The sequence below is a fragment of the Ictalurus punctatus genome, chromosome 10 (assembly GCF_001660625.3).
Source record: "Ictalurus punctatus breed USDA103 chromosome 10, Coco_2.0, whole genome shotgun sequence".
Taxonomy (NCBI): Eukaryota; Metazoa; Chordata; class Actinopteri; order Siluriformes; family Ictaluridae; genus Ictalurus; species Ictalurus punctatus.
In genome coordinates, this window is record NC_030425.2 from 24,759,068 (window position 1) to 24,820,015 (window position 60,948).

Sequence of the window (60,948 nt, forward strand, 5' to 3'; positions counted from 1 at the left end):
GCTGAGCACTGAGCAGCAATTAGACCAGCACCCTGTTTGAAACCTTGAACAAGGACCATCTTTTGTCCTTTTGTTTCCTAATCTTCAGCTCTCACCAGGTCTGACGACTGCCGCTTGCCCTTAGGTATGCAGAGAGAGATATTTATTATGCCCTCATCTTCACATTTAAGTACAGCCATCCATGCCCTCTTTGAATGTGCTCCTAATGGAGAGTGTATTTGAACCTCTGCCTCAGGGTTACCTGCCGTTAATACTGGTCTCTTCGCACCTCACCCTTTTGTTATAGCCTTCAACCATTTTTATTGCTTTCCTGAAAAAAAGAGTCCCAATAAAAGTAATTCTTAAAAAAAAAAAAAAAAAAAAAAAGTCTACAAGTGGCAATACCTATCATGTAACCGATTACTGCAGATTTTCACCCACTTATTCACAGTTATTACAATTCACTTACAGTACCTCATTTTAGTACTTTATAATCACAGTGCATTAAGATTTTATAATACCGTGAAACAAATCTGTGATTAAAAAGAAGCTCGCCAACTAATGAATACACAACAGGCTGGCTCTTTTACCTGGATTAATATGATTAGTACTAATTATGGAATAAATAAATAAAATATGATGACACTGATCTTTCTGAAACTATCTAAATTCAAACAATTCTCACAACTTTTTCCCCCCAAAGAACAGCTGTCAGCTGTTAACTGTGCACACTTATTTTTATAAGCTGTATAAATAAAATTATAAATTATATTTAGCTATTTTTATTATTTAACCTCTTTCAATGTTGAAAAAACAATAAATTAGGACTCAGGGAGAGTTGTCTTTGATGAAAGGAGCATGTGCAAGGCCTTTAAACTTCCTATCCATTTTACCGTAATGGCCATAAGAGGTGTGAAAGCAAAATATCACATGGCCTTACACTCAACAAAGCCCTGAATGTTTCTGTGTTGTTGTAGTCACAGCTCTGAGCAAAACTTTTGCACTTTGAAAATATGGGTGCTGAATAAAAGAAAATGTTATTTAAAAAAAAAAATGAATATTTAGGTGCTATAGCCTGAGTAATGTTTTAAAGAATAACTTAAAATATGTTTTTAATTCATTATTTTGTCTGTCTGTCTGTCTATGAATATTTGTCTGTTTTTATTATTATTATTATTATTATTATTATTATTATTATTATTAATAATAATAATAATAATAATAATAATAATAATATCTGAGTATGCCTAATAGACAGAATTCTGTATTCAGAAAGCTAAATATATTGAATAAATTGTTCTCAAAGTTTACACAGGAAGCTCTGGATAACAAAAGAATAAATCATGATACCTTATAAGATTCAGAATAAGATACTACAATTCAATAGACCAGCAACAATGATAGAATAAGGTTAAAAAGCACCAGAATGAATTGGTGTCACTTTCTTATTGAAGCAAGAGTGTAGCGATTGTTACCCTTTGTTATACTGATAAAAAAATATTTATTAAATAACACATTTCCATCGATTATTTTATGTGCTGATGTTGGTATTATTTTATTATTTAAAAAAAAATAATTAGCTGTACTTTTGGTTAGTTCAGATGTCCTTAGTCAAGGTTTTGTTTATAATGACAAAGAGATGTCAATGTATAAAGCAACAGGTAACTTTTTGGGGGGGTGTTTCCTATATTAGGTGTTATACGGTACTTGAAAGTCTAGCGACAGGAATGTGAGGAATTTGAAAGACTCCGATTCATCCTGAAGCGACAGCAGTGAGGTCTTTAAAGTGAGAGCGCCCCTATTTGAGCAAAACTGTTAACACCAGACAAGTTTTAACTCGCTTCGTTTCTAAGCAGAATGTCATGCTAATAGTTTAAAAGAAGATTATTTAATAACGAACTTTTTGGGGGGGGAGTAGAAACTAAATGTAATCTGTTTGGAAACATATCAGGCTAGACTATAGGCCATCTGCTTTGCTGTGAGCTTTATGAGCTTTCATATCTGAGGTGGTTCTAACTGCAGAACTTTGTGCTAAATATTTGTTTTTCACATGATTAAATGATGTTTGGTGATAATGTGAGAAGTTTTTATTATTTTTTGTCATTGCTGTAGAGCAAACAGAGGCACAGTTCTGCCTGGCAACTGAACTTTCCCCTCATTGGTTTACGCTCATTTCTGTTTCCTCCTCTTTTCTTGGTGTGGGACAAAGGATTCCTGACTTTTAAAACTTTTTCTTTCTGTTGAGATGATGAACCAAAGTAGGTTTAGACATACTGTTTTGGATATGGTTGGAGTTTTTATTATTATTATTATTATTATTATTATTATTATTATTATTATTATAAAGGTTACTTTTGACAGAAAGCTCAAACCGTGGTTGAAACAATTGTGCAGAAAAAAACTTTTTCACAGGTGAAAGTAAATGAAACTTGGCTCACATGAGTTAGTGAGCAGTGTGTCGCTTAATGAGACAGGGGACGATTAGACCGATTTAGTCTGTTATACCGCCCCCTACCAGTTCTTTCACCAATGCACATGTTCACGCCACTAAACAAGCTTTTTACCCCTCATCATTTAAGAAAAAGTCCCCTCGCTCCTCCTCTGTTGCCTACCCCCGTTTTTCACCCCCATAGCCGTTCGCCACCCGGGGTAAAAGGACCTCCCATTTCCAGACTGGCAGCAATAGGAAGGGCCGCAAAAAAAAGTCATTTAAGAATTATCTTTTCTACGCTCAAGCAGACAGCCTCTCTCTCTCTCTCTCTCTCTCGCTCGCTCGCTCTCCCTCTCTCTCTCTCACACACACACACACACAGGCCGCTGCTGTCGCTTTGATCTTCCCTTAACAACAGTGCACGTCACTGGCTGCATCGCACAGAAAGGGAGTTTTGTCAGGCAGAACGCGGCGTGAGACTTGTTCAGTGGCTTGCAGGCAGCAGAGACGGCGAGAGCGGCATCAGCACAAACCTCCGTCCTTGCCGAAAAAGACGACTTTTTCCCCCCCTCTCCTCTTTACTCAACTTTTTCTTCCCCGTGCCAAAGTCAGCGCAGAAGCCATGGAGCACCAGCTGTTCTGCTGCGAGGTGGATACCATAAGAAGAGCTTACCACGACGCCAACTTGTTGAATGATCGAGTTTTACAGACAATGCTCAAAGCGGAGGAAAACTATCTCCCCTCGCCCAATTATTTCAAATGCGTGCAGAAAGAAATTGTACCCAAAATGAGGAAAATCGTCGCCACATGGATGCTAGAGGTTTGTATAAGCCGACATTTGTTAACATTACACAACTTTGTCTCAAGATGATTGTCCCTTATGCTCTTTGGACCCGATCTCCTACTACAGGCCTGTTAGTAACAGGGATATTTTCTTTATCTTTCTATCTCTAATCATCTTCCTTTTTGACTATTTAAACGCTGTAATCAGTGCTGAATGACATGTTTGCTTTTTATTATTATTTTTTTTAAATCTGCTTTACGAAAGTAATATTCCCCACACTTCAGGGGATTGATGTCGCTTCCTCTTAAACATCACCACTGGGTTGTGTAGAATTCTTTAAACTTTCTATGGTTCGTTTCGTTTTAAACCACAGTAAGGTGAAATGTATTTTATACGAATTTATTTCAATTTAATATCAATGTACACGTATGCAATCCCACTCGTGCCAGTAGCCTATTATGCGCCATCTTTGCTGTGGTGTGGAGAAGTTGTTTTAATATCTTAAAAATGCAGAAAACCCCTAAACATTGACATTTCTCACATATTGTTGTTCAGTCTGAGACCTTTAAGCCATATGTATAAGTTAGTGTCGGTTCCTGGAAGTAGACTTTATATTTATACGTGAAAACTTTTGTTTCATTTCGCCATGCTTCATGCACAACGTACCTGAAGGTCGGGGTATAAATAAGATATTTACTTCGTTTCCGACGACAAAATCGTGATATAAATATTCGGATTATGATCCTCATCTCTTAACGTGGATTTACATGTGCTTTATGTGCGATTTTGTCCACTAGAATAATTTATATTAATTTTTGAAATGTGTGCGGAGTGTAAATGCGGCATGCTCCGCATCATCGCGACACCCTGCGAAATTAAATTAATTTCACTTGCTTTTCGTTATCAAATTCAACATATTTCAGTTGTGACCGATAGAATATACGTGGCGGAACATTTTCGTGCAACTTAGAAGCGTCGAAACAATTTTATTATATTTTTAAATATTTTTTGAAAAGATGACGAACTAGAAATTGCTTTCGGGAGCCTGGCGCCGGACGCCACCTTTGTGTATTAAGAAGCAACGACCACTAGCATCTACTGCTAACTTCAACTTGTATCCTATCAGCGTAAAGCCTTATGAACAGATCAATCGATTGATTAAATACTTGGCACTATATTGCATTTGATAATCAATCATTTGAATGCGTTTTCTTCAAAGCACATACTTCTTCACATCCAATCCAATGGAAACGTCGTGACATAACTGGATTTATCAATTTAGGCCGAGTGCATCAAAAAAAAAAAAAAAAGCTTTTGATATTGAGTTATTTCAGGGGGTTTTCCCACCGAAAACAGCACATTTTCTTATTTCTTTAGCTGTTAGACTGTCTGTTCTCACTTATGCTTCAATATGGATTCTCGTATACGTTTCTTACCAGGTGTGCGAAGAACAGAAATGTGAAGAGGAGGTTTTCCCTTTGGCCATGAACTACTTGGACAGGTTTCTGTCTGTTGATTACACTAAAAAGACGCGACTGCAGCTGCTGGGAGCCGCCTGCATGTTCTTGGCCTCCAAAATGAAGGAAACCGTGCCATTAACAGCAGAGAAGCTTTGTATATACACGGACAACTCCATCCGCCCCTGCGAACTATTGGTAATTACCTATTAATGTCTTGTTAATTAGGTCATTCTGTCGTCCGTTAGTTTGGGTCATTTGGTAAATTTGTGCAGATTGTGTCTGTATGGACTTAGTTTGCAAGAAGGACAAGTTATGCAATGCATGCAGACATGAGTCATTATTGATTTTGGTCCACAACATTTTTGTTTGAAACTATCTCCAAATCAGTCATCAAATGGTTGTCGTTTGTAATTGGCCCTAGATTTGAGTAGCTTGAGTCAGGAACAGATCAAGCCATTTGAGGAAGGACACCATCTAGAGGCCGAATAATAGAATGCCTTGTGAACAAATAAAAGTACTTCTCTAGAAACTTGTATGTCAATCTGTGTACTTTCATGTCTTCCTCACAGCAAATGGAGCTACTTGTTCTGAATAAGCTGAAGTGGGATCTAGCCTCTGTGACACCCCACGACTTCATTGAACATTTTCTCACCAAACTGCCTATTCATCAGAACGCCAAGCAGATTCTGCGCAAACACGCACAGACGTTTGTGGCTCTCTGCGCAACAGGTATGCACCTTTTATACCTTCAGTTAGACCTGTGTAGATTTGTTTTGAAGTGACATGCAAGATTATTCTTTGCTGCGAAACACTTGCAAGAAACTAAATGGCGTGCTTAGAGACATTAGTTCTGCTTTCCTTTTTCGATTTGCAATCAGATAGCGTTTTTTATTGGGGTGGAAAGAACTGCCCTAATTCCTCATGCAGAGGTATTATAAACTGACCTGAGCGTCTGCAAGTGAGAGGAAGTCTGTTTCCTTTTCTGGTGATTGCTGTGTCTGCAGCCATGCCTCTGCAGAGGCCCAAGAGCTTCCCAGCAGCTAATGCTCTGGATGTCTCTGAACATTTTCAAAAAAAAAAAGAAAAGAAAAGAGGAAGCTATCTGGTGCTTCTCTGTGAAATGTAAGAGAGATACAACTTGCTGTGGAGCGGAGTTATGTCGTATGAGCGAGTGGAGCATGCATGTGCTTTTTGCCTAAGGGTGTAACTCCTCACCCAAAAGATCCTTTTTTGGGGGTTGTGACATGTGGAACCCCATCAGTCTCTATTGTTATGTAACCTATTGCATTCAGCTCATGGTCAGTTTATCGTCTGAAGTCTGAAGTAGCCTTTAGTGTCTCAGGAAGGAATCTCTCTGCTTTAGCCCCTTCATTCTTTCTTTGTCCTTCTTTTGACATGGTGGGTATCACTGCAGCTTGCACCCCTTTTATGTTTATGACCTCAATTTCTTTTGGGAAGTGGCCTGGGATAGCAGCCAGGAAGATTGTGCTTGGGTGGGTAGTGAGGAAGGGGGCTATCCATGGTCATGAATAGATTTCGGTGACGGCTCCCGTGCCTTTATGTTCAATTTGTCTTAACAGTTGCCCTCTCGTCGCTGGGCTAGCAATGGTAGACTGCTACCTATGAGAGGGGCCGTTGTGTTGCACTGCTGCGCTCTCCATGTGTGGGCAGAACCCATAGTGAGTGAGTGAGAGAGGGAGAGAGAGAGGGGAAAAGTCCCTACTTTGATTTATAATGTCTTCCCTCTCATGCAGGCAGTGTGGGAAGACAAGTTACCACTGAGCAAGCACTCACATTTCAGCCACTTTATGTAGAAGGAAGTCATTTTCTTGGGAACATAACTGAACTTGGATATAAAGGTCTATATGCTCTGCATGTGTTGCACTAAACATATATTTGTGTGCATGTGGTAATGGCTTTGTTTTACTGGAAAGTTTCTGTTTAGTGGTAACAGAGTAAGAGTAGGGGTGGGGGTACTAGCCTAGGACCTACAGCAAAGTTTCCCACCCCCCAAAACCCCCTAACACATGGAGTCACAGTCTGGTGTCACCCCAAAATGTCACGGACTGTCCCCTGCCCTGCCACAACCGCCTTCATTGTGATTTAGTCATGCTATGCTCTATTATGAGCCCTCCCAGAAACATCCCCCGACTGCGGGTTTCCTCTTTTAGACGGCTAGTTTCAGTGGGTTTTGCATTGTTCCCATTTGATTCTCATCATGTGTTTGAATCAAATGCTCAGCCTGGTTGATTCCTAACAAAATGGCGTCATTTCTGTGATCTGCAGATGTCAACTTTATCGCAAGCCCTCCCTCGATGATCGCTGCAGGAAGCGTTGCCGCAGCAGTGCAGGGACTCTACTTGAAGGGTGCGGACAGTTCTTTATCCTCCCAGAACCTCACCAACTACCTGTCCCAAGTTATCAGGAGTGACCCAGTAAGTCCCACACTTCCTCATTGCTTTTTCCAAACAAATTTGTCTCAGTACCAATTAGCAAATTGATACTAAATGCTTCTGGTTCTTTCCATAGGACTGTCTTCGATCGTGCCAGGAGCAGATCGAATCTCTGCTGGAGTCCAGTCTGAGGCAGGCGCAACAGCAAAGCATCTCCACAGAAAGCAAACGTGTGGAGGAGGACGTTGATCTCTCATGCACTCCTACAGATGTCAGGGACATTAACATCTGAGGGTGCCGGCCTTCGACTAGAGTCTTGCTTTTTCATTGGGGTAATGGGACCCCATGCTTCATGGGACTAGAGGGCACACAGCTCCCGCACCACCGGAGCCCACACAGACACCTCAACCAATCCTAATCAGCCCCTCAGAGTGCCCTCGCTGTTGACCCCTCAGTGGCCTTAATGATTGGGCTGTTGCTGGCCAGGACCACCAGAAGAGGACATGGGAAGGATAAAAACCATGATCGTCCCTTCTACATTGCTTATGTCTCTCTTTTTCAGACCCTCTTCACACAACTTGAGTCAAAAAAAGACAAAAAATGTATAGTTAATATAGGATTTTTAAAATTGCAACAGCTGCATATATTATTTATGTAGTTGATACTTGTCTAATGTACAGACAAGGAAATAGGTTGGTAATTTTATTTCAAGTGTATCTATAACCATTATTTGAAAGAGAAGAGGCATTAATTTTGTTTCTTTTTATCTCTTTCTTTTAGCTAGTATAATGTCACACATGCTAACAGTCACCCCAGCCATTTTTTTGCAGTCTAGGCATGTGTATGTATCCCCGCTTGCTTATGCGTTTAGTCACTTTATTCTATTGTCTAGACTTTTAAAATCCCTAACATGTTTCTTTTTCTTTCAAAATGGCTTGTGTAACCCTAGTATATTTTGTTAAGCATGTGTTATTCTATGTTATGATTTAGAGGCCTGTGGATTGCCAAAGCTAAGGCTTTAACTTAACACCAGACAGAACCATTTCCATTTTCCCCCCATTTATTTTGTTTGTTTGATTGTCCTCACTGCCAATGCCATCACTGGTTGTGACACAATAAGCTTCTCTCCTACCCGCCTCCTATGTTACATTCGCAGTGCAATTCACAGTCTACTTTCTTTTTAGATTTATGTATTATAATCTAAAACCATTCCATTTAAAAAAAAAAAAAAAAAAAGCACTTTCAGTCCGTCTTGTAAGGCTGACTTATGGAAAAAATTAATTCCAGATTTGTAAAACAAAACCGAAAAAAATATGGAATGGAATAGGAATTGACGACAGGTTTATTTACTGTCCGCAGCATGGAGCAGGTCTCTTTATGGTGTTATAGGTTATAGAGAGAGAAACGGAGAGTTGGAAAAGAAATGGATTCTCAGAAAAGCATTACAGCAACCGTCACCATCCTACTGGCTGAGATGGATGCTGGAGAACACTGAGGTGCAATCTCGATGAGAGCGACCCACGCAAGCCTGCCACCGTTCAGCTCCAAGCGCATTAATGCGTTTAAAACACTAAAGTAAAACAAATAGCTATAACAAAGGTTGAGAACTATTTATTTTGTTCTATCCCCCCTCTTATAAGGCCAGTATGGAATGCAACAACGAGATGCCTGAGTTTTGAAGTGTGCTCAATGCACGACTGTTTGCTACCTTGTGTGAAATTATGTTTTTTTGGATCAGCCATAGTTATTGTTGGAGCTGACAAACTCTGAATGAGGAAAAAACAAAATTACAAGAGATAACAAAGTGCTGTGGCCTCTAGAAGATTTTGCACAAACCCCAAGATGTAATGTCCTCTCTCAACTCTCGGTGGAGGAGAAAACAGGACAAAGACGGACGTTAGAGGTGGCAGAGTGAGACGTTAAAAGGGGTGACGACTGGACATCAGAAAGTAACTGCAGAACTAAACTAAGGTGTTTGTATACAGAGAAAAGAAGAGAACACGGGAGCACACACTCCTCATATGTAGCTGCTATGGTGGGATTTCCGGCAAGTATGAAACTTTGAACGAAAAAAAAAAGGAAAAAAAAAAAAAAAGGAAAAGACATGCTTTGTTCTCGTCTTGTTTTGCTGCTATTTTTTGGTTTTGTCTATGTATAATGTCAATACTGCCATAGGTTTTTAATTTTCTCATAGAAAATTATGATATTGACATCTGTTTCTTTTGGTAGTTTTTTATGTGATCAGTTTTTATTAATGTGATTTCTGCGCTATTCCAAAAAAAAAAAAAAAGAAACAAATAGACAAATGTTCCTGTTTTACCCATAATACCTCAACCAGTCATGATTTAGTAATGATTTTTTCCCTCAGTTCTGTCTTTTGTTTTACTTTGTTATTCAGTGTCTGCTAGTCCAGTAATTGGACAACCATTATACATTACATTCTCCTTCTGGGTCCTGATTTGAGCAACAAAAAAACACAGAGAGAGAGAGAGAGAAAGAAAAAGAGAGCGCATTAAATGAAATTGGTGCCATAAACAGCTTGATTATAACTCATTTGAGTTTTTAACTGTTTCATTAAAAGAGACTTTTATGCCCCACCTTTAGGCCCCTTGTGGCCTAATCTAAATGTATTTATGAAGCTTTTGTTCAAAATCAAAGCAGATATGAACTTGTGAATTTTACAACGCCATAGTATTGTAGTAATTTAACATGGCTCCCATGTCAGAAGCTGGATAAATTTGCTTTGAACACAGGAAGCTTGGCATGTTAACATCACATGTGTCAATATCACAATAAATGGCATGTAGATGCAACCAGCAGTAGTTCTTTCCTTTTTCATATTGCATTCATGATTTTTTTTTTAAACAAAATTGTAAAATTCTTTTATTTTTAACACCAAGAGTTGATCCTTGATCCCCCTTTCTCGATCCCTTTCCCTTTTAGCCATAGACATGGTGCTGCTATGTGTTCTGCATTGTGACTGGAGATAGTACTTTTATATAAAAAGATGCAGCTTGGAGTTTTAGGGTGAGCTACTGGCTAACCCAGGACCCAGGGGGACAAAACCACACATTATCCTCTGTATAGTATCAGGAATGTTTGTTACCTCAAGACAAAAAAAAAGTCTAATGAGCTGCGTGTTTTGCAAGCCAAGACATATAGGTTTTTTAATGAATAAATAAATAATTGTAAAAGAAAAGACAAGCTGGTGAGGGGTTCACCCATTTTTTTCTTTTGAATGTGCAAGGAAAGATATTGACTCAGACAACATCAGAAATGTCATTGCATCTACCTTTCCCCAAACCCTAAAAAGCTTGACTTTGTGTCTTGTAAATGAGAGCAGTTGCTCTTTTTAGTCTTGAATGGTGTTCCTCAAGGAACACTTTACTAGATGTGGTGATGACCCAGAAATAAAATGTCACTTCATGTGTTTTTTTTTTTCCTTTGCTGGTCCGAAATGCACAAACTTTACTTGCAGACCCGTTCTAGACATTATGTTAGCTAGAATTAAAGTTGAGCTTCAAAACCCATTGTCTTACCTTGTCTGTTTTCTCTCTTTAACAGCAGCCAAGAAGTACTCTTAATGCTTGTTGGGATAGAATTACAATGAGTATAGTTTATCTAGTCATAAGTAGGAAATAAAACACTTGGGGATGTGAATAATAATCAGCGGCAGGTGGTGTGATGCAAAGTGGATTATTTTCCAATAACAGCATGCCCTGAACGCTTTATTCCCCTTACACCACGGCAATTTGCCAAGGAATTATACATGGTGCTTTTAACAATAAATAGTTATGTTTAATTTTGCGGAAGTTCCTACTATCACTTTACATTACAGCAGTGATAAACAAGTGTTGATCATTTCATCACCAGCATAGTTTATTTCTCTCCTTTCATGTTAATATGACCAAAAAAAAAATGCAGCTTGTGATGTTAACCAAGAAACTGGAAAGCACAAAGACTTTCCTGTGGTGAAAACTTACAAAGTTACAACTTTACCTCTGACTGTTATAAAGCACCAACAACGGAGACTCCTTTCATAAGTGTAAAACAAACTGACAATTATAGTCGAGAATTCAACAGAGATGTGGTCTAAATATTTGTATAACTTTTTGAGTAATCATGTAGTTACATAAAGAACCTTTAAGGGATCTTCAGTTGCCCTTTAAAAGTTTTATGTAACTTATGACTGATTTTCTCCCTTTCAGAAAAGGGTTACTAGTAGAAGTCTAATCTTTTCAAAGAACATTTAAAGGGTGCATCTATGGGTGCATATGGGAGTTGTGTTGTAAAATGAAAAGTACACTTTTTTAAAAATTGAAATGCAACCATTCTTTCATAGTCTATGATTTATGATATATACCTAGGAAATATGAGCAATCATAATAATAATAATATAATAATATCTTGTACAATACTGCATACTGTGCATCATCATTCTAGCCAAGCTATTCAATTCTATTCATATTGTCTACAAATATTACTATTCCTATAGAGGTCCAAATACATATAAAATGTTATGATCTACTCTTACTCAACCTCGTGAAATCCAGTGTGAAAATGCTTTTGATGACCCCATAAACGAAGTAAGTTAATAAATCCTACACATGTACATAGAGAGGAGCTCAGATATTTGTCTTGTCAAGGTGCAGTCAGTCATTCAGACTTTGTTTAGATCATGTCCTCAATTTTTTGAAGGGAAAAAAAAAAACTCATAGGAGAACAACTCTGAATTTCACACACTCTCCTCACTGACTAAGGTCTGTGATAATGCTGTGTCTTTGGCACTTGGCATCCTCGTGTTTGCGGTTTTTGGAGGAGGCAGCAACATTTCTTCCCACACTCTAGCAAAGGCGTAGCGAAAGGCTAGCCCGAACGTGTGACTTCCACAGCACGAGCACGAGCGACTGTGCAGCTTCCAGCCTGGCGCCTGTAAATTTAACTTCAACCCGAGCTGTCACAACAAAGCATCCATCTTCAGTGATGTGGTTTACCTGCACTGAGAGAGGCCAGAGTCACCAAAAAAAAAAATAGAAATCTCACATGATCTCTTAGCAGCTCTGCTCTGATCCATCTGAGACCTATTCCAGAGAGCAAACAATAGACGGAGGATGATTAGTGGTTTCCATGGACTTGGATTGAAACGTCAAATTTGTTGGAGAAATTTGCGGAGCAGGATTTCCTATGGCGTTTTTAAGAATGTTTCTGTGCCAATGCCAAATCTGCTGCATAGTGAGTTATACCATAATAAATAAAGAGTTTAATCTCAGACTGTGCACTTCCTAATTATACAATACAATAGCTTGAATGATATCATAGTGTATTGTGTAATGGTTTTTTACTTTAAAGGTCATATAGGATTTGTAAAATATATTACAGGTTGTAAAGAGTAAGTGGTTTGACCTGTACCAGGCCTGGATGCTGTCACAGGAAAAATCCAATATTTATTTTGCAATGAAATTTTTAATGAAATTATTTCATCTACATGTTGGTCTATTTTTATTTTCGGTTAACGGTTTGCTACACTACCCAAAATGCTGTTCACAAAGATAGGAATGTCTCCTCAACCCCAAGTTCAGCATGTGCCACTCACACTTAACAGTAAATAAAATATCACTTTAAATGAGTTTATGAGTATACACTTCTAATCAATGAACACAGACACATCAGTGAGTTAAATCTATAACACTGACCATACAGTATGCTGTTTTGAGAAAGGCTCATGATCACTAATGTTAGCAGGCCAGCTTGTTATTAATTAAAAAAAACACGTTTTTCCCATTTTGTAGCTCAAATGTGCCGAGCTCGAAAAATGACATAGGGTATGTCTCAACCAGCTCAGTAGTTCAGTAGGTCGTGAATCAGTATATTGTGTACGCGAGTTAATCACATGCATTTCTGTCATAACATGTCAAACAGGATCGTAGGCTAGCTTAAATTTGTAGCCGGAAGTTGGCTGACAGTTCGCCCCCCCCCCCCCCCCTTTTTTTCAAGTTGAGAGGCTTCTGGAAACATAGCGTCATTTCTGGTAAGGGAACATAGTGAACATCAATACTCCCTGGTTTTGGTGGTGCATTGTGAGATTGTTTTTTTTAGAGAGCGAACGTTCCAGTGCACTGGAAGGATTTTTAAAGGATTTTAAAATGGCCGACTCCCTGATCAGTGCCCTGACTACTGAACTATGGAGCTGGTTGAGACATACCCATAATTATGAGCTCAGACTTCACACTTCTCAGTTAAGTCGAATGCAGTATTAACCACTGCTTAAACTCTACATAAAGAGAGTGATGCAGCGGCGCTTTAGTCTTTTAATCTCTTCGGCTGTAAAAGACGCACCTCCTCATCTGTACACCCTGCTCAAACAGATCAGCTTCCAAAGCTTCAACTTCCATGCTAATACCGCCATCACAAGTTTCATGCTAATTCCATAACAAGCCAAGCGGCATCTCTGCTATAACTCACCACAGCTGTCATTTAACTGCATTGCATTCTGGAACTATGAGCTCAGTGTTTGCACAAACATCACCACCACTTCTGTGTCGGATTTCTCATTAATATATGACATTGATTATATTGCTGGAAAAAGGTGAGTGAGAAAAGAAGCTGTTGCTCTTTTGCATTTAGGAGCAAACAGTGAAGGAAACCTGAGAGAGATCGCAAATATTTCAGTATAAGCATATTTAATGTATTTCAAGGGTGGAGTTTTCCTTTAACTATATGTTAATAAGCAGCTATTAAAAGCGGGAAACAAAGCAAGAGGAGGCCGGCTTCACACATCTGCCGAATTAAGTGGCAGGACCTTTCTTGTCTGTGCTGTGAATAGGAATTGCATATTTTTATCATCCACATCATGAACTATGCAGGCAAGCGAGTGGTTTAATGCTGAGATTGGAGCTGGTGCATGTGTCTATGTGTGTGTGTGTGTGTGTGTGAGGGTGGGGGGTATGAGGCACCGAGGAGAAAAAAAAAGGGAGATACTATGCCACCATTCAGCCAGGGGCCTTTTTTTCTTGAGTGCCCGCCGGTTGCATTTGTCACGTCCTCCTTTCATGTCACCACTCGCCACCTGCTCCTGAAATTCCTGAACATTTTCTGAAACCTTCCAGCGTCCTCCTTCATTTGCTCGGCCTTGCTCCCTCTCGCTGGCCCCAGCCACTCGGCTCGGCCAGCTGAAAGAAACCAAAGAAACATCGCTCCTCAAGCTTTCTTTTAGCCTTCGTTCACCAGCCCCCCTCCCCATCTTCATGTTCTACTGTTCTGCATTCGGAATGAGTCAGACACACAGAAACTTCTAATACAGATCCATACATAAATCATTAATGTGGGTATCCTAATGAAAAAATCAAGTTTTCAGTGTCTAAACAAAACATCTAATGCAAAACAGCCTAATTTGTATCCAACTGTAGACACACTATGCCTCAATTATAATACCTCTGGATTCTTAAGGCACATCTGTAAACAGGAGGCCATCACATAAATCTCTATATTTCACACACACAAAGGCAGGTCACATTGGAGCAAGCGTTGCCATGTTGTGATTGGAGGCCTTTAGGGAAGAGTGCGGTTTTATCTGTCATTGCTCTGAAGGTGCCGCCATCGGGCCCCGTGTTCACCTGCTGCTGCACAGAGCGCAGACCAGCTGCCACTTCCAGCACCACCCTCTCATTCTCTGCCAACCCGGCTGAATTCAGAGCTGCACCTCCGCCTCAAAGCGCCAGCAGAGTAGAACAAAAAAAAAAAAAAAAAACGGCAGTGCGTTGCCCGGCCCCTGCCCTCTTGCGCCGGCCCCAGCGTGGCATTGTTGCAGCCGAACGCTATCTGTCAGCAGACTTTTGCTGACCACCCGTGAAACGGCATTGAGAGACCCAGCGGAGGAATTTCATGGGGCCCGGGGTTGGTTAACCAAAACTAACAAAAGGTAACTGGGATTTAGGCCAAGAGCAGGTGTAAGCATTCGCATGATAAAAATCACACTCGTTCTCTGGGGGGAAAGGAGGTAACTAATGATCCAGCGTGGCGGCACTTCTACTGAAATCCAAGACACCTTTGAAGCTTTTATGGAAGCGTTCTTCAACAAAGGACGAGGAGAGAAGGCAAATTCTTAAAGAAATTGAAAATATTATACCAGAGTATACGAGGTTCAGTCCTTTATTGCAAAACCTCACAAAGCACAAGACTATAGAAAACGAATTTGGGTGACGCACAAAGGATTGACCAGGGGCGCAAACCTGGATTAATGCCAAATGGCAACGGGTATACAGATTATACTTTGAATAAAAATTTTAAGGATGATATTATTATGTAATCAGTGAAATGCATTTACACCACAGCGCTGCTGAATTCTCAACTCAAAAGGTGATGATTAATTTTCTATAACAGCAGCTCTGACAGTAGTGTAGTAGTGCCGGCTGCAATTCGAATCACAAGTTTATCTTAATGCGCTTGTTCTAATACATTATCATTTCTACAGCCTTGTATAGTGGACGTGCCACGTAAGAAGATTTTAGAAACTTGTGATTGTTGAAATGGTGATGCATTCTGTGAGTTCCCAGTGTCAGCACTTTGCAACAGTCAGAGATAAAGCTGTAATGAAGTTTTTCAACATGGGAAGCTATTCAGTAGTTTACGATTTTGAAAAAAAAAAAAAAATTGTCTTGTTGATTAGAGAGTTTCATAATCCAAGCGATAACAGGAGTTAACTTGTTTTGTGGGCATTTCACAAATTCAAACATAACTATAAAAGGAATAAAATTATTACACGGTGTTCTATATAAATCAAAAATATTTTGAGTGTTGGCAAATTGATGTTTAACAGGAATAAAACATTTCATGATGTGCTAACATCGTACCCCCCTTTTAATTATTCTTTTCCTATAACAACACACCCTGTCATGATTTATTCCTTACTTAGGTAGTTATTAAATTATTATATCATATAAGCTTCTTGCTTAATGTAATAAATAATACATGCAAAACTGCCATTCTTACCTAAAATGCTTTCCTGGATATCCCACACCTCTGAACATTATTAAAAAATGTTACATTTATTTTGTTAATAAGAAGCAAGACACTTCAAATGTTCACAATCAAATGATGTTTTAAAATGCAATTCTATTCAAAAGAATTTCCCATTTCTGCGGGAAATATTGTTGAAATGCTGTATAATAGGTGTTGATTAAGTTAAGCAAGGTGAAAATGTTAATAATCTAGTTCTGATTTGCTCCACCAGCAGATGGAGATGTGCACCCATTATCATAAGAACATCTGAGGATGGCTCTGTTTTCTCCAACTTCACCACCAGATGGTGTTCACGCACGTCAGGGAAATTCAAGTAGAATGCCAAAGTCAACCTGTAACTGATCACAGATCAGCACATACTCACCTTCTCAAAGGGACTAACCCAAGATCCTAAGAGTAATCTGACTCATTTCCTGGTATATTTACTGTATGAGGTCATGAGGAAGCGTTGACCTTTAAAACCACGGCATTAATTGACCATTCCCACTGTTCACTTCACAAGCCTTGACTCTGCATATACAGCACAACTGCACCGTGTCTCGCTTCTCTTTTCGGCTTGCTGTGAGTCGCAGATGTCTCGTGATCCACACCGCAGGAGGACGCCTCAGAGCAGGGTTCGCCTCTGTAGTCTTTCAGAATGACATTCCTTCTGATCCAGACATATACTCACGGAAGTCTGCAGCCACACTGAGTAACGAACACACCTGTGGCACAGAAAAATGTTTTAATTGTGCAAATGCACATATTCGGTATTGTTCTAGCTCAGCTAATATTATACATAGCTAATACAATATTCCATCCAGGGGTGGACAAATCATAAATTCAACAGCTAGCTTCCAGGCAAGACAAAACTGCAATGTGCCCGGTCCAGGTTTATGCACACCAAGAGTTCCAATTAACTAGGCTAAAAGCGCAATTTAACTCACAATATGACAAGCCAATCATATGCAGACTATGGAAAATGGAAAACGTGAATCCCTGTGCGGTGACTTTATGTAACCACAGTGTTTCTACTATCCTGATGATTTCTCTAGTAATGAAGGATCTTGTTGACAGAAAAAGGCAGAAAGTCTTTGGCTAACATTTCAGAACACTTTGAGCTGTTGTGCTCTCTCGTCATGAAAAAAGACGTTATTAGTCTTTTAATGTGGAAACATTGGGCCAAATTTATCAACCTTTTAGTAAGGCTGTGTCTAAATGCCTACGTAAGCCTTTTTTTTCCCCCAAGTTTCTTGGTGACTCTCGGCCAGAAAGTGTTGTTCTCGTATTACTACGACTTTATGCTCGTAATTTTGACTTCATTCTCAAAATATTACGACTTTATTTCTCGGATTACAATGATTTTATTCTAGTAATTTTGACTTTATTCTCAAAATATTACAACTTAATACTCATAATCTTAATTTTTTTTACGTGGCACTAAAACGCTGTTGTAGTTTTGAACACTATTAAGACATGGGGAGAAAAAAAAAAAAAAACAGAATATGGTCACCTTAACTTTTATGATGCAATGTTATCAGCATCAGGGACAGTGAGCTTTTATTTATTAAGTGTAAAAATTCAGCACGATTTGTATGACTGGAAGTCTTAGGCATAAATTTACACACACTCAGGAGCATAAGTAGGGTACAAACATCCCCCGCCCCCCAAAGTACGAGATTTTCATTAATACAGATTTTCTTGTGTAAATGCTCGTACGAACGATTCACGAATAAATCCGTTCATATCCAGCTTGATAAATGAGGACCATTGTCTAGCATATGTTCAAGCCAATTAATATGCCTAACCAAACAGTTCCTAACAGCAAGATTACGTCTTCGCTTTGCATATGCAGCGCAACAGGTGGTGGGATTTGTAAAAGAGTAGCATTGAGCACAGAGAATTGGAACGTATTGCATTTAACTGAAATGTCAGACGATTTTTAAATAAAAGGTTTTCTTTGGGAAATTTAATATGAAGTAGTGAGTGAAACAAAAAAAAAGTCTTCAGATATAATATCTGCAACCAAATACGAAAAAAAGAGTCCATATACGTTATGCACTTGTTCCACGCACTCAGGCTAGCGATCTGTCCATTCATGTGCATCGATAAAAAAAAATAATGAAACAGCTCTACCTGTCGAAACTTGGCCCTCACTCTCTCCATGTGTTCCTGGAGCTTCTCATTCTGTGGGTCTTCATATGGAAACTTCTGGATCATTGCATCCAAAGTCTCAACAGCTTTCAGTCGTTTTCTGGTTTAAAAAAAAAACAAACAAAAAAACAATCAGACTCAGAATGTCCTTCTTGCACAAATGTATACGACACACAGAAATCTGACCTGGCCTTGACCTGGAAGTGAAGATATCTCCATGGAAATCCCACACGGCCTACCTTGCTTTAACATCTTCAGTGTTTTGTAGGATAAATTTCCATGTGAGTGCAAAGCCATGATAAAAAGAAACCTAAAATGACAGTTTAAAAAATCAGTTTAAATCATGGACAAGCACAAGCGGTGGTGTTTGATGTAACCGTGTGTACCTCAGCTGAGAGTCTGGCACCGTGAAGCATGCCGTGGTTTCTGCCCTCGATCAATCCCTGTTGCGCTCCTTCCTCAAATCCTTCACGGTATCCATCTAAATGGAACCTGCAGTCATGAGAGAAAAAAATATGTGCACACCTCGAAGTTATATGCTTTTCTGTATTAATCAATGATTATCAAGAGTCCTAAACATGTAGAATGTCGTTCGGGTCACAGAAAACTGATCGGGGGTGCAAGCTTCACAATATAGAGCTGCTGTTGTTTGGGTTTTTTATTGGCTTGGTGGTGTAGCCGGTAACATTGCCACCACACAGTACCAGGGTCCCTTGTTCAATCCTGAGTTCAGGATACTATCTTCTTTGTAATTTCTCCCCATGTGGGTTTCCTTCAGGTTCTCTGCTTTCCCCCCACCTCCAAAAACCATGCCTGTAGACTTACTGGGTACATTAAAATACCCCAGGTGTGAGTGTGTGTATGTGTCCTGAAATGGACTGGTTTCCCATCCAGGGTGTGTGTATTCCTGCCTAACACCAAGTGTTCCTAGTAAATTCTCACATGACATGAAGTAATATTGTGAATTCTTCAATCACTTATTTCCTTGCTGGGAAAAAAAAGGGAAACCCTCACAGACTTTTTAATGGTTTTAATGGCCCCTGTGGGTCTCTACTGGTAATGTGTTGCCTTCTATTGGTGGCATGTTATGTCTAGTGGATACCATTAAGGACCAATAATGGTTTGTAATGGTATTTGTAGTGGAAACCATTAGAATTTCTGTGTTGGATTCTATTGGGGTATTGTTCAGCAAGGTTATGATCATAATGAAGACTAATTTAATTTATTGTGAAGGTAAGGAATAGTCATGATGCACCATTCCTGACACAAGGAAATTACAGGGGGAAAAGTGGAAACCTTCTAGGGTTAGGGGCTAATTTGACTCAGGTGTTTAAATCAGTTCAGGTGTGTCTAATAAGCCAAATGATTCACTAGACTATTTAACGGACGCTTAAAGAATAGCAGTAAACTTATAGCAACTAGAAGAGATTTATCAGATTTATGATAATTTTAACACACAGCTAGTTGGGTTAAAAATATGAGGCAGTCAATGTTGAAACCAAAAACTCTACTAATGAGACTGTATTGTAGAAACCTTGAGAACTCTCTTGCTGATTCAAAGCATTAGCAAAACACCGTTAGCTCTCAAGCTAGTTAGCTAAAATGCAATATTGTTGTTTTTACCTGTCGTCTGCCATTATAATTGAGTCGAACAAATCATCTGTAACGTTTTGCGAAAAACCGGCCATTTTAATAAGACTGAAATGTAGTATTTATGCTGAAATTTTAGTTAGAAATTGAGAACATAAACTAAACAATCTACGTGCTTCCGGAAGGACGGCTTCTTCCTCAGTCAGATTTACAAGTTAGTGATGATTATTGCCACCTTCTGGAGAGGAGAGAATAATTTAACCGTCATAAAATAAAAAATATATTAATTAAATAGTGTTTTTAGCCTAGGTTACAAGTTGCGACTTAATAAATTGCACATGTATATTCTATGGTTGTTCAATGCATGACATTTTTAGAATCGACTCCGAATCGAATCCGACTCCAGACATTGATACAGATGGAGCTTGATTCAAAGAGTCGATTCCATTCCATGCAAACAAATTCCAGTTTTTTCCCTTCAAAACCTACACAAGACGTAAAATGATGTGCTGTACTTTAAAGAATAGAGTACAATATAAATCAATTAAGCAATAACGTTTTACATTTGACCGTATGCATGATACATTTATGTTCACTTCAGATTGTACAACTTTAGTTGTTTCTTAGGGGCACAAGATGTCATTTGAACTGTTTTGTTAAATAAATTCTGCTAATATGCAGTAAGAAAATGTTTATTTTCAGAAGTGTGGGCCTATTTTACGTAATTTCTTTAACAAGCACGTATCAAGCATTTGTCTTTTAGTTTTAGTACAACAAAAATTATTGAGTGAAGAACTTAATTTATTAAAGAAATTAATTTATTAAACATAAATGAGCTACTTTTAAACAAACCTGTATAACTCAGTATTTTCACTAGGCTACAAAAGGACAATAACAGTGACTCGGGAATCTCCAATCACTTTGCTTCAAATCAATTTCACTTTATAGAATCGACTCCAAAGCTTAAGATTTGACTCTTTATATCCATTGCCTGAAATAAGAGAGTCGATTCTTTTTTTCTGACCGACTCCTTCGACATTTCATGTACACAGAGATAAAGACCATATTCTGTAAATGTGTTATTTATTATATTTACCCTATCTGCGTTTTTAATATAGAATTCACAATTTTAACAAATGCACGCACGAGACGCAAATCATGTTTTATGCACGTGACATTTGAACTATTTAAAACAAACAAACAAAAAAAAAAAAAACAATTGCGGTTATGCAGCATGCCACAATGTCAATTATTTTTTTATTTTATTTTTTTGGTCAGCAGTCCTGAAATAATCTCAAAATAAATCCATGTATTTAAGGTATGTAAATGTAGTTAAACAACGTAACCACTAGAGGGAGCCACAACACTAAAATATTTCTCAGGTTATCGGTATGCTTAGTGATCTCTATAACTCAACATCATGTGAAGACGTAATTATCCATCCATCTTCAACCGCTTACTCCTTTTCAGGGTCACGGGGAACCTGGGGCCTATCCCAGGAAGAATCGGGCACAAGGCGGGGTACACCCTGGACAGGGTTCCAGTCCATCACAGGGCACAATCACACACACATTAATACACTATGGACACGCCAATCAGCCTACCATGCATGACTTTGGACTGGGGGAGGAAACCAGAGCACCCGGAGGAAACCCCCGCAGGGGAGAACATGCAAACTCCGCACACACATGGCCCCGACAGGAATCAAACCCCAGACCCTGGAGGTGTGAGACGAATGTGCTAACCACTAAGCCACCGTGATTTGTTGATTGATTTATTTATTTATTTATTTTTTTTTTTTTTTATTATTTTTTTTATTTTATTTTTTTTTTTAGCTCTGGTGATTTTTTGATGTTAGTTATATTAAATAGGGTGAATTCAGGTATATTGGGATATCTCTGCTTGATAAATGTAACTTCATTCATTTAACATCATATAAAGGAGTGTGGTCAAACAGGAAGTTAACCCCAAAAAGCTTGATGTAGGAAAACTGCCAAATGATTTTTGTTTTTGTCCTGGATAATAATTTACACATATCTAATGTGCGTATAAGTACATAAGATAATATAGTACTGCAGCTAAAATACTACTGCAGTAACAAAATTATCATGAAGTTAGTTCAAATCATCTACATATGTTTATCGAATTGAATAATTTTCATTCACGGTTTCAGAATAATTGGAGCGTCTTAAAATATAATAAGTAGGGAGAGGAAAAGTGAAGGTATATAATCAGTGAATGTATGAATAGATGCATGACATACTCCACAGCTACAGTTAAATGAGGCACTGATGCATTCCTTGTATTCATTATATATTACGTAGTGTATTGTGTTCACATAATTTCAGAGACTGATGCAATGTTTAGAATTTTTTAAAAATCCTTTTTAATGCCACTGTTACAAGTAATTGATTTCTGCTGTGATACTTACTTAATCTGTTTTAGAAACATTAGAAATGTTTAGAAACTGTGATTTTTCTCAATATAACCTGTTCATGCTAAATTTTAGATTTAAGACCTCAGCCATGTTATTGTGGCTACTGCTGTAAGAAACTAATTATAGAATGCTACTTAGGCCTGCATTGTAATATAGAATTGATTTTACTGAGTCCACTATCCTCATACTATATTACAATATGAAGATGATGAATTTAAATTCCTGTTTTCAAAATTTGATTTATTGATGTCATGAATAAGCATGCTGCAAATGAGGAAAGTTCTTAAATGTGTCATTGAGAATTAAAGTAAAGACCTAAACCAGTGAAGATGTGTCTTGAATTTCCATGTCATTAAAATGGTTTTCAGTCAGTTTTGACAAAATAAAGGGGGGGGGGGACCATACTTCTCTGGAAAATAATAGAAACATTTATTTTTATCGATAGTCATTTCAGAAATGCATCATGCTTTGCAAAAGTATCTTAGAAAGTGAATATTTAAAGGAAACGTTACCTAACATTTCTTATTATTAGAAATGATGAATACCTATTAAGCGTATTTCTGGACATATTTACTTATTTCATACTCAAATTGGTTTATTTCATTGGTAGATAATTCACCTTCTTTCTAGAAACAAACGCTTAAAGTAAGCAATAGAATAAGAAAATGTTGTGCTTGATATGAGCAAAGATATCTAGAAATAGGTTTAATAATCTTAAATTTGTTTGTACATTATATTTGTTTATAAAACAAGATATTTTACTAGCTCAGATAGTTTCAGAGTGTGTGTTGGGGGTATTTTGTTTTATTAATGTTAAGTAAGCATGGAGTTGGAAATAAAAAATAAAAATAAAAAGCTTATATTCCCATTATACCTAAATACTGTATATCTCGATTCACCTTATATAAGATATAATCTGGAATACATGATTACATAATTACAAAATGATGTACTGTGCATGGTGTTACTCCATAACCAATTATTTCTGACTTTAATAGTAAGTCGTATTAGTCTTTTTATAGTATTTTTTATAGTATTTTGTTTTAAAGTATTCATCTTTTTATTAGTAGTCTTTTTATAGTCTTTTCTTATATACATTTTAATTGTAAAAAGTTTCGTCTTCAGGATCTTATCACAAAATGTCAGTACCGTATGCAAATGAGTACTTATTATAGACTGTCCTATAGTGCCATGGTGTGTAATTGTGTTAAATTATGTAGCCCTTTCTTTTAAAAACAAAACCACGTCTCACAGTTCAAAATATTCATAAATGTATAATGCAGTAAAAGAATGTCATTACATTCATTTTCAGTGAATGAGTAAGTACTATAATATGTTGGAAGATATTAGATTTCATTATAAATCCATACATACTTTTATGTGACATTTTATGTGCAATTAATGGTTCATACGGTTCTTTGTCTTAAAAACGTGTTTTTTATTGATTGATTCATACATATGTATTGTACATTTTTATTTTTTTTTAGATTTGTGATCCTAAACAATTCCATCACTATTTATCTGTCAAATAGTGTGATTAGTATTCTTTTGAATCACAAGCTTTAATAATAAGAATCGTTTTGTTTCATAATGACGCCAGATTTGATCAGAATTACACATATTTGAGTCTAACAAAAGTAGTTCATAAAGTACAGCCTATGATAAATACAACAAATATAAAATCCTGTCTTACAGTTTATATACAAGTGCACAGTAAAAAAAAAAAAAAACTTTACTATACGATACAGAGACTAGGCATGGCAGTGAATATCATTTTTAGAATAAATAAAACTAATAAAGCTGCTCACACTTTACTTTGAGCTTTAACATTTACCATTTGGAGTGATCTACTATCTGAAGTAGAAGTGAACTACTACTTTGAAGCGTATTCTGCGTAATCCACCCGTGCAACCGGGGTTAAGAATGATCTTTGGGAAACCTGATCCTCCTCTTGCCCCAAGTCTGTAAATTCTGTCTGGGCTCTGCTTTCAGACCAGGCTGGTTCCGTTCAGCCTCTTGCCTCTGCATAAGAGATTGAACTGAGTCCCATCTTTGAAAACTTTTAACTCTTCTCATCTTTTGTTGAAACTTGGGCTTTGAATGACAATCTGGGAGATCCTCCCAAAGGATTCCATGCTGTCTGCTTGTACACCTAAGTGAAGATCCTGTTCTGGGTCAACTGCAGAATGCACTTTTCTCTCGTTGTACTCTGTAGGCTCCTGTGGCAGAGAATTGAGCAAGGGCAGGAACTGTGAGAGAGCATTTTGACGTCGGTTCTTCCCACCAGCCAAGCTCACGAGGGTCCCGTGTTTGCCCGAGACGTAGATGTTGTAGCCGTCTGCCATAACTTGTTCAAGAAAAGAGCAGTCGTCCTTTATATAAATGTACTATTGGGAGAAATAAAATAAATAAACACTCGATAAGGGTCACGTACAATAAACTGCATTTCACTTTGTAACAGTTATGTGTTCGCTTTAAGTTCTTCGATGGCTGTTTGCTGTTCACATACAAGGGCCAAGGTTACTTTCCTGTCCCGTTTCATTCAGCTTTTAGTTTTGCAAACCCAGCACAGGACAAAGGTCGCTAAAATAACGTCACAAAGTATGTTTGGTCAATTTTGTAATATCATCTTTATAAATGGAAACAGTTCCTCAAACCGTATACATACAGCTCCACGTTCACGTAAATACTTTTAAAGGTCGTAAAGCATTGGACCGATTAGGGGTGTTAAAATAATTTGTTTTGGATTTGAATTTGATGAGATTTATTTGTTTACTAGCATAAAATTTTGTTTTATATTATCCACTAGCATGATTCGAGCCTTTTCAGATCCTTCAGACCAAATCCTGCATATGTAGCCCTGTATATCTAGGGATACTGATCATGTAAGTTTACATTTACATGGTGATGCAGGGGTTTAGTGGGAGGAATGAACTTTTGAAAAGTAAACGCTGAGGAACTAAAAAAAAAAAAAAAAAAAAAACATCCGATGCAAGATCAAATTGTTTGTAATCCCTAAGCAAATAATTAGTTTTACCAGTGTGTGTGTGTGTGTGTGTGTGTGTGTGTGCTTTGCCAGTATGTGTATGTAAGATTCATTTGCTATCGATATGTCTATGTAGTAGGTTATTAAATCCCACACGTGCAACAAGAACCTAATTGATTCAAAATGAGTCAAATCACAGGCTTTGGAATTGAATGCAAATTGTATAAATGACTCACCGAGCCATATAGCTTTCCATTAGCTTCCATGCAGAGATACTGTGAGCTCGCGACACCTTTAATAACCACACAGCCTGTGTCGACGGTGCGGATCTCCACCAAACCTGGAAAGGAGGGAGAGGGGGTACTGTTAATTTATGCCCCTTGGATTGAATCACCACTACTGGGAAAGTTTCAAAATTATTTGAAGTCCATGAGATAATTATTTATAGATTATTTCTCCCCACTTACAATTTCTGACATGTGTAAAAATGCACTGGGGCAAGATGTTTAAATCTAAATATGATGCGCAGTGGAAATCTTGCGCGTCGGAGATATGCAGTATTCATACGCTATGATCAACAAAATAAAATATTGTAGCATAGTGTTGAGTTAGTTATGTGTGTAGGTAATTGTAATGGATAGACTGGGTGCGGGTCTGGGGTCAAACTTCGGTACTCACTGTGCGAGCTCTGCACGTGCGATCCTCCGATCTTCCCGTCTTTGCTGATCTGCAGGTGCAGACCGGGTCTTGCCGCGTACAGGTGTCTCAGGCGGACAGATTCTCCCCAGTCATTGGCCAGGTGTGGTCCGGAATCGGCCAGTGCGACGCCGATGCAGCACGCGCAGAGGAAAATGCCGAGCAGCATGTCTCGGTATTCCAGTTAATGTGCGGTCCAAGGTGCGGGGACTGGTGTACGATGAGCGCGGCTGTTCGCTTGTTCTCGTCGGTCGTGTGTGTTTTTTCGTTTGTTTTGTCCTCGCACATCTGTCCTCTTAAATGCTGCTCTTTATCAGTTGAATCGATAAGCCGCCGTCTCCCCCTTTTGGCAATTTCTGCGAAAGGGATCATAACACACCTTCTGGACATCCAACAGACGGTTGGGGTTTGGGCTGCGCTGGCAGGCGCGCGCGCGCACACACACACACACACACACACACACACACACACACACACAATATTTGTTTTGCTATCCTTGTGAGAACCTTCCAATGTAGCAAATTAATGCAATGCCTACCCCTAAATCTAACCATAACCATAAACTCAGCAACTAAACTTTAACTGTACAAACTGTACAAACTTTCAAGGTGAATAAAAACTGCTTTTAGTTTATTTCCTTTTTTAATTCAAAGTGCACACACACACACACACACACACACACACACACACACACACACACACACACACAACAACAACAACAACAACTAAAAGAGCCAAGAGGTTTAATTTAGGTGACTTAAGCTTAGGGTTATGGGCTGCTATAAGACAGGTAAATAAATTGCTATGAGCACTACACACAAACGTGAAGAAGACCCTCCCCCTGCAGGGCTAAAGTACAGGCGTGTGTGTGAGCGGATGGGATCTGGTGGACACCAGCAGGTCACCTTAAACAGATAGTGCGCCCTTTTCCCCTCGAATTTTTATTTATTTATTTATTTATTTATTTATGAATCGCTACCAGTAGTGTGGCGAGTTTAGTTTGCACAAGGTTAAACAGTAGCCTGCTCTTAACAAACCATTCCCATTCATGAAAATTCCTCCTGACCAAAGTGTTATTTTACAGTCTACTTTCTCAGACTTTGCTGGTACTGACACATATGAAACATATTCTGAGCCGTTTACCTTTAATTCGTTGTAGTTATTCCGCCATTTTTATAATGACGAGGATGATATCATTTCTATTGATAGTTTCTATTAGGCAATATACAATCAAACACCAAACTCCACAGGTTACTCAGCAGAAGCTCCAGTAACCATCACCTCTTATTCTAAATCAGAACCGGTAGATGGCGCTCTATAATAATATTAGGCTACCCTATACGCTTTTCGGAGTTAGAGGTACAAAATTATGCTTTTTTCCTTGTCACATTTACGCATTTACACGCATCTGTAATATGTATCTTTCACATAGAAATTTGATTAAATTTTATTTGAATAGTGCTTTTACCAATGGGCATTGTCATAAAGTAGGTTTATGTAAATAAATAAATGTAGGATATCAATTTTTAATGTATACATTTATACATTGATCACTAATGGGAAAGCCAGAGGTGATGGTGGCAAGGAACAACTCCCTGAGACAATATGAGGAAGAAACCTTGAGAGGAACCAGACTCAAAAGGGAACCCGTCCTCATCGGGGTCACTCCGGGTAATGTGATTATAAATAATTCCACTCTGTAACTGTATGGTACATGCTCTAAAGTGAAATTTTCTAAACAGGAAATTCATTTTAGTTTTCCCATGAAGTCTATTTTGTTGAAGTTATCAACTGTTCATGATGGAGACTTGAATGCAAAACTGTTTGTGGTCATTGCAGTCCTAAAGCTATCAAAGCAATTGTGGCCCAAAGCCATCATAGGAAAACTGTTCATATCAATTGCAGTCCAATGTATTTAAGTAGTACCATCCTCAGTAATCTCACTGATCTTTGGGCTGTCCATGTGGGGCCATCCTCAGCAACAGTGAGTGATTTCCAAGTGATGAGAACTCCAACCAGATGGATCATGCAGCTCCAGAGAGCAGAAGGGAAAACATGAGTGTACCCTGAAGAATTATTTAATGCACATAATTGGACCTTGAGGATCACTCAGTCTGTTTCATTAACCACTTTATCCTGATCAGGGTCATGTTGGATCTGGATCTCATCTCTTGAACACTGGATGTGATGCAGGAATACACCTAGATGGGATGCCAATCCATAGTATCATGTGCCCACTCACACCTAGGGGTAATATATCTTAGCCAATTCACCTACTGGTATGTTTTGGGAGGTTGGTGGAAACCGGAGAACCCAAAGGGGGCAGCATGCAGGCATGAGGAGAACATGCACAGAAACTCTGCGCAGACAGTAATCTGAGCTCAGGATTCAACCCTGGAAAATGAGGACCAATGGTGTACCATTAAAGTTTTACTCAAAAAGCAAATTGAAGGTATATGCAACATGCACCTTCCCAGTTAAAAAAAAAAATACATACCTTATGACTCAGTGGGTCAGTGAGACCTTTTATGTTATTTATACAATGAAGCCTTTGTGTCTTTCCTTCATAATAGATAAATAGTTAGCCCGATGATTCTATTGCCACTTGGATAGATACCTCACTCCTTTCAGAAAGGCCATAATAAGTTTATAAACCCACAGAGTGATGCCATCAACAGATCTGTGGTGTGTAGTAGATACATGTGTGATATGAGATTTTGTCCTCCACCCCTGTTGGCTGTCAAAGACATTTTGACCAATCATGCTAATTCTATTGCTAGGTTGCAATATATTCAAAACTGTGCCACTAGACTTCTTACACATACCAAGCGCTCAGCTCACATTACTCCTATCCTTTCTGAACTACTCTGGCTACCGGTTTTGTTTCGCATTAAATCTAAAATAATCCTCCTTATATTTAAATCACGTCATGGTTTGGCAGCATGCTTTCTCAGTGAACTGCTTTTCCCCTACAACTCGACCCGTTCTCTCAGGTCCTCTGGGTTCGGAGTCCTCTCTGTCCCTAGATTTCGTTGCTCTACCATGGGTGGCGGGTCTTTCAACATAGCAGCACCCAAGATCTGGAATTCACTTCCTCTGACTCTTCGCAGCATCACTTCTGTCTCCAAGTTCTTAAAACGTATCTGTTTTCTCAGTGTTATTTGTCCTAACGTGTTGCTATGCATTTTGCTCTCAATGACTATACTATGTGTACTGTGTTTTTCATTTTTTGTGTTTGTCCATGATTGCTTATGTATTATTGTATTACTATTGTAAAGCGTCCTTGAGCTCCAGAAAGGCACTATATAAACTAAACTTATAATAATAATAATAATAATAATAATAATAATAATAATAATAATAATAATAATTATTATTATTATTATTATTATTATTATTATTATTATTATTATTATTATTACAATCCCCCTTTCTCTGCCCATGAAATTTGTATCTGACCGCCCACTCCTGCCTACATGTGAGAAAAAAACTAATTGTGTTCACAGTTCCTCTGAACACTTCTAGCATGCAGCAATGGCTGCCATATACACCTTTAGCATAGATGGGGACTTGCCAATGTCTAGCAGTCCTTGGAGAAAAGTATTTTGGGAATAGGGCAGTGTACCAGATCCACCCAATGGTGTGCACACCATTCAGAACAGGCCTTCCAGCTCTTAAAAGTGCATCCCCATAGCTAATAACTGGATGAAAACCACCCTTATTGTGAACAAGAAAGTTTAATGGAACTACTTGTTTTGAGCTGCAAGGTCTACTGTATCAATAGTATCACTGTCCAAGAGAGAACAAATACTAGTGACCTAGTGCCCTGAAAAAGGGGCAGTGGGAAAGTGGAAGTTTTTATTATTTGAACATTGTTAGTAGGACACACTGATCTGATGGAGTTGGGTAGAGACTTTGCCCCCATGACGGATATCCTACTCTGAAGCTGCAGAGCTTCCGAACCAATCCTTTTTGTTAAATAAGCCTTGCTTCTTCAGCATACTAAAGGCTGGGCCCCTCCTGCAAACACAAGGACATATTTCTATTTGTGGCTTTTATGGTCCAGCTGTAAGCTCATAACCTACTTTTTAAAGGCTTATAGCTCCTTACCAGAAACTGACACTACTGGTTTAAACCATTGGAAGGGAACCTTTAGAAATTTCCTGTGTTCTGAGGCAGTAGGGACCTGAAAATAAGAGTCCAATGATGCAAACTAATCCTGCTTGTATCTGCTTGAAAAGACTTAAATGAAAACCATCATTCTTGTTTTGAGTAAGAAAATATGTTGAGTAGGACCCCTTGTTTTTTATTTAAATTAAATGACATTTTATTTGTATAGCACTTTTTTAAATGGACACAAAGCAGCTTTACAGAAATTTACCTTTTCGATTATGCCTCTGTCCATCATAGAACACGTTTTTTAAATTACCTTTTTGATTGTGCCTCTGTCCATCAGAGAACAAACTTCTTGGTTTAGAGTAACACGTTTGTTAGGTCAGATATAAACAAAGCCCTCTGCCCCAAAACAGATTTTTCCCAATGGGGCAGAACCCACATTAGGACTATTAGAACTCACTGATCTGATGGGTGATGTTTTTAGCTGTAAAGTGTTCCATCACCAGCACCCATGTCCCTTCTGTGTCCATGTGTATTGGAATATGAATTAAAATAGTGAATGTCAAAATAAAAGACTTTTGAACAAGTTTGCTTTATAAGAAGGTACAGGCAGCCAAACTCAACCAAGCATTCAACAAACACATGGGGGGAAAAATGTAACTTACATATAAGAGGTTCTTGAAGGTTTCTATGGATAGGTAAGGGTTCAAAGCCTCCTTAAAGGCTCCTACATAGAATCTTATCTAATAGTGAAACACTCTGTTATAGGATTCTACATAAAACATTTAGGTCTTTCCCCAGCTGAAAAACCAAATAACCCTTACAGGTTCTAAATTTTCCAAGGGTGTACTACTTCCACCAATGCATCATGGTGTAATTGGGTTATCAAACATAAATTTCACTGACCACTGAGGTTTTCCTAAGGAATGTATTATATAATTGTATTCATTCATGGTCCTTAGGCTGAGTCATTTCCTTTGCTAGAAAATCAGTTATTTAATTGAATATGGCTGAATATTTCATCAACCATTGACGTCATACATTATTTGGAGCTTGATTTTTGCTGCTAGTTTGAAATACTAAGTGACCTACATGTGACCTATGTGCCTTAGTGACTAAGTGAACTATGCGGTCATTGTAGAATCTTACTAACGCAGACAAAGGCAGTTCAGTGCATTTATTCACACATTTATATGGGCTGCTTTCATTGTTCAGCCTCTTTCTTCTCATGATCTCAGTCCATTCATGAAAAAATGTCTGCCCTCTCCAATCACATGGAGGCCTTGCAGTCTATTTGTAATCCCTTGTGCAATAATGTTCTGTTGGATCAAAGGTTATGCTGGGTGTATTTTCTGTCTATGTTCCGTCCTAATGAGCCATAATGCCAACTGGTAAATAAGACCACAATCTATTTACACCATGTTGCTCAGCATCGCATGGGCTACGTCTCTGCTGGGATACATTTGGAGGTCTTGCACAAGCATGGCAGTGCATTAGAGTACATGGATGTTTACTTTTGGGTCGATATTTGTAGGTCAAACATTTTATGAAATTGTTTTAGACACTGATTTTTACACAGGACAAACGGCTTTTAAACCAGACAGGGTTTTTTCCCCATATTAAAGACTGGGGATTTCAGTAGCCATATTGGTTGGCACTGATGGTCAGACTTTATTTAAAACCTGGTAGCAAACTGACCCAGGATTAGGATTAAAATTAACAAATAAACAAGAACAAAAATGTGAAACAACTGTATGTTGTCCTTGTAAGTAAAATACAAAATAGGTTCAATTGGATGTTATGGATATTAAAATTGCATTAAGTAACCGTATATATACAATTATGCTTTACTCAGTGAAAACTCTGTACCATAATGTGAAAGAAGAGAAATCAAGAAACAAATGGTAGAAAATAGCAGTGACAAAAATGGGAAAATAATAACAGTATAAAACATAAGAAATGTACAATAAAAAGTGTAAAATGTGACATGAAAATGCACTTATCAATATTAAAGAAATGTGGCAGCTAATTAGTTAGCTAAATGCTGTTATTATTTTTTTCCTTTTCTTTTCTTTTGTTTTTTGTTATGTATTGTTTTTTAATCAGTCATAGATGAAGCCTGACACATGTTTATTTGTAATGTGTTCCAGACCTGGTGCATAAAAACAAAAGGCTGTTTCACTTTTGTTATTAGCACGGCATGATCATAAACCTTGATTTGCAACATTGTTTATCAGACCTTCATAGATGTATGAAGGTGCTATACCAATAACAGATTTCCAAACGAGTAATAAATAGTATACACACTTTTAAAGAATACAGGCAGGCAGGCAGTAGAGCAATGCTGGTGCTGCTCTAATATGATCTTGTTTTCTAGTATGTTTTCTTTCTTCTTTTTTTGTTGCTGCTACATTTTGCATACGTTGTAAAACGTATGTGACAAATTGTGCATTTATCAATTGTAAAATTACTTACTGTAAAATGGTGAAATATACTAATAAATGGCACAAAAATAGAGTGGATATGGCTCTAAATGGCTCTAAGAAGTTCAGAAGTTCAAGAGGTGGCCTTTGTCTTTAAGGCCACCTTGTAAGCAAACAAATGTCTGTTGCCCTCTTGTGGATATCTCAGTCAGATCACAGTGGCATATAACCGTACATCCACTGTTCAAAAAACCCCAGGTATAATAGTGTTTCTACTATTCCATACACACTTATTCATCCTGCTGTACATCTCATTGTGCTCATTGACTAGACCCACATGCACACTCAGCAGACTGTCTGTGCAGGCTGTTAAGGGACTGATTAGGCCTCTGATTTGCTTGCATGTTCCCCCACCAATGCCTCATCAGGGCTGTGTATGCAGGCACTCAGCATTCACTTTGAAGCTCAAAACCATGTTTTGACTATGATGTCTCTTGTTCTTCATTGCGCTGTGATCGACTTTGTTGGTGCTACTTTGATTAAAACCACGTGAAAGCCTCTCTCTCACACTCTTTAAAGTGCCCAGGCTAATGGCTGTCAGGATTACTGCCAAATTCAGGGTGCTTTATTTGCTCCTCTAGCTCTTTTAATGTCATGCATTCACTTCTTTTTTTTGCACGCACTTGTTTGTGTTAGAGCTAAAAACCACTCCCTGTCTTGAGCATCTCTCCTGAGAAATGCTGTGCTCCAAACCAAAACTGAAAAGTAAAACTGTAAGAAGTATTTACTATCTTATTAGCAGAATTTTAGCTTAAAGCTAAGTCAAAGCTTTATAGTTATATTAATGGCTGTGTTTTTGTTGACTAGGTCACCTCTGAGTTCAAGTTCAAGTTCCCAAGGGAAACCCATGCTACTGAAGCTATCTGGGAGTGTCAGTGCGCTGCCTCCTTGCCTGGAGATGTCATGAGGAAAGTGATTGGCAGGCCTACTCCAACCCTTACAACACCCAGCTGCATGATTACAGGGAAAGGCTCTATGTTCTTTCACCTGTCCTAATGCACCAGTGTACAGCTCTAAGCATGCTTCACAGTGAATGAGCTAGTTAGGATGTTCACAGCCATTTGAAGTGCCTTGTCTTTATGAGCAAACATCTGGAGTGTCCCAAACAGACACCACACAGCTGGCCCAACAAAGAGAGCACAGGGTAAAAACACTCTAAGTACAGCCTTTGGGCTGTGCTGCCAGAGACAGCAGTATCCCTCTTCTCCTCATCTGCAACAACATGCAAAAACACACCTCACTGTGAACAGCAGTGGCTGCAGGCCGAACAATACAACATTACATATGTGCAAACTAGGGGCCTTATGAAAACTTCATGGTAACAATACCGTATTACCCAATATCACGGTTCAAGTGTTAATTAATTTGCTTTGGGAAATGGTAAAGCAGGCATTTCCAAGTTTCCAAAAGTTTCCAACATTTATTTTTCTTGATTTGTTCCTAATATGTTTGTTGTTTTAAAATCTAGAGATAGAAATGTGTTTTTTGTGACCACAATTATCTAAACCAGTATACCATCACATTAACTTTACATATAATTCCGTTCTCTCTGTTATAGGCCTCCTTGCCTAATAATTTCACATTATTCCAATATACAATCACCCTCCACTTTATTAGGAACATCTGTACAGTTTTATCTGTACAATTTATGCAGTTATCCAATCAGGTGTCAGATATGCAATGCATAAAATCTTGCAGATACAGTTCAAGAGATTTAGATAATATTCACATTGAACACCAGAAGAGATTACACAGAAGGGTGCAATAATAATAATAATAATAATAATAATAATAATAATAATAAATACAGCAAGTTCTGTGGGCTACAACAGATGGAGATCACATCGGGTTACACTGCTATTAGCTGAGAACAGTGGGCACAAGCTCGTCGACCTGTACATTGGAATACATGATAGCCCCATTCATTTATGTGAACTTATTTCTTCTCTTGAACTCCAATAGTCATGACAAGTTTTGGATATTGAACTCAAGTTTTTTCAAAAATTAAAATTAAAGTAATTCATTGTAAAACTTGTAAAACATGACTTTTTGAGTTGAAACAAAGGTTAACTTCAGGTTGAGTTTACTCATGTTTTTAAGGCAGCAGGTGAACTTTTGTTTCTAAGTTTAACCAGCTGAAATGTTTTACAGGTTTATCTGCATGATTTAGTGCACTGAGTTGCCACAATATGATTGGCCATTTGGATGATTGCATACATGAGCAGCTGTTTCCTAATAAAGTGTCAGTAACGGAGCTCTAACAGAGGCATAACAATTGATTCGTCACTTTTTTTACTTAAATAATTAAACAATCAAGGAAATTCACCATCAGCTGAGAGTTTGAGTTTTCAGTTCCAATAGTATGCGCAAAGTTTTCACCTAGTGAATTCGTATAATTTATATATTAACAATCAATGGATAGTATATATTAAATATTTTGTAAATATTTATTTATTTATTTATTTATTTATTTGTTCCATTCTTTTAGTTTATATCCAGTTGCTTATTAAATTTTAACGACATAACTAGTGAACTAACGGATGTATAATATCTATGATTGTTCACTGTATATTGTTTTGATATTTTTTAAGTGGCAGTCTATGGAAGTGTGTGTTAAGGAGTTAGGCATAGGATTCAGTGCAGCACATGCAATGCCGTTCAAGGGTGGAGCAGGTGCTTGGTGGTGGTTACTTGTGGTCCAGGCCAGGTGTGGGAATTTGAATTCATGCATGAGGCTGATTTGCTTCAGTTGAGCTCAGCCCATCCCCCAGTTATATTCATCTGTCCATCTTTCTTATTGCTGTTTTCTGTCACAAGGCATTCACTGGAAAATATTTTCCAATTTCTGTTATTATTCTATTATATAAATCAGTCATTCTAAACAACATGTCGTTATAAATGTATAAAAATGGCATATAATGACAGATAATTGAAAGTTTATTTTAAATTACATCTGCTCATAGACAGTAATATATACTGTATTACAATATACAAAATATATTACTGTCTTTGAGTGGATTTAATTGAAACTAAACTATAATGAACTATAATGAAGTCAGCTTAAAGACACTTAATAAGCACTTAATAGTTTACTCTTAGTTAATAATCATTAGTTTAGGATCTGTTTGAGATTTTTTGTTTGTTGTTGGTGGTGTTGTTATTTTAAACATGTGCATAACTAAAAGAACAAATATATGAATAGATAGATAGATAGATAGATAGATAGATAGATAGATAGATAGATAGATAGATAGATAGATAGGCTGTTTTTTTTATGTATTCATACCGTCCCTATTTTTAACTTGACATCGGAAATTATGCAGAATCGGAAAACCAGTCCAGTAATTGAGGCCACCTACAGATGGAGACTGAAACCTACATGAGAAGCCCCCCATCATTACGCATCATTTCAATGGGTTGAAATGACTTTAGGAAGGAAATAGAATTATCCACAGACATGATACCATATACCAAGAAAAAAAAAAATTTAATTTCACAGCAACAAGTAAAGATCACATGACAGTTCTGTAAAAAAAATAATAATAATAAAATAACCAATTAAAAAGTTTCTGTTATTTCATGATGGCTGTATATAAAATGAAAGCTAATCCAGAGATCTGACCATCACAGAGATCTGAGTCAGTGGTTAACCCAAATTTGAATGTTCAGTTCTAATAGTATGCACTGATTTTACTACGGACCAAGCAAATCAACGACTTATTTATAACACTTTTATATAGAATGACATAAAGGTTGAAACCCTACTACTAGTGATGTGACTAAATACTATACCTAAACTATAAACTACATTGAATATTACTATCCTCCTAAGATTATGTGCCATATTTTGTTACAGTGGTGTGTATATTTATATATATACACACACACACAAATTAGCCAAGCACTAGCAGCTCCATTTCCCCCAACATCTGCTTGAGCTCTTCTACCAATCACCGATTAGACAATTAGTAGCCAATGCACTTCCTGTTAGCAAACGCATCGTTGTGAGCTGTTTCAAGCCATCGGGGTGCCCTGTGAAGTCTTTGTGCTGGAGAACTTGAAAGGCCTGTTGTGATATAAAGGCAGTTTCGGGGGCAAACTGTTTAGTGGAGAAGAGGCACTTGAGAGGCGGTTGGATGTTTATTTGGTTGACAGACGACGGAGCTGACGCAGGTAGGTGGAACAGGGCAGCTATTTTAAGGGGGGCCTTTACAACCCTCATACATTCCGTTTATTGGAGCAGAAAGCTGTCATTCTTTCAGGCAATGACAGAGCTCCATTTAGCTCCAGCTCATGGCCAGGAATACTTGTGTATTAAGTGACCACACCTGTCTCCGTTTGCCTTCTCTTTTGTTGTGGCACGATGTTTATTTGAATAGAAGTTTGTGGATGCTGCAGATTCACTGACGCTATCAAAAGAACCTTTTGGAGGTCATTTCTGTTGCTAGACATGGATTATGGGAATGTTCATGAATCTGTGATTGTTCTTTTTTTCTTATTATTAATCAGCAATCATGATCTACTTTCTTTGTAATGCGTGTCTAATTACAATTCCACTATGACCTCAATTCAGATTTAAACAGTTAAATGGTTTTGAGTCTTCTGTAGTCATTCAAGTCCACTGTCAGCCTTCTACTGACCCTAGATCTATTTCTGTTGTCCATTTGTTGGCAAAACGAACATTAAAATGACAGAGATTTTGGAGCTTTGCAGGGATTTCTAAATGCTAATTCTTTGTAAATAGAGAGAAGCCTTCAAGCTTGTACACCCTTGTGCCAAAATTCCTTCAGTCAGAGAGAGAACTGGCTTGTAAATGTCATCTCCATTGTGCTTGTTGTCTTAGCAAACTGTTTTGGACTTAACTGGTGGTGTATTGTCATAAAATGAATTAAACAAAGAATTAAAGAAAGTAAAGTTGCTGTAGAAGTTTGGAGTGGGGGGGGGGATTCCTTCATTAGTCAACACTCTGAAAAAGGAAGGGCCCTCTCCAGCTCTCTTTTCAGGGAAGTGCATGCCTGGAAGGGCAGAAACTCTTTCCCTCCTGCACCCTCCCAGGCGTCTACTGCATGAAGCTTTCTGAACTAAAGGAGGAGGATTACACTCCTGGGAGTAACCATTCGGTCTGTAAAAGACGCCCAATCTGCAAACCAGGCCCTGGACGAAGTAAACAAAGGCAAGACAGTGACTTGGCTCTGCTGTCCCTGCAGAAATGCTGCCCACGCATAGTCTAGCAGTGTCTGCAAGCGTATTTTTAGGCTCAACAGCAAACTTTTTTTTCTATACTTAAACTCCAAAGTGATCTATTCTTACTAGTGTTTTATGTGACCAAGGACTATTGATGCCTGGTTAAGATGATGCTACAGTATGCCAGCTGTGGATGTGGTTTGTGGGAACGGGTTAAACCCTGCTTCTGATCAGCCCTGCTTTTCCTTCTAAAGGGAGGCATTAAAAGCACACAGCTCTTTTTTTGTTGTTGTTGTTCTGAGCTTTATTAACTTCCACTTAAGTTAGGGTATTGTCATGTGCACAGCACATACATCACAATGTTGAACAGGAACTGTATAAAACTACAGACAATATTTGGTAAAATGTCAACAAGGTTCAGAGCACACCACCACAGGACTCAGACAGACAGTCCAACAACTTCACCAGAGATGCAGAGAAATGGCCGTAAAGGAATTGACAGAAATAAAAATGAATTGTTTATTTCCATATTGTTCATATTTTTAAGTACAACTCATAAAAATGGACATTAGGCTATTAGAGACGGTTGTGGAGTGGCTGATTAGATTAGGCAGTGATGCATTTCTGTTCATTCATTCTTGCTACCGCCGGAGTGCATGGCCGTGCTTGTTGATACTGCACGCTTTTGGTTAAGCAAATTTAGTCCGGTTGATTTGTATCTGTTCCAGATCATGATGAGGGTCAGAGAAGCTATTTGCCTTCACTGAGCGTCCAGCCAATTGTAAACAATATCCACAATGATGCAAAACAGCTCCATTTGGAAAGAGGTTTGACATGGCTCTAGGAAAGGAAAAAGTAAGAAGAGGGAAATGGCTCCTCTGACACAACAGCATTTCAGGGAAATCAAACAAACTGAATAATTCTACATGGTCAGGTAGAATAGAAACATGAATATTAGTAAAGCAGAGGAATTATACAATGCGAAAAAAGTGGATTTCAACAAATACTGTAATACATATTCCTCAGATTCTTCGTCAAGATTTCTAGATAAATATGGCTGTGATTTCTGATAAAGACTTTCATTCTAGAGTCAGTCTAACAAGACCATTTTCATTCAAATTTGAACCTAATTACCAGTCACAATCACCCCTATCAATCCACTCATCCACTTATCCCTGTCCACATTCACCATATAACACAAAATGTGACTTTAATTAATTAAAGGACATTCTCAAATCATTTTCATGCTAATTTAATTTTGTACCTGTAACAAACACAAATAATAATAAGGAATGCTTCACTTGAGATCATCTCAGTCAGTCCTAAATGGATTTGATAAACCGCTTTCTGTTATGGCAGTAAGCCTACTTCTCCTGAAACACCCAACCTAAAAAGCAGCCACTCGGCATTTCACCAATTATGCAATGTTCTATTTAACAAAATATATCAAGAAAAATATAGGGTTACCGGTCAAGCATATAGTGCAGTCTCACAGCTGTCTTCAAATATTTCCACCATGATTATCATTTCTAAAAGTAAATCACAGGGTAAAGATAGCTCAAACGTGACAAGGCGCAGCTAGTGGCCTTCCAGGACTTCAGCCGAGGGGCGACGCAGCAACAGGAAAAACATTTGTCGTCAGCAAAACTGGGAAGAGGAGTCTGTCGGTCAACAACGTTATGAGGTAGAGAATGAGTGAAAGGGACATATGTCTCCTTTGAACTTATCAAATTAATAAAAAATAAATAAATAAACATAAATGAATGAACCACAAAAAAGAAAAAAAGAAAAAAATTAATATGAATAGACTATAATGTTTCTCAACCCAAGTATTCCTGCATTTATGCTTTATCCCAGACCTAATCACACCTCTACCAAGTAATCAAGAATGCTGAATAAGTGGTACAAGTGTGCTGAGAGCTCAGATCAAGCAACATGTCCGTCTAGGGGTCCTTGAGGATTTAGTTGGAAAACGTTCAACTCCATGGCCACTTTTCTATAGATTTCATGTTCTGTTTCTTTTATCAGTACATTTGAATACTAATTTTATATATATATATATATATATATATATATATATATATAAGTACATATATATAGGCCTAACGCTTCCCTGAACACCACCATGGCCCATAATGTACAACAGGGAAGACTGAATTGAATTTCATTTGTATGAAGTGGTCTGGAATTTACTTGAAGACACCTTCCTCTATAGATCTGACAAAGATTGACAGCGGATAAGTTCAGAGTTCAGCCCCCCACCCCACAAGCCACCCACACCCCCACCCGACCCCACCCCACTGGAGCAGAGCTAAAAACAGATTTGAGGGGTGTAGGACTTCAACAGCCCACTTTCAGTGGCCAAGAGTAAGCTGATACTGTTTCGGTTAGACCCCCAGAGCTCGGACATTGGACAATGGCTTCAGTGCGTAATACCATTGGGGTTGGTACAATTTCACAAGTCAAGAAACTTGAACTAATCCTGTGTTCATGCTAATCCTGCAATTCACATATGCCACTTTGGAAGTCATGAATATGACTTGGAGCAAGTTCAAGTACTTCTATCGAACTGTCTATAAGCTACCCAAAACATAAAATACAAATCAGAAATAATTGGACCAATCTGATCGTTTGCTTGTCCCTGAAGTGGTACCATCAAGTGGCATCTTTTGTACCATTAATATGTATTCTTACCTTTAAGCATATTTTAAAGTACATAATTGGACCTTAAGGAGTGATGTACCTTTACTCTGAAGACTAATTAAAGGTACACCACATGCACCTTCCCAGGTAAAAGATACATACTAAAGGTACAAATGTGACAAGGGTAAGTACAGTTTGGTGCATTTATTTCTGAGACAGTAGATGCTGTAAGGTTTTCCCAACAATAATTTGCTTTGTCTTCGCATCTTCCCAAGTCTTCACTGTTGAAAAAAAAAATCAATAATTAAATTACACCTAGCTGAAGCATCACAAATCATAGTCAATAGTAATTATAATAATAAATATGTCCAAGTCATATTGACGAGTTCTTCCGTGGGCGTAACTCATAATTCTGCTCATTTTCGACATGACGTGCACCTCACCATAAGGCTATGTCCAAAACGCATTCTAAACTGTAGGTCAAATAGTAGCTTACACACACCAATTTTCACGCATGCGCAGGTGTGGTTTGGTGTGGTTACATGCGGTTTTAGACTTAGCCTAAGATTTTGTGCACTTTCTTTTCTGTGGACAAAACATCCACCACTCCTCTCCTTAACCTTAAAAAAATTTAAAACAAACAAAAAACCAACAGTGCAAAAACCCATATTGTAGTTAATTGTAGGAATTTCAGGTATTAAACACTCGGTAGCAGCAGAAAGGATAAATAAACAAATAAATTAAAAGTGTTTTTTTTCCACACATAGAAAGAGGCTGTTTAAAAGGAAATATAAACGAACGATTATAAATAGGATAATATACATGATGATAATAATAACAATCATAATGATAATGATAATAATGCGATACACTCGACCTCGTGTGTAAGATTTGTAGAAAGTGCATCGTCCGGGCTTCCCCCTGCATTGGCTGCATTTGTTGTGCCTTCTTCCCGTGTTCGTTTAGATTCTTGGCAAGAAATGTGTCACCGTCATTGCTGTTGACACTCGGTTTCCTTTTTTTGTCTTGCCTGTCCTGCTCAGTCCGATGTACATGCCTGGGTATGCCAGGGACTCGTACGCATTGTAGTTGTTTGCCAGGAGAGTCTCTCTAAATTTGCACTCGTCTGTGTACTGCACCTGAGACGGAAAAAAAGGAGGGGACAAAAAAGGTTGGGACAATATAAATATTACGTGGTGTATAATATAATCTAAGGGGGGAAAAAACATTATTCTGTAGGCTAATCTTTAAATGAAAGCAGTAAAATAATATGCTTAACAAAATGGCATAACGTTTTAACTGTTATGCAGCAAAAATAGCACTAAACCCCTTTCCTCCTCACTTGGAGGTCCTCTGGAGTGAAGGGTGCATCGTGTGCACCTTTAATTTCATGGATATAGGCATAGTATAACTTTAAACTCCTTTTTTGGGTGGGGGGTCCCGAGATCTTTCTTGGAATCCACTTGTATAGAAAAAGATTGTACATCATGAGCATCTTCACCAACCTCATATATTCAAGATGTGTGTTTGAGTTGGCTTATCATAACCTTCTGTAACATTCATATCATCCACCAGAAGTAAATAATCTAAACATTTGTCCAAATATAAGTAATACATGTGTTTAAAATATCTTTAAAGAAATCCCCGAAACAAAAAAAACATTTTACTCCAGGCTACATATTTTATGTGTAGGACAAGTCAATCTGAGACTGTTAGTCAGTATGTTTGATGGGTTTGGTTTGGGATGGGCTGGTGTGTGTGTGTGTGTGTGTGTGTGTGTGTGTGTGTGTGTGTGTGTGTGTGTGTGTGCGTGCGTGCGTGTGTGTGTGTGCGCGCGTTGGTTATACACCCAGTGTGTGTGGGTGGCCTTGTCTCTTTGGCCGGTTCATCTTTACTCTGGAGCAGGACAGTAGGTGCGCGCTCCGGCCCGCAATGCTAAGAATGGAATGCGCGCGTCTAAGTGATGTACTGCGCTCCCGGGTTTATCCGGGCCCACAACCAAAACACGACTATGAGCAATCTCAGGATAGACAAGAGGGGGAGGGGGGTGAAGGGTGAGAGGATTATAACTCTAGAACGGGGTGACGTGCCATCGGGCAACGATAAGCAAAACTACAGGCGGAAACCGGCCGTAAATCTACTCACAGATCCGTAGAGCTTCCCCTTGCTGTTCATGGCCACGAATAGCTCGCTCCGGACGCCGTACAGTGTCACGACTCCGCGCTCGACCGGAGATATCTCAAGAAGACCTGCGACCAACAACAAAATACATACATGACCTTGGGTGACTCATATCTGTAGCCATATCGGGCCACAGCATTTGTAAAGTGTTGGCTTTGTTTACATTTTAGGACGCTACAGCATCCTCATTGAAGGAAATTGCAATTTCCGCCTGTGGAGCGTTTCGCAAACTACACCTAGGCCTATTATCATTCCGTGTGAAGATATTTACCCTTCCTCCATCCTTTTTAGACTCCTCGGCCTATTGGACTTTTGTGATCCCTGAGTATTAGCTGCTTTAAGAAGCAATCTTCAGACTAACATCTGTATCTCTGAAGATACTCCAAATTCTAGGAGTCCTTTTAAACCATTCACACATAGGCTGTATTAAACGTCTTTTAAAAAAAAAGTGTAAACGACCTCGAACTCCATTCACAATATACTATATATAACATTTGAGCTAACATATAGAGATATTAACCCTTCATACATAGTTACACACTTTTATTAGACTCCTTATTAAACTTCTGTGATCGTTTTCCCGCGGAACTATAAAGTAAAAACAAATATTTTAAGTTAAGAGAAATGTGATATATTGTGTATGAGTTCGAGATCTTTCTAGACGTTTGGCACACAACCTTCGCCTAGCTTCTGTTTAATATAGGCTAGATGTGTGCGTCCTACTTAGAATGTTGCCTCCTACCCTTTATAGAGGTGCTGCGAGGCTCCTGTGTATGTAATGAAAACGTATATGTAATGTATCCCCCGTCCAGTTTTATGTCATGCCTTAAAATAGTCTATGGGGACACAAAACAAATCTCAATATCGAGCAACTGCTATTGCATATGTAGTTATAACAGACATATGCTTATTATACCCTCCGTTTCTCTGCTGTCATTATACACCTTAATCTGGGTTGTCCATTAATTAGACACACAGAAGACCTTGGGATCAATCTTCCATAACAGATGGGTTTTATCCCAAACCCAACTTTGAGAACAACTTTGGCCAACTATGTTGGCCCGGTTCCGACCCATCTCATGTTACACAGACCTGTGTGGTATTATTTATCAGGGTGCGGAAAGCATTAATGGACCCAGATGTTGACTTCCTCCACATGTGGTTTGTTTTATAAAACAAAATAAAGCAGCCGAAAACTTTTACAGTGGACACATTAGTTATCTTCTGTATCACCAGATTAGTTACCAGAGCGTAGATAGGTGACTGGGTATATCAGTACATCAGACCCAATATTTCACATATTATTATTAAGCTTTATATTGCCATCAGACAGCACAGATTTTTGTTCATTTCGATCGGCTGGTACTGAAAGAATTAAAGTATCCTAATATGTCCTAAACACTCGGACCAACGGCTCAAAATAGGCCCACATGATGAAACTTACTGTAACGGTTTTCGTTGTGCACCCCAGTAATCCTACCGTCGGGTAATACTTGGAGATGAAACCCAATGCCCACGTTGCAGTAGAGGCGCCGCAGTCTCTTAATGCCCGTGAGATAGTCACTGTCCCGGTTGACTTCTCGCTTCTCCCCGGGAATCCGGGCCAAAGAGCGCGAGTAAAGAGTCTCCCAGCGTCGCTCCATGGGCAGAGGAGCGCAGCGCACCGAGCTCGCCACGAGTCCCAACACCAGTAACGGCAAGAGGGCCGAATGAACACTCATCCTCCTGACCAACACGGAGGCACGCGTCACTGTCTGCAGGCGTTCAAATACTCTAAAAATATGCTCTTTGTCTATTTTGGTGTCCACGGTCCCCCCTCGCCGCCCCCCAAAAAAAGATTCCACAGAGCAAAAGCGCTTACTCACAAGCGAAGCCGCGGCTCGCGCTGTTGAGCGGCATGAAGTCGCGCACGATGTGGTAGCGCGAGCGCCCTGAAATCACACTCCGAGTCCAAGTTTGCAGGTCCGGAGTGACTTGACCACCGTTCAGCAACAAAACTCGGCCATGCCGTGCTTTTTTAGCCCCAACAACTATATTTATGCGTGCAGAGGAATTACATCACGGGTCAAGCTTCGCATCACAGGGAGACATGAACCACTGACAGCGGACCGAGTCCTTATAACACGCGCGCATACGAGCTGTGGGGTTTAGAGAGGAGGCAGCGCGCGTGCGTGCGATTGGTCAAGCGCGACAGTGTGTGTGTGTCTGTGTGTGTCTGTAAGTGTGTGTGTGTCTGTGCGTGTGTGCGTGCGCGAGCGTCAGCGCGAGCTCTCATTCAGCAAACGTCATAACAGCGCTTTAAAGATAATGAAAGTTTTATGGCGCGTTATAAAGTGAGTGGAACTAATCCGGGTGTCGCGTTACTTAGCAGCTTAGAAGCTTGTAGTTATTGTTACTCCGGTTGTAGCTCTCTTCATTGTAAGAGAGAGATGAAATAATTTATCTTTGAGAGGATGTCAAATCGGAAATCACCAAGATAACAAACCCCTGTGTCAACCAGGAGGCAGTTTTATAAATGAACAATTATAGGAAAAAACAAAAGTCAGGTTTAATTCATTGCAAATGCTAATTAAAGACTGGGTTCAAAAAAGGAACTCATGACTCATGTTCTCTGTGTGAACAATACACTCTCCGAACAAAAAGCGTACTAAACCGTACCTTTCTTTGTCACTGGTGTATTACCTTCAAGTACGTATATTTTATCTAAAAAGATGCATGCACTGTACCTTTTAACCTTTACTCTACTGATGCACATTAGAAGTACACTATATCCATATTTCCGGACGACATGTGTATATTAGAGGTACAAAATAGAATGGTGCCAGAAAGATCCAGATTTGTAGCATTTTACTGAGAGGACACGTGCACATGTTTTAGCTGCAATTTGTTTCTCAGTAAAGAAACAGCGCAGTGTGGTGAAGTCTGTTGTTTGATGTTGATTGCACGCATAAAACGTGGTTGTTCCAACTGGCATGGTCAGAGCACGGAGATCACTCAGATTGACCATTTGTCGAGTCGAGTGGTCATGTCGTGAATGTTGTGCGTCATTGCAGCAGCGTGGGGGACACAAAAATGGAAACCAGTAAAACATCAACACTATGAGTCAAGCTTTCTGCATGTGCGTGTGCGTGTGTGTGCGTGTGTGTGTGTGGCCCCAGGCTGGTGTGGACCTCGAATGCGCGCTCCCTACTGATGCAGCAACGTAAACCCAAAAACCACAGGAGACACTAAAAGCCTTAACGACATGACGTGTCACTTCGCATCCTCACACTTCAGGCTCAGCAGTAAAGGTACCAAACTGTGTGCTGGTGTGGTAACATTCAAAGGATCCAATATTCAAATGGATCTTTAGTGTGTGTCTATATATATATATATATATATATATATATATATATGAGAGAGAGAGAGAGAGAGAGAGAGAGAGAGAGAGAGAGAGAGAGAGAGAGAGAGAGAGAGCTATTTAACTAGATATGTGGATGGGGTGTACCTTTAATCAGCTTTTAGAAAAAAAAAAAAGGTTTCAGAGGTCCAATTATGTACCTTAAGTTATTTTTTAAAGGTAGACTATATTTACAATACCAGGTGAACTATACATACTAAATTTACCACCCCAGCGACATGGACAAGTACGTTTATTTCTACGTGTTCTTTTTTCTTTTTTTTTTTTTTTTTCACTTCTTTATTAGTCAACAAAGAAACCATACTTGACATCTAGATATCACATTTATCTCTCTGCCATCAACATATCCCCTTGGCAATGCCGATGAGAATGAATGTATTATACATAAGGCCAAGCTGTTCTATCCTTGTCTCAGTACTCGATGTGATGGTACCATCAAGGGTGCATGTTTAGACGGTTAGTATGTATAGTACTATACCTATAGGAAAGTGTATGTGGTACTTTCATTAGTCCTTAAGAGCGAATAATAAATCGTTTTAAAAGGTTTCCAGGTAAAATATACATATTAAAGGAACACAACATGTCCCTTTTGTGGTACCACTACAGTAGAGCGAGAAGTAAACGTACAGCTTAGTACCTTTATTTCTGAGAGGTATTCCTAGAAGCCTGAGCTTAACATCACTGTTATATTGTTAATTCAGCTTAATGATAGCATAAATCAGTGTGTCTGACACAGAGACAGAGACAGAGACTGATAGATTAATAAAGGTAGCCTATAAAATGAAAAAAACCAACAACTAATAACTAAGAAAAACAATGTTAAATTTGACAACATACTGCATAAGACTGCATAATAACTGCACTTGTCCCCTTGTCATGATGACACGTTTTCTCACGTTCACGTCTGGCTACACTTCACTGTCTATTGACAGGACCCCCTTTCTTTATTCCAAGACATCAAACTGAAATGTCCCAAATGCTTCTAGATTTCAGGCTGTTGCCCGAGTTTGCTCAACCTCTAATCCAAGGTTGGGTGGTTCACTAATGCTACCCGCTGATGGGGGTCTTCTGCACACAGGAACGCGTCGTTTGATCTTCGTGCGTGTGTGTCTAGTTTGAGACGCTTGTATGACGTTGTGGACTCAAGCAGTGATCAAAAAACGCTCCATTGTTGGGTGGCTGATTTTCTTATAATACCAATTGAATAAGCGTGTCGTTGCAATGCCTGTTGGTTCGTTTTGGTGTGAGAATATTATTTCTTAAATATTAAATATAAATATATTTGGCTTTGTGTTATATGTGTACAGTTTGAATTGTTACATCTCTACTAATATTTTCTGTGTGATCTATCTATGTCATCATGATGATTCGGCTGTAGTCCTACATTTATATTATGTCTGAGTCGGTGTACGTTTGTAGATTAAATAATTTATGGTCTTAAATAGAACTGACGATTTTTTTTTCTGTAGGACATTGTTGTCTATCTCACGTTTAATAATCATAATAATAAGGGCTGCGCGCGGCCGCTCTCCATGGTGCTGCAACCCGACTCCGTTCAGAAAATGAATTCTACGTCGGAGGAAATTGTCCTCTTTGATATCAGAAGAAAATTGTGCTCCTTGTCGTTGTCATTGCAATTATCATGAAAATCCAGAGAACACACTGCAATGTTCTAATAAAAAATAATAATAAAATAAAAAATCTTAGCCAAAACAAGAAAACTATTTTTTTTATGTTTAGAGCAAATCAACCAACATTTTTTTCTTTTTATACAAAAGAAATAAATATATGTCTTTATTTCGCATTTTTAATTCTGTTAACACGCTGCCATAAAATAAATATAGAATTAAAGAGAAATAGTTACAGCCGTGCGTCTAACTAAATAAATCATTCAACCAGAGGATGCACCGTGATAAAAATTCATCCGAAGTCAAATAAATGAACAGATGATTCTTTTTCAGGTTTACGTTTTGGGCTTGTTGAGAAAGTGGACTCTCTGTCTTCTGTCTTCCTCGTCCTTTCTACGGCATGAGTATAGGCCATGGCAATCAACAAGCCTCTGTTATATTGCCCTTCTTATGACTGCACCATTGATCCCTAAATAAGAGAAAACATAGACGTTGTATCCCATCCCTTTGCCTCTTGATCTTTTGCAACCCCAGCTGGAGCTTATTGCCCCTGTGATCCTGCTGTTTGGGTCCAGAGATATGGCAGCCTACGGGGTGTTTTTTTATGTATTTGAGCGGCCCACATCTACATACATCTGATAAGCAGTGCTGCCCTCTATAGGACAATTTCAGAAATTACAGCGAGGCAATATATGCGCTGCTTCTTCCTATAGCCTAAATCACTGATTACCATATTAGATTTTATTTATTGTAATAATTTGTTTTAAAAGCTTGTATTCTAAAACATATTATAAAACTAAGAATTCTAACAACATAAAACGTCACATATTTCTTTACATAAAAATGTAAATAGGCCTGTCTATTTAATAATCAACCAGAAACTGCTAAGACGCAAACAAATACTATGCGATGTAGAAAACAAATAACATAAACTATTGTATAGACTGTGATTGTATACAAAATTAAATGTTAAATTAAATTAAATGTTTGCACATGCGATTGACAACAGGTTATATCAAACTACAAATTATACCAAATAATATTTTTTAATTAAATGGAATTGAATTGGAACTCCTCCCACTATTTTCACTATCAAATTAATTACATGACTAATGATGTCCCAAATAATGTTTTCTCTGCTAATCCGGGTAAATCATTAACGAGAGAGGAGGAGCAATGTTTTTGTTGCAAGCACAAGATACCTGTTAGTGGATCTTTTCCTGTTTCCTTTCTCACATGTACAAAAAAAACCACAGAAAATGAAGGCTAGTGCGACTGAGCTCGAGAGGCTGTAGGTGCACTTATTTTTGCGGTTCCAACAAAACGTATAAAGTCACAGCAGGAAATTGACATTTGACAAATCTGATAAATGGAACTGACATTTTCTCTGTTGCACATGAGTCATTCACACGAGTCATCACAGAAAATTCCCCAATGTTTGCGACCAGGTAAATCATAGCTAACCTATTTCAGCAGAATGGATGTTGGCATCGTGCGTCTCTGCATTACTCTTACTAATGTCCTGTACTGAGAGTTCAGAGCATGACAGGGAAGCAATCGGTAGCTCCCTGTAGAGCAGAGGTCATCTGAACTACTCCGACCTCTACGCACATGGCCGGTGGGAGGCCTGTCTGCTCCCCCCCCACCCCACCCACCCCCCCCACTCCCCCCCACAACCTGATGGGTCAATAGCGCAGGAATTCCCGACCATACCAATTAGACAGGCACGAGGACCAGCGCTCTGAAACCCTCGGGCCACGGGGGAAGGAGCCTGAATAGCCCGGATTTTAATTGGACCAGTTTCCACCACCCTAAACCTTGCGCTTCTGGTCATTTGTGTAAACATTAGGTTGAATGATCGACTTAAGTGTGAACAAATGTTAAGCATAATGTTTAAAACTGAGCATTCATTTGCGTTCATTAGTGTTTTATGCATGTGGTTGAATCGAGCTATGGAATATTCAGAGGAAAATTAATAGTTGCAGGCTATAAACATTCATTTTATGGTTAATTACTACATATTAATAGCTTAAGGCTCTATTTTTTTAATGTCAAAATTATGCTGCTATTTAGTTCGAACATTCGGTTTTTCAAAGGATTATAGAGATTTTTCAGTTTTAAGTGAAACCCTTAATCACCCTAGATTAGCAACATTGCAAAATACAGCATTTTCTGGTGACATTTTTCCGTACATTTTTACATATACAGTTTGACTATTGCAGGTCTGTATTATAATATTTAATATTAACAGACGATCTACCTGCTGCCCTGCATCTCTATCTAAGAGCAACACATCTGGTGTAAATTTATATACGTCTGAAACGTAATGTAGACTATAAATCCAGAGGAGCAATCAAACTACACTGATGGGATGGGGCTAAAAACAAAAATGAGTAGGGAAAAAAATTACACTGACTAAATGGGTGTCAGGGTTAGTTTTTTTTTTGTTTGTTTGTTTGTTTGTTTGTTTGTTTGTTTGTTTGTTTTTTATATTTAGCCTTCACTCTGAATTCACTCATACTCCCTGCTTCAGCCAACGTCACAGTGTATGAAATGTCACGTATAGAACTTGAAATAACACAAATTTGCTTTTAGATAATCTGCATACAAGCCTGCTTCTGATGCATGCGCAAAATTCAATTGCAGGTGCTGGCCGGTCAATTCGCAACGCTTTATTTATTTATTTGTTTGTTTTCATTTATGACCCAAGGATGCATACACGAGCTCTGAGAGGAGAAAGGAGTTTTTTTTTTCTCCTCGCAGCCTCGTTAATGAGCGTCTCGCTCGCTGTTTAACATGGCGGCAGAGCCGTTATTATTGAGCTCAGGTCAGCTGAAGGCGTCACCTCTGGACCTCAGCTTAGCCCTGTCTGCCACTGAACTAATAACACTCAGTAGCAACGTGTGCCCGAATAGATGTGAAAAGCAAGCACCAATGAGCACAGCAAAACCTGCTTTTCACCCAGATGGGTTTTAGCGGCTTTTTTGTTTGTTTGTTTTTGTTTTGTTTGTTTGTTTGTTTGGTTGGTTGGTTGGTTGGTTGGTTGGTTGTTTGTTTGTAAAATTGGACTTTTTACATGGACTGTATGAACGCACATAACTTATAGATTTTTAAATAGTCTTCAAAGATTACCATTTCGTTTAAAAGTTTGAAAATTGTTTTACTTTGTAACTATGCAATATAAATATAACATGGTTGAATTGTATACTTATTATGATTCATTCTATCGGTTGCCTTAGAAATTGTTACTTTATTTAAAGTTCTAGAAAACCAACAATATGAAAAGAGCAAAATCAAAGAGAATGCATTGTTGGCATACTTTCACGTCAAATCATTTAAATAAATATTTTTATTTATTTAAATTATTAACATAAGCTTAAATAATAGCAAAAAAAACTAAAATAAAATAAGCAAATAAATCTTTGTCAAAGACTGACACATAACAGCCCACTGAAAGTAAAACGTATATATATTCAGTATATTGGTAACATATTGGCAAAGGTGCAGATGCTGATTTTCAAAGATGAAATATATCAGAGATTCGGAGAGTTTTTGTCCACTTATTTTCCTGCATGCCTTTTAAGTAATATTAGATTTTATTATTCATGCCAAACTATAACAATGTGTAACCATTTCTATAGAACAATTTTCACGTTCCCTAAAGATTTGTCTTGTTTTCCACATTGCCAGCTTTAGCCGTTTTGAAAAACGGTTAAAGAATGTCTCAGACAGCACAGCTTCCCAGGTTCCCCCTGAGATAAGCCATTGTCAACCATCAGAAAGCTTTCAAAAGTATAGGATAACATTTCACTTTTCTCGTATAGATTTCAAAAGCTGCGAGCCTCTTGAGCCTCTTCAACCAAGTTTACCACCTTTAATCGAGCAAATAGTACAATTTGAATTGCAGGTTATAAAGTCGTGCAGACAATTTTATCCCTGTTTAAAAACATTTTCTTGCAGATGAAGTTTCTTACTGCAGAATGAGAAGAAAAGGGGCCATCCCAAGAGAGAGAGTCCCTTTTAGAGGCACTGTTTAAAGACCTCTGTACCTGTGTGATCACTTTAACAGGTGGACTGAGCAGGAACGAGCTGCATCTTTGGGGGGGAAATGCATTATGCATTAGGATCAGTATTATTGAGAATCAATTATATGGTTTATGTAACTTTGTTTGATAGAGCTGAAATATATTGCCTAAATTGTTCAGGACTAAATAAATAAGTAGGCTTTAAACATTCAGTTTGGGATGAATTAACAGACCTTAAGATCTTAATTCACAATTTGAAACCAAAGTTTGCCAAAAGTCGAATGTTCCTGTTTAGTTCAGCTGTACGAATTGCATTTTCTTTGCAAGATTTGACGATTTTCCCTTTTTTTTTAATTAAAAAACTTAAATGCAACATTTATATGTATCTATATTTCCATATAATTTATTGGTGACATTCCTCCACATGTAGCTTTCAGTGTTGAACAGCACATCTTTACTATACGCTGCCACATATTACAGTGTTCGATACATAAGAAAATTCATTCATGACTTTACAAGTGACCAATGATATATTAACTTCTCAGGTGTAGAAAAATGAAAAGTATTTTTGGATATCAACCCAGAGACTGTGTTCACTCTTCTGCTCGTGTGAGCACAAACGTCATGATTTTCTTCTAATGGTAATGACAATGTTTAGGCTATTATTATTATTATTATTATTGAACTGTAGAAACTATGTCATCAATAACTTAACACATGGACAAAATAAATATGCATAACATTAGTAATATACAAAGTACTTCTCATTGCAGTTTAAGGACAGTAGACTATCACATCGCATTTTGTAAAAATCCCTCTGTTTCTTCTGTTATGTACCTTTGTCACCTACTATACATGTTAATGTGATAAAAAGTGCTTTTCTGGACACCTTATCTATAAAGTCTTTTAGTCCAACAATATAACACATCTTCGGCACTTTTATCCAAATTCCCTAATTTTATCTTTTAAAAAATGATTTGCTTAAGAGTGGAGAAAGAAAATGTTGAAAGTGACTATACATCTTTCTACAATACACATCTTCCTGATGCACATGTCTGAAAACATCCAGCAGTATTCAGTTTTGGTCATATAAATGCATTTGGATTGTCCTTACATATCAAATGCAAGATTTTTTTTAGGAATAAAATATAAAGGAGAAAATGCTTCTCTTAATATAAGGAAAAGATCTTTATATCTTAAATGATAGCATATTGCCATTGAAAGGTCCTCTTTGAAATTGTCTATTCCAATCGTCCATCTGAAGTCTCTTTTTTGTGGCCAGATTTGCGTCTATTACCCCTTCTGTCATGACGCTTGGGCTCCTTGTGCCTCCGACTCCTTCGTTCAGCATGGCCCATGCGGTATCTTTGATGGCTTGTCTCATCTTGTCTGCTCTCCAGGAGACGTGAGACCATCTCATGGTCCTTGTTGCCCAAAACACGGGGCAGGAAGAGGGAAGCTTTGTCCGTGCTCTTCGTCTTAAAGCCCCTCCTGGGCCGACCTTTTCCATTAATAGACACGTACCACTGCTTCTTGACAAAGGCCCGATGCTTGTTGCCCCGTCCACTGGATCCTGAGTGCTGAGTTGTCGAGTGGTGCCGTGAAGCGTACGTATTGTAGCCTAACTCGTGAATGCGCTCCAGAAATTCACACTCCTTGTTAAAGACTTCCTAAAAGGGCATGGGAATAAGTATCTGTTAGACTTGCAGAAAGGACATGGAATTAATGTATGATAATGACTATTTTTGTTGGATGAAAACATTTTCTTAGTGTATGGACCTTCATTTAATTAATTTCTCGGAATGAATAACAGCCAGATAAAATGGATATTCACTAAGCAAATTTTCTTGTTAATGTATTACTTTATTATGTGTTGAAAATGGCTTTTAATGGACCACAACATTGTACTAGTGACCAGAAGTCAGACATCTGCCTCAAATGATCATTTTGAAATTGCATGTTTGGTGATCAATTATGTGTCTTATACTCTTCACAATGCAGAACGTGCGAGATCAGAAAATAGAAATCAGAATCGCTTCACACATTCTCAATAACCTGCACAAACTGACTATGACAACCTCATTCACCTCATTCCTTTTCATTTTGAAATTTAAAAAAATGTGTTACATTCTCCTTAATAGGGTAACATGTGGGCATGCTGGTTATCCATGAAAACACCACCATGTGGCCATGGAATCAAATTGCTTTGTCATCTGAGCCTATGAGTAGTTTTGCATCTCCAGATCTATATCTTTTTTCCCCTGTGTGATGTATTCCTTACCGAGGCATATAGGCGACCTTTCTCATTCATGGCTAAATATCTTCCAGAGAACAGGCCTTTGATGGCTACCACTCCAACATCCACTGCTGTGATCTCTAATATACCTGGAAAGAATAAAAGAAATATGTGTTTACACACAATGACTATAAAAAGTGGCCAGAAATGTGTTTTGCCCAATTCTATAGGACGTGTTCAATTAGTCACAGCATTTGCAATTTACTGTCAGGCAATAGTGCTGAAAAATGATTGAAATATGATAAGAGGTTTTTTCATGTTGGTGACCCTTGAGAGAAAAGTGCAAACATGTCTCTCCCTTCCTCCCTCCCTCTCTCTCTCTGTTTTAATACTTCAAATGACTCGTTATATTATGAGTACTTCAAATGATTTGTTAATCATGAGTCTGAAAATGGCTCAATGTATTAACAAGAACAGGAAACAAAATGTGATTTTGATTTACGTTTCCTACAGCCCTCAAGCCATGCGCACCTTTCCCCATACAATCTAATCTTTTTTTCCCCTTCTTTTCTTTCTCAATTAAAAGCTTTGCCTGTTTTGCTATGATCACAGACGTATCTGTTTATTTTTTCTGCATGCTAGTCGCGCTGATTGAGTTACAACCCACAGAGCAACTCCCGACAAAACCAATCCAGTGACAAACACGCTGACAGATTAGATAGCACGACACGGAGCGCCGCTTTAAGTGCATGTTTATTCAGTGATTAATGGCTCCTCTTCATTCCAGCCTCACTGAATAATCATCCCATTTACTGGATAAACACATCCGCTCTCTGTCATTATGTGAAACTGTCTGCTAAATCCCATTTTCATATGGAAATGCGCGTCTATTCCGTGTTTGCGTTCGGCTAATTGAGAGACCCGCGTCTGACAAATGACCGCAGAGTTGGAGATAACCAAAAGGAACACAAGTTAGAGCACAAATTAATGAATAAGTACAACAGCCACAAGACACAAAGTGTCACTGAATTATTATGGAGGAACTGTGTAAATGAAACATTCAAACATGTCGGGAGTAAATAAAAGAACAAATAAACGAACAAATAAATGAATAGATAGATAGATGGATGGATGGATAGATAGATAGATAGATAGATGTAGGTATATCACTCACTTTAAATTGCACTGTTCTTGACTGAATATCAATGTGAATGTATTTACATGGCCAATTTTGCAGTGTTTTGCGCATCTTCGAAAGCCAGTATTCGTTTAGAAATATTTCTGCTTTTACAGTAATTCAGGTTTTTTATACCGAGACGACCCACCAAGTTTGTTTTCTATTTTACTCCAGGAAACCTTTAATACATTTATGTTTTCGAGCCGATGGGAGACTTTACAGAGATGTGACAGCATAACCAATGCCAGAAAGTGTTTTTAAATGACACCCGGTCTTGAATTCGTCAAAAAAAAAAAATGAAACGTTGTGTACTTACTCAGAGGATTGTCCTCTTCCAGAGATCCGTCTATTTTCCCGTTCGGGTGTATCTGTAGGTGATATTTAGTAGCACAGTAGAGTTTCCTGCGCCGCGGCGCGCCTCCGAGGTGTTCGTAAACGCCACCGCGTCCTCCGGCGTCGCGCCGGTGTCGCGGGTCACACGGTTGCGTCCCGGCACACGGCTGCGCCCTCGAGCCCGCCGAGCCCCGCGCACCGCCGAACAACAACACGCTGAGCAACACCACGAGATGAATTATAAGCATTGTGGCATGGTAGGACACGGGCAAAACCTCGCAGGATTGCAGAGAGCCTTCACTCGGGGTCCCATCAAAGATGCAGCATCATGATTCGTCCGCGCCGCGTCGGCCGAAGCGCAGCTAGCCGCTCCGCGGAAACACGCGGAAAGTTTACGCGTGCCACCGTGCCCTCTTTAATCTACCGTAATCTGGCCTTGGAATGGCCGTGGCCATTTATTAGAACCGGCGTGGTGACAGCAGCGTGGGCTCCTCTCCGCGGTGGTCATAGGTCCTTCCTATCCTCTCCCTCTCTCTTTCTATCTCTCTCTCTCTCACTCTCTTTCTCTCTCCAAGCAGGCTGCTGGGGCTAATCTGGTCGACGAGGAGGAGGAGGAGGAAAAAAAGAGTCAGTAGATTTCACAGGGAGGCCTATCGTGAGATTTCCACTGATCGACAGTGTGTGTGTGTGTGTGTGTGTGTGTGTGTGTGCGTGCGCGCGCGCACACAGAAATAAAGGGAACTCACCGCAACAATAGCCCGAGGCCCGACCAATTGATACAAAGGAAAAAGGGGAGGTAAAGGTATCAGTCTTGTGTGAACCGAGAGGGTTTGCAGCGTAAAGGATAAAGTTACAGAGCATTACACACAGTGCAAAAAAAAAAGAAAAGAAAAAAGAAACACGCATCACACGCAGTGAGCCGATTTTCGTCTTTTAGAAAGAGCCAAAAATTATAGCAGCATCCGAAAATCATGCGTTGTGGTCATAACAGGCATACGCATCATCCTCAGGCTGCAACCACTATCAAAAATCAATTTCACCACTCTTAGCTCGACTGAACAGTAATGTGACCATGCACACATATATACATGTGGCTTCCAGGGCTCCATATTTGAAACAGATGCGTGTGAAATTAGCGACACAATTTTTGGGAAATAAAAAATACCGGTTTGAAATATTTTAAGCGTATAAAAACAATGGTTTATGATGGGTTATTATGTATTAATCTTGCCCCACCCCCTTTTTTGTTATATGTGTGTGTATGTTTTAAAATGCATTTTAAGCATATTGTTCACTAATACGTTTAATAAAAAATTAAATAAAATAACTGTACGCAGAGCAACTTTGTACTGCCGCAGCTCACTCCCACGCAGAAATAACGGCTCATAGTCGTTCAGTCATGTCTAGTAACATGTTTTGGCCACGATGTCCGACTTGATCTCCTTTTGCAATCACACTCTAAAGAAAAAAAAATGGTTGCATTCCTCCGTTGAGCATCGTGTCGGATATTCTTACACATAAAAGGCCCAGTCGGGAAGGGGGGTATAGGATGCTTTTACTGAAGAGAATCGACCGATCGAGACCTTTTTTGTCCTTCATGACAGTCCAGAGAGGATCAGAGCAAAGAGCAGACGGGTATCCTTGCCATGTGCGGAAAGAACATCCGGCAGTGTAGTCCAGACTTGCCTTCTATAGTCCCACCAACTGATGAAACATCAATCACCAAGAACGCACCTTTATATAAAAATTCCTTGCTATGTATATTTTTCCTTTCCACACTACAACTATATTTGAATGCACTATTGTATGAATTCGACCCAAAACCTCCTTCAGCTGTTAGCACTGAAGGCTGAAGCTGCAGAAGTGGGTGGAAGCGCGACGCACAAATGGCTCCTGCCTAAATTGCTTCCATCTTGGTCACATTATGGTTACCATTCTCGTAATTAGCACCATCATCTACAAATGTGCTTGCCCTTTGGCGTAACACCGGCGCTTGCTATAGAGAATATGCATGCTTTAAAACCTCCAGGGAATGCGCTCTTAATTGGTCTTTCCTTGTCCATACATCACTGTTTGGACACACTGTTTTTTAAATAAAAACACTAGTTGGTCGTGAGCGCTTATAACGCACAGCTAGGCACACACAGCCGGGTATCGACCCACCGGGGTACGTGTGTGTGTGTGTGTGTGTGTGTGTGTGAAAGAGAGACGCTGCTGTGATGTGGTTTAATCCTGACAGAAGGCGGGACTTCAGATGTGGTCGGCCTGTTTCTTTCTAGAAGCATTTTAATTACGAGCCCACAGCCGCCCACCAAGTCTCGCAGTAATAATCAGTAGGAGCTGTCTGATTTTGCGCGGGCACTGCATAGAGAGCTTTAAGACGTCGTAGATTTTGTTATTTTTATTTTTATTTATTTTTTTCATCTTTTCTTTCATTTACACCATTAAGATCGATTCTATAAGCAAATCATATCCTCAGGGCTGCTCTTCCCCACCTTAAGTCAACATCCAGAACAGAATCCACTGCTATGTGCCTACATCGGTGTCTGAATGCGTATTCAGTCCGTGAATTGTCACTGAAGAGGACAAGAGATGCGATAAGGTTAAGTGCGCACTTCCTCCCAATTAGAAGGTCTTCACTGACTCAAACTGCAGTTTATCTCAGTGGCCCACTTAAACGAGGGTTAATTGCAGATTTGCCTCTTAACTGTTTTTTTTTTTTATGTTTAGCTTCACTGTATTTCTTTTACAACATTATATATAATGGAATAATATATAATTCTACATTATATGTGGAATAATTTAATTTAGAAAATAATATTTGTAGAATAAATGCAGTGAGGCTTAACATAGACTTTTTTTCTGTATGTAGGACAGTATGAATTGTATGCCTATATGCTCTTAGGAAAAATAAATGAGCCATTCATTTTCACTGGGGTGATTCATGTTTTGTACATTTAGTAGTCTTTTATATAGAAAGCTGCATGCAGTGTACCTTTTTATGCTTTAATCTAAAAACTAATTTAGGTCCATTCATGTAACTTAAACCATTTTAAAGGCACTACTATATCCACGTTTCAGGTGCACCAGTGTACAAGCAAAGACAAGGAAATGTAATGTTTAGTACAATCTTGTCTGTCTGTCTGTCGGTCTGTCTGTCCAGTACTGTGCAAAAGTCAGAGACCACCATTTTGTGTTCAATCAAATAGCCATTCACTAGCCTACTTACTGTTAGTTATTTGGTGGCAAACATTAATGATGGTGAAATGTACAGTCCATTAATTCCACTTTCAATCAAATAGCCATGCAGTATTTATTAATGCAGGTCAATAGTAAAGTTCCATATAGTACAAATAAAGTATTTACAGATTTCATATAAGTCCTTGGTGTGATGAAGAATAATGAAGAATAATGATAGTATTGATAATAGGTAGTATTTCATAATTGAGAATAAAATAATTTACTGCTGAATAACTTGTAAAAAATAAAATAAAATCTGTCTGCAACAAAGTCATAAAAATCCTCATAAAAGCAGCTATTCAGAACCCTTTCTAATTGCCCTCCAAATTCTCCAAAATTTTATACACAAAGGCACCCCTTTTGACCTCATACCAAAGGTCAACAGTCACTAGTTCTTGCTCCAGCAGAAAAGGAGGCACCGATAATCTGAACCAAAATCAAACTGACCTCCTAATCCTTTTCTGCTGTACCTTTTTTCATGCTATGATTTCTTGCTTTTGGTAATTTGAGGGCCAGGGCTTGAGCTGCTCCAACTTTCCCAGACTCCCCTGCCTCTCGTCCGCGCAACAAATCACCGCTGAGGCCCTTTTGTTCGGCGGGTGCTTTGATCTCACCTGCCTGTCAGCGCGTGAGAGGGGGAAAAACGGAGTACAGTTGGAACGCACTGCAAACAAATTGGCCAAGCACTCTATTCCCGTAGACCGGCCTCATTAGTCCAGGTCGATCCAGGAGAAATGTTAACCCCTTTTGGCCATACCATGTACGCAAAGCTTGCCTACCTACCTACCTACCTACCTACCTTCCTACCTACCTACCTTCCTACCTATCTATATATCTATCTATCTATCTATCTAGAAAAATTACTTTGAGACCTTCTGTGCAAATGAGCGTATAGGCTAGATATTTTGTCAATTGTAACATTTTGACATTTTTAACCGTATGGCATTTTTGCACTGCCAAAGTACACTCATCACCATATCAGCACCATTAACATGCCCATTTTAGCAGAAAGGTGTTAATGATGTTAAAGAGAATCAGAAACTTTGGCCTCACTGCCTCATTGCCCCTTTTCCACTTTGTAGCCTGTGATGTCAAACGCGCTGGATTCATTTTCTGTCTGTGGTAAGGTCACGCCCAATTTCTCTGTGGTCGAACATGCCAAAGGACACTTTTAATTTGCTTTGAACCGATTCAGATACAACACCCTTAACAGGTTTCAGAGCCCCTGAGACAGATCATCTCACTCATGACACACACGTTTCATAAATCTTAATGACAGATCAGTGCGTGATCTGTCTGGGTCAGCCAGCAGCACTTCAACAAGTTAAACCCATCTCTCTCTCTCTCTCTCTCTCTCTCTCTCTCTCTCTCTCTCTCTCTCTCTCCCACACTTCTTGAAACCAGATAGGGCTTTCTTATACCTGTGCAGCCCTTTGATTCTTTCCTGCAGGTCTCAAATACCTTTTGGGAGGACAGTGGAGTGCTCTGCACCTTCCAACAGTAAAATGATTGTGGTGGCCTGTAACTGTATAAGCCATCAATGGCTGACACTCTGAATGCTCAGGGTGCACAGGGGAGTTTGTGCTCAGGAATGAAAAGTGGCTACAGGACAGCAAGAGCAGTCAATACCAGCAAATGTTCTAACAGCTGTACTGAGTATGTCGGTTCAAGACAAAACAGTGAATAGTGTTAGGGTTCAATGAATGTATTCGGTGTATTACATCCAATAAAAATGTTATATTACTCCTTTTGAAAGGAGACTGGTATATACTGCTATATATTTGTTTTGTACAGTTATCATACAGTGAATTTTTCATATGGTTCCACCTCAGCACACCGCTATCAGCAGAGTTCTGGGTGATGGGTGCTGGAGGAGGGCCACGCTGTCACTGCTCTCCCGACAGTGACGGAGCAGCTGTCAGTGACTCATTTGAAACTCAATGTCACCTAATTTCCCTTTAATATAAGGGCATTGACACAGGGGATGGAGATCCCAGCAGGGGCCGCTGCATTTGAAAGGTACATGTTGATAGTGTAAAAGATGGATGACTGAGGAGTGTTGCTGCAAGCTGTATTGTTCCCCCGACTCCTTTTGAAAACATCACGGTGACATTTATACGGACCCTCTATGGGCTTTTACTGTGAGATCCCCTTTGTCTTCTCTGCGCCTCTCTGAACATGCTCACACATGCACACACCCTCCATACTAGCAGTAACTGAATTGCTCAATGTACTGGAATGGACAATGAATTGACGCTGTAGTTTCCCATACAGGTGTAACGCAGCCGGCTGACGCAACTCTAAGCGGGGGGATTTTGGGGGAAAGGCGCAAACTACCAGTACAATAATATTCCATTCATGATGTTTTTATTTATTTAGTTAGTTTCATTTATAT

At 38.8% G+C, this 60,948-nt stretch overlaps 5 protein-coding genes across 7 annotated transcripts; 1 reads left to right on the plus strand and 4 right to left on the minus strand.

Annotated features, from left to right (window-relative positions):
* The first annotated feature begins 2,657 nt into the window (after positions 1-2,657).
* Positions 2,658-10,575, plus strand: ccnd1 (cyclin D1). Its single transcript, XM_017478411.3, has 5 exons — positions 2,658-3,230; positions 4,634-4,849; positions 5,224-5,383; positions 6,941-7,089; positions 7,184-10,575. Exons 1-5 carry the CDS (start codon positions 3,033-3,035, stop codon positions 7,337-7,339), a joined length of 879 nt encoding a protein of 292 aa, XP_017333900.1. The 5' UTR covers positions 2,658-3,032; the 3' UTR covers positions 7,340-10,575.
* On the minus strand, positions 9,963-20,143 carry lto1 (LTO1 maturation factor of ABCE1). The gene is made up of 5 exons (XM_017478410.3): positions 19,822-20,143; positions 18,585-18,690; positions 18,438-18,508; positions 18,181-18,298; positions 9,963-16,769 (listed from the first exon to the last, which is right to left on the minus strand). Exons 1-5 carry the CDS (start codon positions 19,884-19,886, stop codon positions 16,698-16,700), a joined length of 432 nt encoding a protein of 143 aa, XP_017333899.1. The 5' UTR covers positions 19,887-20,143; the 3' UTR covers positions 9,963-16,697.
* A 3,354-nt stretch (positions 20,144-23,497) lies between these two features.
* Positions 23,498-26,319, minus strand: fgf19 (fibroblast growth factor 19). The gene is made up of 3 exons (XM_017477427.3): positions 25,890-26,319; positions 25,448-25,551; positions 23,498-24,612 (listed from the first exon to the last, which is right to left on the minus strand). Exons 1-3 carry the CDS (start codon positions 26,074-26,076, stop codon positions 24,298-24,300), a joined length of 606 nt encoding a protein of 201 aa, XP_017332916.1. The 5' UTR covers positions 26,077-26,319; the 3' UTR covers positions 23,498-24,297.
* A 9,776-nt stretch (positions 26,320-36,095) lies between these two features.
* On the minus strand, positions 36,096-44,673 carry fgf4 (fibroblast growth factor 4). Of its 3 annotated transcripts, XR_006983131.2 has the most exons (4): positions 43,959-44,668; positions 42,479-42,582; positions 41,211-41,472; positions 36,096-39,351 (listed from the first exon to the last, which is right to left on the minus strand). XR_006983131.2 is itself a non-coding variant. In XM_017477351.3 (3 exons), the coding sequence occupies exons 1-3, from the start codon at positions 44,233-44,235 to the stop codon at positions 41,296-41,298; spliced, it is 522 nt and encodes a 173-aa protein (XP_017332840.1). In that variant the 5' UTR covers positions 44,236-44,673; the 3' UTR covers positions 39,820-41,295. The 3 variants fall into 3 exon arrangements, 2 of the variants coding, with proteins under 2 accessions (XP_017332840.1, XP_017332837.1); XM_017477351.3 differs by lacking the exon at positions 36,096-39,351 and having other exon boundaries at positions 39,820-41,472; positions 43,995-44,673; XM_017477348.3 differs by lacking the exon at positions 36,096-39,351 and having other exon boundaries at positions 39,820-41,472.
* A 6,325-nt stretch (positions 44,674-50,998) lies between these two features.
* fgf3 (fibroblast growth factor 3) lies at positions 50,999-55,658 on the minus strand. Its single transcript, XM_017477346.3, has 3 exons — positions 55,297-55,658; positions 53,849-53,952; positions 50,999-53,237 (listed from the first exon to the last, which is right to left on the minus strand). Exons 1-3 carry the CDS (start codon positions 55,559-55,561, stop codon positions 52,809-52,811), a joined length of 798 nt encoding a protein of 265 aa, XP_017332835.1. The 5' UTR covers positions 55,562-55,658; the 3' UTR covers positions 50,999-52,808.
* Between the last annotated feature and the right edge of the window lie 5,290 nt (positions 55,659-60,948).

What these genes read in the sequence shown, in the direction of transcription:
- fgf3 (XM_017477346.3), bottom strand. Translation starts at nt 55,561, where the DNA reads ATGCTTATAATTCATCTCGTGGTGTTGCTCAGCGTGTTGTTGTTCGGC. An exon ending in GGAAGAGGACAATCCTCTGA is followed by an intron (nt 53,953 to 55,296) that starts GTAAGTACACAA and finishes TATTCTTTCCAG; the next exon opens with GTATATTAGAGATCACAGCA. An exon ending in AAGGTCGCCTATATGCCTCG is followed by an intron (nt 53,238 to 53,848) that starts GTAAGGAATACA and finishes ATGCCCTTTTAG; the next exon opens with GAAGTCTTTAACAAGGAGTG.
- fgf19 (XM_017477427.3), bottom strand. Translation starts at nt 26,076, where the DNA reads ATGCTGCTCGGCATTTTCCTCTGCGCGTGCTGCATCGGCGTCGCACTG. An exon ending in GCACGTGCAGAGCTCGCACA is followed by an intron (nt 25,552 to 25,889) that starts GTGAGTACCGAA and finishes CCTCCTTTCCAG; the next exon opens with GTTTGGTGGAGATCCGCACC. An exon ending in ATGGAAAGCTATATGGCTCG is followed by an intron (nt 24,613 to 25,447) that starts GTGAGTCATTTA and finishes TTCTCCCAATAG; the next exon opens with TACATTTATATAAAGGACGA.
- lto1 (XM_017478410.3), bottom strand. Translation starts at nt 19,886, where the DNA reads ATGGCCGGTTTTTCGCAAAACGTTACAGATGATTTGTTCGACTCAATT. An exon ending in ATTATAATGGCAGACGACAG is followed by an intron (nt 18,691 to 19,821) that starts GTAAAAACAACA and finishes TCATGACTGCAG; the next exon opens with GTTCCATTTAGATGGATACC. An exon ending in TGAGGGCCAAGTTTCGACAG is followed by an intron (nt 16,770 to 18,180) that starts GTAGAGCTGTTT and finishes TCTGTGCCACAG; the next exon opens with GTGTGTTCGTTACTCAGTGT.
- ccnd1 (XM_017478411.3), top strand. Translation starts at nt 3,033, where the DNA reads ATGGAGCACCAGCTGTTCTGCTGCGAGGTGGATACCATAAGAAGAGCT. An exon ending in TCGCCACATGGATGCTAGAG is followed by an intron (nt 3,231 to 4,633) that starts GTTTGTATAAGC and finishes GTTTCTTACCAG; the next exon opens with GTGTGCGAAGAACAGAAATG. An exon ending in AAGTTATCAGGAGTGACCCA is followed by an intron (nt 7,090 to 7,183) that starts GTAAGTCCCACA and finishes TTCTTTCCATAG; the next exon opens with GACTGTCTTCGATCGTGCCA.
- fgf4 (XM_017477348.3), bottom strand. Translation starts at nt 44,235, where the DNA reads ATGAGTGTTCATTCGGCCCTCTTGCCGTTACTGGTGTTGGGACTCGTG. An exon ending in GCACAACGAAAACCGTTACA is followed by an intron (nt 42,583 to 43,958) that starts GTAAGTTTCATC and finishes TGTTGGTCGCAG; the next exon opens with GTCTTCTTGAGATATCTCCG. An exon ending in AGGGGAAGCTCTACGGATCT is followed by an intron (nt 41,473 to 42,478) that starts GTGAGTAGATTT and finishes TTTCCGTCTCAG; the next exon opens with GTGCAGTACACAGACGAGTG.